We start from the raw sequence: 72,089 nt of genomic DNA, 5'->3' as shown, positions 1-72,089 counted from the left end.
AATATTGCATCACAACATAATGAAAAAATACACAACCCTAAACCCTTTTATACAAGTATTAAACTACTTAGGGTTATAAAATGTCAGCCATAATTAGCCATAACTTTAGTGATGAATCTACGAATGGCAAATAGTACCAAAAAAATTACTATGAATAGTGAATAGTACCAAAAAAAACTTTGGTCTGATGCCCTGAACCCCACTAATTATGAAGTATGTATAGTACTTTCCTAATCAGTCACCACAATCTAATAATCTCCCACTTGGGGACTAATCAGGCTCCACACTAAATAGTAATCTCCCACTTGGAGACTGATCCTGTAGCAATACCACTACCACATGGGGCTCCCACTAGATCAAACCACCCTGGACTCTGCTATTCTTTTATTCATGTTCAGTCTAAAAGACTAACCGAAGTTGAAGAGGAGTTCAGATTCTCCCATGTTATAACTTTTGTCAACATATTTGCTGGATTTTCATTGGTATGTATCTTCTCTAGCTTTAACTATCCATCCTCCAAAACTAATTGAATGAAATGGTACCGCAACTGTATGTGTTTGGTCTTAGAATGCAGAGCTGAATTCTTTGCAAGATGAATGGCACTCTGACTATCTATGAACAAATAATTATCCTTCTGAGGATGTCTCAATTCTTTCAAGAAGAACTAAAGCCATATCATCTCCTTGGTTTCCTCTATAGCAGCAACATACTCTGCCTCTGTAGTGGATAGAGCGTTAATCTTCTGTAACCTAGACACCCAACTCATGGCTTCCCCACCAACAGTAAAGACATAAACTATAGTACTCTATCTGGTATTAATATCCCCTACCAAATCTAAGTCAACATAGCCCTATAAATTAGTAGTAGAGCCCCCAAAGTGTAAACACTAATTGGATGTTCCTCTCAAATATCTGAGAATCCACTTGACAACATTCCAATGCTCAAATCCTGGATGACTCATATACCTACTAACAACTCCCACTGCATGGGCAATATCTATTCTAGTGCATACCATAGCATACATCAAGCTTCCTACAACTGGAGCATAGGGTACCTTGGACATCTTATCCTCCTCTTCCTGTGTCTTAGGACACATCTCCATAGTCAATTTCAAATGACTAGGTAAAGGTGTGCTGACAACTTTAGCATTCTCCATAGAGAAACATTGCAACACCTTCTCAAAATAATCAGCCTAAGATAGCATCAATGTTATATTCTTCCTATCTCTAAAAATCTTCATACCAAAGATTTGTTTTTCTGCCCCCAAATCCTTCATAGAAAATGCATGTGCTAACTGGCGTTTTAGCCCCTTAATATGATCCATGTTAGACCCAGCTACAAGCATATCATCAACATATAAACATAAAATAATGTAGCTATCATCATCCAACCTCTTAAAATAAACACAATAATCTAAATGACACCTTTTATAGCCATGCTCATGCATAAAGCTGTCAAATTTTAGATACCATTGCCAAGGTGCTTGCTTCAAGCCATACAAACTTTTCCTCAATTTGCACACTAGGTTCTCCTTATGTTTGACCTCAAATCCCTATGGTTGAGCCATATAGATTTCTTCATCCAAATCACTATGAAGGAAGGCTATTTTAACATCTAGCTACTCTAAATCCAAATCTTGAGTAGCCACAAGACTTAAAATAGTACGGACATAAGTCATTTTAACAACAGGAGAAAATATCTCATCAAATTCAATTCCTTTATTCTATGCAAATCCTTTTACAACTAACCTAGCCTTAAATCTTTTCTTACCTCCTTCCTCTTCTTTCAACCTATAAACCCACTTATTCTGTAAAGCCTTTTTACCTGTAGGAAACTTGCAAAAATCCCATGTCTTATTCTTCAACAAAGAGTCCATTTCATCTTTCATTGCAGACTCCCACTGAATCTTAGTATCCACCTACACAGCTTCATCATAACTTTCAAGTTCACCAACATTAGTAAGTAAAATAGAATACAAAGAGGGAGAAAATCTTTGTGGAGGTCCAATTTTCCTCGTTGACCATCTAACATTCACTGGTGTGTGTGGTATTTGTTGTTGCAGTTGTTGCACATCATGAGGAATAGCTGGAACAATAGCTTTTGGAGTATCATCTAGCACTACATAATCATCTTCTTTCTTCTCATGTTGCTACAATAGATCTTTGTACAACACTTTCTCATTGAATATGATATCTTGACTTCTAAAAAATTTATGATTTTAAAAATCCCAAAGCCTATAACCAAATTCATTAATGCCATATCCAACAAAGACACATTTCTTTGATTTTTCTTCTAGCTTGTTTCTATTTTTAGAGTCTATATGAGCAAAAGCTTCACAACTGAAGGTGTTGAGAAAAGAATAACTCACCTTCTTAGTAGTTTGTGCCTTCTCTAGAATACAATAGCCCAAAGGAGCAGAGGGACCTCTATTAATCAAATATACTACAGTATTGATAGCCTCCGCTCACATGTAAGGGCAACTCAACATCCAACCTCATGCTCCTTGCGTGCTCCATTATAGTCCTGTTCATGCGTTCAGCCACTCCATTTTCTTATGGCGTCCTTGGAATAGCTTTCTATCTATGAATAGCATTAGAGGAGAAATAATCTTCAAATTCATGACTGCAATACTCACCACCATTATCAGATCTGAGACATTTTAATTTCTTACCAGTCTCATTTTCAACCAAGCGTTTTCATTTCTTAAAAGTTTGAAATACATCAAATTTTTATCTAAGGAAATAAACCCATACTTTTCTAGTTGCATCATCAATTTATGTAACATAATAATGAGAGCCACCAAAGGAAGATACCTGAGCTGGTCCCCACACATCTGTATGCACAAGCTCTAATTTCTCCTTTTTGTTTTTCTTCCCAGTCTTTACAAAACTCACTCTCTTTTGTTTTCCATACACACAACTTTAGAAAAAATCCATATTAACACATTTTAGACCTAGTAAAACTTTCTTTGAATGAATTACTTTCATACCTTTCTCACTCATGTGCCCAAGTTTGTTGTGCCATAGTGTTGTATCAAAATCTACAACAGCTATTTGGTCTCCCTTCTCAACTGCAATAATTGTTCCTGAACATTCATTTTTCTTTGAAATAATCAAAGTAGAAGGAACAATATAACCTGTACAAAGACATAAGGTGCCTACTTTCACACCTTTTGCTACTATAAGGGAACCTTTTGAAACCTTTCAATTTTTATCATTAAAAGTAACTACACAACCATCATCAACAAGTTTCCCTATTGAAATTAAATTCCTACTTAGCCTTGGAACATGTCTTACGTCATGTAGTAGCCAATTATTCTCATTCTGCAACTTAATCTTAATTTTTCTCTTTCCAACAATTTGACAGGGTTCTTTATCCCCCAAATAAACAAGCCCAAAATCCCCTTGGACATAATCAATGAAATAACCTCTATGAGGTGTAGCATGAAATGAAGCACTAGAATCTAAAACCCATGAATCATCTACACTTTCGAAAGATATAAGCAAAGCATCCTCTTCGATTTGTTACTTACCACATTTGCCTCCTTGTCTCCATTAGATTTATCTCCCTCATTTTTCTTTCAATTCCAGCAATCTTTCTTTTTGTGCACTGGTTTCCCATAATAACAACAATCGTTTGGTCCTCTCAATTGAGACCTCCTCCCCCTTTGACTTTCTTCTTGATTTCCAACGATTTCTAGAGTTACTTCATCTCTTAGTCATTCTACCCTTTCTTAGTGCATTCAAAGCACTTCCTGATGTAGATCCACCTAAGGATTTCCTACGAGATTTCTCACTCAAAATAACACTGATCACATCATCATATTTTAGGGTACTAGATCTAGGAACAGAATTACTCACCACCATTACCAAGCCATTCCATCTTTGAGGCAAAGAACACAAAATCAAGAGAGTCCTAATTTCTTCATCAAAATTTATACCCATAGAAGATAACTAACTAGTAATAGTATTAAACTCATTTAAATGATCTGTAACAAATCCACCTTCTACCATTTTCACATTAAATAAATACTTCATGAGAAATACCTTGCTTGAAGTGGAGGGCTTTTCATATAGTGTTGCTAGGGTTTTCATCAAATCTTCTATCATCTTTTCTTTTGTAATATTAAATGCCACTAATGGCGCCAAGCATAACCAAATGCTTTCAAGTGCCTTTCTATCCAAAAGATTCCATTCAGACTCTGACATAGCTCCCTGATTCTTGGCTTTGCATTCCAACGGCTTCCATAAATCCTTCTGATATAGATAGTCTTCCATTTACATCTTCCATAACTGGAAGTTGTGCCCATTAAACTTTTCAACCCTCAGGTTACCCTCATCTTCCATTTCTCGCACTCAACTATGAGACTCCCACTCAACTGTGAAACTTTCCCACAGAGGATAACTGAAAAACAACTAGGCTCTGATACCACTCCACTTGTTAGGATAAACTAGGGACAGAAATTAAAAACTACATGCAAATATAACTAATAACAGAAAATAATAGATCACATAGAAATGAACACAAGGCACCAAGATTTAACATGGTTCACCAAAACCCTAGGCTACATCCACCAAATACCAAGTCTGATCTTATTACAATCCAGTGATTACAACCTGATTACAATTTGTAATCCATTACAGCTCAATATCGCCACAAGAACCAATTTTGCATCACAACATAATGAAAAATTACACAACCCTAAACCCTTTTATACAAGTATTAAACTGCTTTAGGGTTATAACATGTTAGCCATAATTAGCCATAACTTTAGTGGCAAATCTATGTATGGTGAATAGTACCAAAAAAATTACTACGAATGGTGAATAGTACCAAAATTTTTTTTTGAGCCGATGCCCCAGACCCCACTAATTATGAAGTATGTACAGTACTTTATTGATCATTCACCACAATCTAAAAATCTCCCACTTGGGGACTGATCAAGCTCCACACTAAAAAACAATCTCCCACTTGGAGACTGATCCTATAGCAATACCACTATCACATGGGGCTCCCACTAGATCAAACCACCCTGGACTCTACTATTTTTTTATTCATGTTCAGTCTAAAAGACCAACCAAAGCTTAAGATGAGTTCAGCTTCTCCTGTGTTACAACCTTTTTCAACATATCTGTTGGATTGTCATTGGTATATATCTTATCTAGCTTTAACTATCCATCCTCCAAAACTGACTGAATGAAATGGTACCACAACTGTATGTGTTTGGTCTTAGAATGCAGAGGTGAATTTTTTACAAGATGAATGGCACTCTGACTATCTATGAACAAATAATTATCCTTCTAAGAATAATTATGAAGTATGTATAGTACTTTCTTGATCAGTCACCACAATCTAACAACTTGGAGCTAAAAAAACACACAGTTCAATTCCGTGACAAATAGTGAGAGAGATTTGGCAATTGGCAACATTGTACTAGCCAACACTACAAGTTTCAACATCACCTGAGATAGCATTGGAAAATCAAAATAGAATAAGATCTCTAAAAGGAGAGAGAGTTTATTGTAGGTCTCTAAAACATAGTCCTATATCATCTAGAATCACATCCACACCTCTTGTACAAGCTTTGAGATATGTCGCATCAAAGATCTATGCCCTATGGAATTTAGTGACTCTGACGGATATTTTGGTTTGGCATGCCTAAAAATGTTCAAGTGCCCAATGGGATAGGAAAAGCTTGGGCCTAGGGTTTACCCAACCACTCAGAGCTAATGGAATGGAAAATTTGATCTCATGATGAATGGTGAGGGATATTTGATAGTTAGCAACTTTGTTCTGGCCAGCATTACAAGTTTTAGCACAACCTGAGATTGCAACATAGTCCTATAGCACCTAGAATCACATCCATACCTCACACAAGCTTTGAGATATGCCCCATCAAATATTTCTGCTGCATGTCATTTAGTGACTCTTAGGTATGTTTCATTTTGGTGTGCTTGAGAATGTTTGAGAACTCAATGGGATGGGATGAGCTTGGGGCTAGTGTTTACCTAGCCACCCAAAGTTAATAGAATAGATAGTTTGATTCCACAACAAATGGGAGGGAGATTTGGTAGTTGGCAACTTTGTATTGGCCAATATTACAAGTTTCACCATCACCCAAGATGGCATCACAAAATCTATATCTCCAAAAAGTGAGAGAGGTTATTGTAGGTCTCTGCAACATGGTGCTATAGCATCTATAATCACATCCATACATCACATGAGCTCTGGGATATGCTCCATCAAAGATCACTACCTTATGGTATTTAGTGACTCTTAGGGACATTTTGGTTTGACATGCCCAAGAATGTTCAAGTGATCAATGGGGCATGGAAAGCTTGGGGTTGGGGTTTACCAAGCCACATGAAGCTAATGGAATAAATAGTCTAATCCCACAATGAATGGTGAGTGAGATTTGGCAGTTGGCAACTTTGTACTAGCCAACACTATAAGATTCAGCATTACTCGAGATGGCATAAAAATCAAAATGAAATAAGATCTCCAAAAAGTGAGAGAGGTTATTGTAGGTCTCCATAACACATTCCTATAGTACCTAGAATCACATTCATACCTTGCATGAGCTTCGAGATATGCCCCATCAAAGATCACTACCCTATGGCATTTAGTGACTCTTGAGGATTTTTTAGTTTTGGATGCCCGAGAATGTTTGAGCACTCAATAGGATGAGATGAGGTTCACATCATGGTTTACCTAGCCACCTAGAGGTAACACAATAGATAGTTTGATCCTACAAAAAATGGTGAGGGAGATTTGGCAGTTGGCAACTTTATACTGACCATCACTGCAAGTTTCAACATCACCCGAGATGGCATCACAAAATCAAAACAAAATAAGATCTCCAAAAAGTGAGAGAGGTTATTTTAGGTCTCTACAACATGGTTCTATATAACCTAAAATCTCATCCATACCAAGCACAAGCTCTGAGATATGCCCTATCAAAGATCGCTGCCCTATGGTATTTAGTGACTCTTAGGGACATTTCAATTAAGAAAGCCTAAGAATATTCAAGCACTCAAATAAAAAAGATGAGCTTGGGGCTAGTGTTTACCTAACCACTTAGACATAATGGAATAGACAGTTTGATCCCATGATGAATGGTGAGGAAAATTTGGCAATTGGCAACTTTGTAGTGGTCAACACTACAAGCTTTAGCATCAGTCAATACAATGTCGCAAAATCAAAATGGAGTAAGATCTCCAAAAAGTGAGAGAGGTTATTGTAGATCTCTAGAACATGATCCTATAAAACCTATAATCCCATCCATACCTTGAACAAGCTCCAAGATATGCCCCATCAAATATTTTTGCCCTATGACATTAGTGACTCTTCGAGATGTTTCAATTCAGCATGTCGGAGAATATTCGAGCACTCAATAGGACTAGATGAGCTTGGGGCTAGGGTTTACCTAGCCACCCATAGCTAATAGAGTAGATAGTTTGATCCCATGATGAATAGTGAGAGATATACGAGCAAGATATGTATGCCTAAGCCACTTTGTGTAATATATGAGCCAAATTTGCTAATTAGGCAAAATTGGGTCTTTTTGAGTTTTTGGTAAAGAAAGCCTAGGATTAGGTTTTTTTGGTTGTTTTTTAATAGTTTGGAACCTTTTCCAAGCCCTAGAAGTGAAATCTAGTGAACTTTGCAAAAGTTGTAAAAGTTTCTTAAAAATGCAAATTTGACTGGAAACCTTCTAACCTTCAAAAAAAAATTCCCATACTCATATACTTGAGCATGGATAGTTACAACTTCCAAAACTTCCATTTGAAAACTTTTTGCAAAAATTGCAAAAGTTGCTCAAGCAACTTTTCGAGCAACATTGTAACTTTGAGCAATTTTTTCTCTTTACATATTTAGGTCAAGTGGGTCCATCTAGGAACCTAGTTAAGATTCCTAGGACCTATTAGGTAACCAAATACCTTATTTTTCCATGAATATTGAAAGGAAATTAATAAGAAATTGGCTACTAGTTATAGATATTTCGAAGACATTGAAAATAATATGCATTATTCTTTCAAGAAAAATGTGGTACCGATTCTGAAAATAAGATTGAAATGATTCTCATTAGTGGCATGGCCAAGAACTACCTTTTTAATATAGTGACCAATAGTTGGCCTCACTCCCCATGCCTTCTCATTCCTATGGAGGAAAGCTTAATATATAGAGGAATATATACAAAGGAATTGCAGCTACATGTATTAAATATACAAAGGAAGATATAGACAACCTACTTAATAAAGAGATTAATCTAAGAGAAAAGGACATTTCAGAAGAAAATGGTTATCTTAGTGCCATCCAGGGTATGCCAATTACTTAGGATAAAGAGACAAAACCTACAACTACTAAGAAAGAATGCACATGTACATAGACACAAAATTTTTAGATAGAGAAGTAAGAAGTGCTACTGAATTATCCATAGAGTAGTGTGAAGTGAAGCCTCAAATTGTCTCATTAGTAGGCAAAGAATCTAGTCACACACTTCATTCCCGAACCACAAATGTTTCAATTAGATATGCATATTCATAAATGGCCTTGCATTTATAGGACTTAGGAAGCTAGAATATTCAAGATGGGCATGATCCCTTAAAGTTCTCATCAAAATATATTAATGATCTTAATAGAACAACAAAAATCTCATTGCCAACTTTAAATGGAGACTTGAGTTTAAATGGAGATTGTCAGTTCTCAAACATGTCCTAGTCAAAGAAGGCACCTAAGGATCCTAGATAGTTCACTTAGGATAGGTTGCGATGCAGCAGTGCACAGTAGAAGCTTCTAAATGGTAAACCACTAGGCAATTAGACAAGGTTAGAATCCTTCAAATTTTCTAAAAAGAGGGTTTAATGTTGGGGAACTTAAGACAAGCATCAATAATGAACTTATCATAGGTTATCACAACCCAAACAAGGTAGGTAACCTAATCACTAGGTTTTCCTAAGTTCAAAAGAGCCAAAAGATAAGGATTCTCCAAAAGGCTAATAAGAAAACTGATGCAGAGAGCATAACTAAGAAGCTTCAAATGGGCTTCCCACTCTTGAAATCAATCAACTCGCTATCAAATATTTAACCTTATTAAAAAGTTTTAGCACACTCCAATATTTCAATGGATCAAAGAAACATGCTCTCCAATGCCACCAAGAATCCAAGGACAAAGAACCAAACTTGCCCACTTTATGGGTTTTTCACCAATCTCTCACAACTAGGTCAATAGTCGGAAAACACCCTCAAAGTTTGTCCCAAGAGTTGTAAGAGGTTAAATGGTATTAGGGAACCTATTTATCATAAACTACACCACTAGTTTGAATCATACACTTGCACAAAGCCTCAAACCCCAATTTGGCCTAGTAGCCCTATGAGCCCCTTTTAGCCCTCCTGAAATGGATTTTTGGATCTAACTTCAAAAAAAATTTAAAAAGACAGAAAAAAATTTATGTTTTTGAATACCCTTTTCAAAGTTACTTCAAACCCCAAAGTATCAAGTTCTACCCCCACTCTAGCATTCCCTTTGCTTCACAAAGCAACACAGACCTAAAAGCAACTGGTAGGAAACATGGTCATGGAAATGAAACCAATGCTTAGGAAGGTTTGGACATACAAAAATAACTTATTTACAAATGATCAGCCCTTCACCAATTCCAAAACTCCTACCATTCACAAATCAACAAGCCACAAGAGGTCAAATCCTTCATGGTACTTGACCCAAGGCTTTATTGAAAAAATCACCAAACACATCCTCCAGTCTTGAAACCCTAAAATATTCAAAAGGAAGCTACTAACTATCATTTATCAAGTGGCCATGAAATTTCAACCAAGGAAATCATAGTTAGAGGCCCATTTTTGCTGTGTGCACCAAAATGTTGTCCTAAAAACCTAGTTTCACTAAAAATGCAATAACTTGAATTAGAAAACACATAGAATGATGAGACTAGAAGAAAAATAAATCTCATTCAAATATCTATCTCAAAAACTCATCATATCTAGTTTGAAATCTTTTATAGTTTGTGTAGCATGCAAATAACAGCAAAAATGACTCCAAAACTAAATTTCTTTCTTTGCAACTTCTTCCAATTCATACATTAATGCCCTCTAGACCTCACAGATGAGGTATATATATCTCTTATGTCTATTTTAATGGTTACAACCAATATTTTAATATTTATAACCCTTTTCCCATTAAGTTGCAAATTTTAGCAACTTTTACAACTTTCAACAATGCAACTTTGCACAAAAAGTTCAATTTTTACATTTTTCACTTGATTCCACTTCTAGGAATTGGAAAATGTTCCAACATACCTAAACCAACAAAAAACAACTAATCCTAAGATTTATTGATGAAAAACATTAAAAATCTTGAATTTTCCTAATGAGCAACTTTTACTTATAAATTGCATAAAGTGTCTTAAGCATACAAAATGGTGTTTTTCTTTGACAACCATGGACTTATCATCAAAGGTTTGTTTATTCTAACCTATGCAGGTTAAAAAAAAAACATGAAAACCAAAATATAAACCAACTGCCTTGGTGATCTGCACTAGGAACATACCCCCAAACATGAATGGAAAGAGAACAATGACCATGGAATAGACTACAAACACACCTTAGAGCTACTAAGGTTCATATAAAATAGATAAAGTGATTTTGTTGTGTCCAAATAGCATTGATATACAGTTACAATAGTTTGCCATTGAAAAAGCTAGTAGCCCTTCAAACTATAAATTGAACATAATATGGAAAAAACCCCAGATGAAGACATAGTTTAAAGTGAGATTAAAACACCATTTTAGGACATTTAAAACATATGTAAACCTCACAAAATTGAAGAGACTAGAAGCCACTACTCTAACAACATTTGGAAAATGTTTATAGGCCTGATTAGGTTGTAGTTACACTATAGGTACCCTTTCATACATTCCAATCTAAAAAATAATTATTGGAACATCTAGGGGCATGTGAGACAAGTCTAAATCTAAATTTATAGAACTTGGATCACTCTGGAGCAAAAGTTATAGTGATTATGGTGAAATGTTGAATGGTGCATGTATGGAGCCATACACCTAGGGTATGGTGGAAAAATTCATTCCTTTCTTAGCCATCTATGAAACCTGCAAAATCATGAAGTACACTAATATGGATTGCATTCTACTAAGGGGAATTAAATTCCCATGGTGGAAACTGCCAAAACAACAATGCCCTAGGTGAAACCTTTGGTTTAATGTTGATTTCTTGCTTGCTCTTCTTAACACTTCTAACTTGTTATTTAGGTTATCCCTTAGCAATTCCATGCTAGGGACCCCTCCCTAAGGTAATGACTCATCCCTCAGGTTACTCATTGCCCTATGGTAATGTATTCCTTGAAATTTAGCCCAAAATAGTGACTCTTCTAAGGACATTAAATGACATACAATACCCTAACTACCACATGTAGGTCCAATGACCCTTATTCTACTTACAAGGCTCACTTGGAGCATAACATAACAAAAATGAAAAGGTGAGGGCCCTATGATTCAAAGTGCCCCTCTCTCCCTCTCTCCCTCTCTCCCTCTCCCACCCTATTCAATCTAATGAACTAACTAGATCTACTCTAGATTTTAATGTCTCAAGTATTGCCTCATGGTCCAACTCAAAAACTTCCAAAGAGTCTTATTATGTGGCTTTCAACCATACTTTATCATGTGAACATTTGATGTGACAATAAGGTATGAATAATGAATAATCTTCCTCTCTTTTTCTCAATTCTTGAAAAACTAGTTGTTAGGGTTCTTCATAGAATATTGTCTAACCCATGTGCTGGTTACAACCACCACACTGATATGGTACTCTAAACCTTCACTATCTATAACTAAGTGATCAAATTTTTTTTTGGCTTGGATACAATGACACAAATAATAATTTGTCCCTTCTTCATTGTTGTCAGGTGTAATAATAGAAAAATCATGGCCAATAGTGATAAATGTACAAAATGCAATCATTAATTCAAGAAATACTTAGGAAAAAGTTATAAAGTCACATATTGAAATTATAAAGATATATAAATATATGTATTACCAGGTTGCACTAGATCAGAGACGTATTCAAAGTTAATGGATGAATCCATCTCTACCATTTCCAGTGCTTGTGAGAGAGGATACGTGTCAATTGGGTCCAAAACTTGTATATCCCATTTGTCCACCCATTCAATCGACTTACAGTCATCCCAATTTTTCTCTGCACATGATGGACAATAGCATGCCAATTTTTGTGTGTGTATACTCTATGAACTTGCATCAGAGCTTCTAAAAGAGTGCAACTGACATGATCATATTAGTGCACAACAATCCTCATATGGTTTAATGTTAGTATTATCTATCAACCAAAAAAATCTACAAACGTTAGACTCACCTTACCTAGACCCATTGTAGAATTACACCACTAGAAGATGGATTTTGCATTAGTCAATAATGCTCCATCTTTGTACTTTAGTTCTTCACAAGCTAAAGCTCTTTTGATGAATGCACTTACACCATCATGTGCTCCCTTTCCATGACCAGCCTCAGTGAAATTCTATATATATTGAATTCTAGACAACCTATGCATCCTACTCAACCAATAGAACATCTTTGCATTCTTGAATTGAGATGTGCAATTTTCTAACCAAATAATATGCTGATGATATGGTATGCCCCTATTATCCAAATCTCCATAAAATACTTGAAAACAACCATGTACAAACTCTGTAGAATGAGATCGATCATTTATGATGTAAAAATGGTACTCTCTCAAAATCTTTCTATCATCCTCTGTACTTGTAGGTGAATGCATGAATGTTATGTGAACAAATATGGAAACTTGTTGAGAAGTATAATAATTTTCTTGCACCTCATTTTTTGGTTGTAGTGTGTAGTTCTTTGTGAAGTCTACAACAAAAACAATGGTATCCAATAGAAACGTATCATTCCACAACTTGAATTGAAAATCTAGCCATCGAGCTCTGTGTATGCCTTGCATACTTAAAAATAATCTTTTCACAAAAAAATTTCATGAACTCATACATTGGAATCTTTTCAATGACTAAATCACATCTTATACCCTGTTTCCCATCTTTTAGAGCATTTGTCACTATCTTACATTTTTCGTAATCTACTATTTCATTTCCAATTACATGTGTACTATCCATATGTTCACAAGTTGATAAAGTTGAAAAAACCCTCAAAATAAGCATGTACCATCCAAGCATGATGTCTTGTAAAATTTTTGGCCATCCCCCATTTCATATAAAATGTTGGATATGAATTTTCTTGAAGATCTACGTGGCTCATTCGTGTCACAATTTTGCAAAGCAAACTTAGAAACACACATATATGCCTAAAAACATCAAAATGGTTAGAAAATTCAATATGTATCCTATAATACAAAGTTGTGCATGTGTGATTTATCTTCACATAAAAAAGATTACCCATCTCAAAAAATATTTCACTTATTTTAATTTGAGGATGCATACCAATAAATTTTGCAAAAAGTTGTGTCTAAGTTAGTCCAAAAAATGTTTTGCATGTGGGTCATGATTTTGGCTACCAATCCTCCTTCTTACAAAATTTCTTTGATTAAGGGAAACATGTATATTATTTTTCCAAAAATATTTGATCAATGGTTTCAAAGGTTCACTAATTTCTTTATCCTTTCATGATAGTCTATCACTAAATGTCGATAACTCATTTTTTGTTGGATCTTCCAATCTCTCATGCCTTAGCATGGCTCTCCTTAGAGTACCTCTACTGATTTTCAATATTTTTCTTGTCTTGTCATGAGTCAAGATTCCTTCATTTGCGTACTTACTATTGTTGATGTAAGTACTCATCTTGTGATATTACTATCTTATGTGTGTGATTTAGAACCCACTTTGTCATAAGCACTCATTATATTCTTTATAATGCTTTTTTCATTTGAATCATCCATCGTTCTAAGCCCAAGAATCTTCATGATAGGCCTAAATTTAAAATTCCTCATCATTTCAACAAATGATTAGCATTGAATTATAATATTTAATTCTTCAAAGAATAATCTCCACATACGATTAAACTCATATTTGACAAGTACGCTTGCTAATCTTGTCAGGCATCGATTTCAAAATGTTAGTATCAATGTCAATCAAATATTTTGGTCTTCTAAAATAAATTCTAGAAGGTGTTATAATCTCTTCCATTCTCTTAAAATTTTGAACATCAAACTAAGGTTGAGTTCTTTGCATACCTTGAACTAAAGATGATGTGCCTTGGCAATAAGATGCAAAAGATGGAATATCACCTACTTGGTATGTTGATGTTGTGCCTTCAACATGACATGATGGAATGTGTAAATCATTGGATCTACAAATTAGCATCTCTTAAACATGAGACGATGACATGAATCCAACATTGGAAGATGGTGTTGGTTCACAATTCAAATGTCCTCTTGAGTGTAGTAGTCTCATTCGTTCTCCTTGTCTTTCCAATTCTTCCTATTTGTTTCTTTGTATCAGAGGTTCTTATTCCTCTTCAAAATTCAATTCTTCATTATTGCTTTGCAATTTTCTTTGTTCATGTAGTAGTCTCATTTTATCTCTTTTAACTACCAAATCTCTCTCCCTCTCTTCCATTGTTTGAGTTTTTGGTTTCTTCCTTGGCATGATGATGATTTCTATATGCCAAATTATTCAAACATCTGAATTACTGACAATTTGTAAATTACAAATCATTCAAATACATTACAAATTACAATTATTTCAACGAATACATAATATATATTAAACAACTTGCCAAATTTCTAACCATTTTCAAATAAAAATTCATTCAAACATACAAATTTCAATGAATTCACTATATATTAAACAACATGTCAAATTATAATCAAATTAGTTTCTATATAACAACAAAGAATATTTAAAAAGGACTGCACTAACCATTTCTATAGAAAGAATATTCAAAAATCCTTCCAATAGCATATCTAATTATTGAATTTGGTGTTTGCTAGCTTCAAATAGAATGAAAGAATGTTCAAAAAGCCTTCAAATACTGTTTGCTAACTTCCATTAGCTTGAAACCCATGTTTTCTATTGGAACAACAAACAAAAAGTAGAATATGGATTAGCAAGGACCCAAACTTACATCATGACCATTTTTTGTTGTTTTCATATAGTGTGTACACACTATAGTGCATAAGCACTATAAAGCATGTATTCACTATGTGAAAAATAATCTCTCCCTATTCCACCATCCCCCATCCCCTACTCTCTCTCTCCCTGTACTCTCTCACTCTCTCTCTCTCTCTCCTCTCCAATCCCCAACTCTCTCTCGCTCTCTCTCCTCTCCCATCCCTTACTCTCTCTTACTCTCCCTCTCCTACTCCTCCTGCTGCCTACTCTCTCTCTATCTCACTCACTCTCTCCATTCCCCTACTCTCTCTCTCTCTCACTCTCATCTCTCCCATCCCCTACTCTCTCTTGGTCTCTCTCTCTCCTCTCTTATCCCTTTCAATCTATCTCTCCTCTCTCATCCCCTACTCCCTCTTTCACTCTCCCTTTCCTACTCCATCTCCCATTGCCTACTCTCTCTCTCTCTCTCTCTCATCCCCTAATCTCTCACCCTCTCTCCTCTCCTATCCCCTACTCTCACTCACTCACTCTCTTCTCCCATCCCCTCCTCTCTCTCTCCAGCTACTCTCTCTCTATCTCCCTTTCTCGCTCCATCTCCTGCTATGTACTCTCTTTCTCACTCTCTCTCTCTCCCATCCCCTACTCTCTCTCTCCCATCCCCTACTCTCTCTCTCCCATTCCCTACACTCTCTCTCTCTCTTATAGACACTCCCATCCCCCCTCTCTCTCTCACTCTCCCTCTCACACTCCCTCTCCCACTACTACTCTCTCTACCTTTCTCCCTCTCCCACTCACTCTCTCATTACCTACTCTCTCCCATCCCCTACTCTTTCTCTCTCTCACTCTCCCTCTCATACTCCTTCCACTACCTATGATCTCTCTCACTCTCTCTCCCATCCCATACTCTCTCTCTCCTCTCTCTCTCTCTCATAGACACACACTCCCATCCCCCTCTCTCTCCCTCTCCCTCTCCCACTCTCTCTCCCACTACCTACTCTCTCTCTCTCTCTCTCTCTCTCTCTCTCTCACACACATACTCCCATCCCCCTCTCTCTCACTCTCCCTTTCCCACTCCCTCTCCCACCCTACTCTCTCTCTTTCTCTCCATTTATCTCCCTCTCCTGCTCTCTCTCTCATCACTTACTCTCTCTCCCATCCCCTACTCTCTGTCTTGCTCTCATTCTCCACCTACTCTTTGTCTCTGTCTCACCCATCCCCTACTCTCTCACACTCTTGTCCTCCCTCTCCCACTGCCTACTCTCTCTCCCATCCCCTACTCTCTCCCTCATTCTCCATCATCTACTCTCTCTCCCATCCCCTACTCTCTCTCACTCTCCTTCTCCCATTGCCTACTCTCTCTCTCCCATCCCCTACTCTCTTAGTCTCTTGTTTTCCCTCTCCCACTACCTACTCTCTTTCACTCTCTCTCCCATCCCCTACTCTCTCCCTCATTCTCCCACCCCCTACTCTCTCTCATAGACACAAACTTTTGTCCCCCCTCTCTTTCTCTTGCTCTCCCTCTCCCACTCTCTCTTGAACTACATTCTCTCTCTCTCTCTCTCTCTCTCTCTCTCTCTCTCTCTCTCTCTCTCTCTCCCCCTCCCTCTCCCACTCTCTCTCTCACTACCTACTCTCTCTCACTCGATCTCCCTCTCCCACTTGCTCTCCCACTACCTACTCTCTCTCTCACTCACTCTCTCCCATCCCCTACTCTCTCTCTCACTCTCTCTCTCTCTCTCTCTCTCTCTCTCTCTCTCTCTCTCTCCCTCCCTCCCTCCCTCCCTCATCCCCTACTTCCACTCTTGCTCTCCCATCTCATACTCTCTCTTTACCACCCCCTACTCTCTCTCACACTCTCACACTCTTTCCCATCCCCTACTCTCTCTCTCTCTTACACACACTCCCATACCCCTCTCTCTATCCCTCTGCCACTCCCTCTCCTATCACCTCTCTCTCTCATCCCCTACTATCTCTTTCTCTTGGGCTACTCTCTATATCTCAAACACACACTCTCATCCTCCTCCTCCTCCTCTCTCTCTCTCTCTCTCTCTCTCTCTCTCTCTCTCTCTCTCTCTCTCTCTCCATCCTATACTCTCTTTGACACCCCCTACTCTCTCTCTCTTTCTCATGGCCTACTCTCTCTCTCTCTCCCTTTTCTCATCCCCTACTCTCTCTCTTTCACACACACACAATCTAATTCCCCCCTCTCTTTCTCTCTTTGTCTCCTCTCCCATCTCTCTCTCTCTCTCTCTCTCTCTTCTCTCTCTCTCTCTCTCTCTCTCCCTCTCTCTCTCACTCACTCACTCTCACTCTCTCCCTCTCTACTCTCTCTCTCCTACTTTGTACTCTCACTCTCTCTCCCATCCTATACTCTCTCTTTGCCACCCCCTACTCTCTCTCTCTCTCTCTACTCTCTCTCTCCAACTTCATACTCTTACTTTCTCTCCCATCCTGTACTCTCTCTTTGCAACCCCCTACTCTCTCTAACACTCTCACACTCTCTCTCATCCTTTACTCTATCTCTCTTAAACACACTTCCATCCCCCCTCTCTGCCCCCCTCTCCCACTCCCTCTCCCACTACCTACTCTCTCTCTCTCCCATCCCCTACTCTCTCTCTCTCTCTCTCTCTCTCTCTCTCTCTCAGGCTACTCTATCTCCCCTCTCTCATTGCCTACTCTCTCTCTTTTACACACACACACACACACTCCCATCTCCCCTCTCTCTCTCCTCTCCCATCCCCTACTCTCTCTCTCTCACTCACACACTCTCATTCTCCTCTCTCTCTCTCTCTCACTCCCCCTCTCCCACTCCATCTCCCATCATCTACTCTCTCTCTCTCTCTCTCTCTCTCTCTCTCTCTCTCTCTCTCTCTCTCCCATCTCATACTCTCTCTACCACCCCCTACTCTCTCTCTCACTCTCACACTCTCCCTCATCCTCTACTCTCACTATCTCTCTCTCATTTCATACTCTCTCTCTACCACCACGCACTCTCTCTCCCATTCCCTACTTTCTCTCTTACAAAAACTCTCATTCCCCCTTTCTATCTTTCCCTCTCCCATCCCCTACTCTCTCTCTCTCTCTCTCTCTCTCTCTCGCTACTCTCTCTCTCCCCTATTCCATCCCCTACTCTCTCTCTTTCACACACAGACTCCCATCCCCCCTCTCTCTATCTCTCCTCTCACATCCCTTACTCTCTAGATCTCTCACACACACTCCCATTCCCCCCTCTCTCCCTCTCCCACCACCTACTCTCTCTCTCTCTCTCTCTCTCTCTCTCTCTCTCTCTCTCTCTCTCTCTCTCTCTCTCTTTCTCTCCCTCTCCCTTTCTACTTTCTCTCTCTCTCTCTCCCATCTCCTACGCTCTCTCTCTCCCATACCCTACTCTCTCTCTGCTCCACACCTACTCTCTCTTTCACACTCTCACACTCTCTCCCATGCCCTACTCTCTGTTACCAACACTTCCATACCCCCTCTTTCTCCCTCTCCCACTCCCTCTCTCATTCACACACACACACACACACACACACACATACACACACATTGATCCTCTCTCTCTCTCTCTCTCTCACTCTCTCTCTCTCACTCTCTCTCTCTTTCTCATCCTCCTCCCTCCCTCCCTCCCTCTCTCTCTCTCTCTTTCTCTCTCTCTCCTCCATTCCCTACTATCAATCTCTCTCTTATCCTATACTCTCTCTACCACCCCCTACTCTCTCTCACACACTTCCTCTATATCCCATCCCCTACTCTCTCTCTCCCCTCTTCCATCCCATACTTTCCCTCTCTGACACAAACACACTCCCACCCCCTCCTCTCTCTCTCTCTCTCTCTCTCTCTCTCTCTCTCTCTCTCTCTCTCTCTCTCTCTCCATTCCCTACTATCAATCTCTCTCTGCCAACCCCTACTCTCTCTCACACACTTCCTCTCTCTCCCATCTCCCATCCCATACTTTCTCTCTCTCACACACACACACACTTACTTCCACCCCCCTCCCTGCTCTCTCTCTCTCTCTCTCTCTCTCTCTCTCTCTCTCTCTCTCTCTCTCTCTCCCCCTCCCTCCCTCTCTATGCACTAGTTAGGTCTTAATAGTGCATGCACACTAAAGCACACACACACTATTAAGACTCAAATTTTAAAAAGCTTTAAATAGTGCGTGCATGCTATAGCACACATGCACTATTTAAAACTTTGCATTCTACCAAGCCTAAGGCTTGGTTTTTCCTTTGGGATCCAACCCAATGATTTGGAGTATGTAAACTAGTCTGAGTCATGTTTTGCTACAAACATTAAAAAAATGATTGATTTTTCTTCTGTGCTCTCCTTCAAGTTTCCTCATGCTTAAGCATCGATAAAATCAAGTTCATGACATTGTAGGTCTTTGTGTTAGCTATATAACCATATAATTTATTTTTTATTTGAACTATTTCAAACCTTTCAACTATAATTTCTTTTGAATGCATGTCCATTTTTTTGTCAAAAACCAACATGTACTAATTGGGCTGTACATTTTAGCTCATTCATCGAATTTCACAAAAACTTGCATTTTTAGAAACTAGACTCCATTCTACACACTTTGAGAAAAAGAAGTTTTTATTTTAGTTTAGTTTTCAATCATTTCTAGGGGAAGCACATAGATATTTGATGTTTTTGCAATTTTTAATTAAAAAATTCATTAAAAAAATACACACTATAAAATTACCTGAAAAGTGTGGGATAAACTCACTACTACATTTGAGACCATTTTTCGACCATTGAAGGTCGAAATTTTGACTCATTTTTCGACCACACTTCGACCAACATCGACCAACTCATTGGTCGAAATTTTTCCAGTTGAAATTTTGACCAACATATTGGTCAAAAAATGTTCATAGCCATGGAGCAAACTCTATCTAGAATTGGTCAAAATTTCAACCACTAAAGGTGGAAAATGTTGACAAGAAAGGTAGAAATTTTGACCATTGAAGGTAGAAAATGTTGACCAAGAAAGGTAGAAATTTTGACCATTGAAGGTAGAAAATGTTGACCAAGAAAGGTAGAAAATTTAACCAATGAAGGTCAAAAATTTTGTCCATTGAAATTGAAAATTTTGACCAATGAAAGTAGAAATTTCTACCAATGAAGGTCAAAAATTTTGAACATTGAAGGTAGAAATTTCTACCAATGCCTGGGTAAATTTTTTTTTTCAGGCATTCTATAAAACAGTTCACATGCCTTGCATATGATATGACATTTTGCATGCATCATACACTCTCATCCAACTAATGATGGATTAGGGAGAGTGATCTGAAACGATGACGCTAAAAAACACAATCAAATCCAAAATAAACTTGTATTACAAATGGATTGTGGAAATCTGATATTGTTGATTACTTAAACATGCATATATGTTTAAGTTGCGATTGTCCTAGTAGACATGCATGCAAAATCAATAATATCAGATTTCCACAATCCATTGGTAATGCAAGTTCATTTTGGATTTGACTGTGTGTTTTTTAGCATCATCATTTTAGATCACTCTCTGTAATCCATCATTAGCCAAATGAGAGAGTACAGGATGCATGCAAAATGTCATATCATACACAAGGCATGTGAACTATTTTATAGAATACCTGAAAAATATCGATAGCAACTAATCAAACTATCGTAAAAACCTACAGTAACTAATATGCTCGTTCATTAATATGCTCGATACAATAAGAAAACTTGGCAATTATGCACAACAAGTTATACGCTAAAGAGATTTGACATGGACTGTCCACTCTAATTTGTGGAAGCTCCCCTGAAAGTGCATTTGAAATATTTGTAGGTAACTCCAAAATTAAGTTGTGGGATCATATCAATGGTTGTTAGTCAAAATTTTCTCTTGAATAGGGTTGTGAGGATATTTTGTCAGCATTAGGTTCCTAATTTACTCAAGAATTGGGGTCTGATAATATTGTCTTACAAATTGTTTATTTTACAATGGAGTTGTATCTTCTATTTTATTCCTGACTAATAGAAGTTTATCTGACCCTGAGATGATCAAATCCACTTGATAAATGTTAATCTCTCTTTAAGTTTTGCACTATTTTCTATATTAGGAATAAGTCAATTCTTGAACTATCTACGACTATTGATTGCCTTGTATTTCTTTTTATTCTTGTCAAAGCCTTCATTCAACTCTATCTACCCTACTTGTCATTCCAAAACATAAAGATTTATAATTTTTTCTCTATACACATTATCTACCATCAAACTAGTATGTTTAATGTCCATTTTACCATTCTCAATTTTTCGTAATCTCCCTTTTTATTGATATTGGTAGAATCATGGTTGAGCCCCATGGTGTTGTTTATATCATATCAAGTGGTTGTGGATTCCCTTCAGGAGTAGTAATTCCATTTATTGGTACCAGAGGTTGTGATGGTAAAAATGGTGCAAAATGCTTCTTTACTCCTATAGGCCCCATACCAAAATGTAGAATGTAGAATGTCTTGTAAAGATTGAGATGGCATACATCCACTCCAATTCAACTCGAGCTAGTTAGTCCAGCCTGCACATTCATGTTTGCACCATCCATGTACACTTGACTATCATTGTCATGAATGATTTAACATATCTTATTTAATACCCTCCTCATACACACCATGCATTGAAGGATAGGTAATCATAAGTGATACAAGGTTTCCTTATTTTCCTCTACACCCTTCATTTTCTTTAGCAACAGTTCAAACAACAACAATTTTCATTCCACACATTGTAGCACTTGCAGGATTCATTCCATGAGTTGAGACAGTAATGATAGAAGTTTTGATGCCCATCTCCCCTTGCTTAATGATAAGCATATAACCTTTACAATATCAAGGAATGGAGCATCCTCAACATTAACAGTGCCTAATTTCTTTAATCCACTAATAAATGGTCCTGCCAAACCATGTACACATTCTACATTTTTTTCCAATCCTGCCAGACCATGATAGATTGCATACATAGAAGATATATTGTAATTAATGCCTATATCATGTAGATATTTCTAGTGGCATTATCTTGCCTGATGTGTTGCTCCCTTGTCTACATTTCCATCCTTATCATAGGATTCCTATGGGAATCCACATTAACTCCAATAATCCTCCCAGGCATCATTCATTTTTACTCTTAAGATGTAACCAAGCAATATAAATGAGGGTCCCCCATAGTCCAGGGGGACACTAAATCTTTGAGAAGACCCAAAGATGATATCCACCCCAAATTCCTTAGGAGGCTTCAGTATTGTTAGTGTAGAAAAATCAAAGGCCATGACAACCTTCACACCATTAGCATGAACATTCTTAACAAAATAAGAGTAATCAATAACTTCCCTCTCTATCCTAGGGTGCTGAACAAGCACCCCACAAACATCCTTGGAACTATAATCAAAGTACTTTAGATCAGATTTCATGATATTCAACCCCAACCAACCTACCCTTATATAGCACACATCAAATGTCTAAGGATGAGAGTTACTAAAAATGATAGAAGTCTTCTTATTATCTTTGGATATATCATTACATATCACAATAGCCTCAAAACTAGTACTGGCCTCATCCAAAAGAAAATCATTTGACACAGGAGACTAGTAAGATCTAATATCATGTTCTAGTGATTCAAAAAAGATTCTAGTATATCATGGAAACCATGTTAGGAGGGGACAAGGGACGATGATGGGGCTGAAACCTACGATAAATTATACTTTATTAAAAGTATTAACTTATTACAAATAGGGATGCACTTGCATTTAGGCACAATGCCTAGAGCTCACTACTCAATTAAAAAAATGTCTTACTACCTTACATATATGGACAACAACTCATATTTCACAAAGTGCTTGATATCATCCTCTTCATGCATGTTCAATTTCATGGAAGCTCATTGGATTCCACTCATTCCTGTTCACAAGATCATCGATGTATGGCCTGCATCTACACACACACCACACACACTTCAGTCATAGAAGATTACATTCATTCATATAATTCATCAACCTTGTAGAAGAGAACAAGGAAATGATTAGAAATATGAAAACATCAGGCAAATAAATAAATTACAACCTTTATCTAATGGCTTTAGTAGAGACTTGAAGCAGGTCATCTCCAAACCAATCTAAGTTCTCTTTATACAATTCAATTGGGAGACTATCTGCTGCTGGGGTCTTTTCATCATTTAGCTTTTGAATTGCATTTATTGTTTCTTATTTTGATACAGTTTAAATATTAATTATTTCTACAATATCATCTGTAATCTTACTGTGAATTATATTTTTGCTTAGATCTCTTGCATTATGTCCTTGAAATGAGAAAAGTATCTTATAGAATAGCGAAAGTTCTTCTCTATCTCTTTAAGATCACTTAGCAATTTATTATCAGCTCCTATATAGTCAACTTGTTCTCAGACATTCTTAACTTTCATACATCTGAAGAAGAGTTTTGAACTCTTATCGCCATTGTTAAGTCAATTTATTTTGGCTCTTACTCTTAATCCTTCTATATTTTTAGCATGTAGATTTCTCAATAATTTTTTTGTTATGATTAACTCCTCATTCAATTTTGAGTTATTGGGGTCATTTGAATCTTCTTCTCTAGTTTGAACAAATCTTTCTAAAGGTCATTTTCTGTTTTCCTATTGTCTAAGGTTGTTCTTTTGTCCAATAGTTTGAAATATAGTGGCCAAATTTTTATTGTTTTCATTCCATATTTTAATTGCATTTTTATCTTATAACGTCCATCTGTTAATTTCCCTAGCGGTAAAGATTGGGTAATTGCAATCGTCTTTTAGTAAATTGGTGTTTTGAAGGAATTTATCTTGCTTTTCATTGTCCTAATGTTGATCATTAGATAGATGAATCTTACAGTAGCAATAATGATGATCAGATAAAGAACAAGGTGTAACCTTGACACTACATTCATGACAGTCTGATCAAAGCTAAAAAATCTTTATTGCAATAAAATATATCCAATTTGCAATATATCCTTATACTTAACTTTTGGCAATTACACCCAGTAAACCAATTATTTTGGTTTTCTTTTCTATATCCTTCAAGAGGATCAAATAGGTTGAGCTTAATTTTCATTTTATTCTATTAACAGTTTTCATTTCCTTTGCACTTATCTCACTTCCTATAGACTTTTCCTCCCTACTCTCAACCATGTTAAAGTTAGGTCCCACAATCTAAGGGATGTATTGAAGCCCATATATCCATTTCCACAGCTCATTTCTCTCGTAATGTGCAATGGGAGCATAAATTGAGCACCACACAAACTTTTTATTGTCTTTTTCAATAACAATCTAGACAACCCTATTGTAAGGAGAGATTTAATGTCCGATTGCAAATGGTACCCATTTGTTTGATGCTTTCATATTGCAAAGGTGTGAGTGGTGGTGTAGGTAAGATTTGAACATCATAATTATAATTTACACATTTAAAATTAGCACACTAAAAGAATTTTAAATTAACTACTACCAAAGTAATATATGGATTGTTCAAGGTAAGGTGAAACAAAATGTACCTGATAGGAAGGTCCCTCAGCTTTAGTAAGTGAACCATGTGTGAGTGCTTCTACTAAAAGACATCGATTAACAAAGTGGTAATTTAGGTATGATTCCAATTCATCCAAATTTGTGTCCAAGACACTCGGATAGTTGAAAGAGCATTGGGATGCAATGTCTACTGATTTGATTTCAATACCAACTTCCATATTCATCCACTGCATTAACTCAATAGCTGCATTTACACCACCTCCCACCAGATGTGCTCTAATCAGAGCCTCCAAACAGAGCCTCCTAAAAACAAAAGAGAAAGAAACTATGTCAATTTCCATACATAAGAAAAACATGGACACTTGTAGAAGCCAAATCAATATTTACTTGAAAGATTGAACGTTGTTCCTCATTAACATGTTCCCCATTTTCTTCAACAAGATCTATTAAAAAAAGTGGTCCTCTCAGATTATACAGGTAAGCAAACAAGAAACAAACCAATTTTGGAGGAAAGCCAAGTCAAGCATGTATATGAGCAATGTTAGTATGCTAATAGAAACCAAATTTAAATAAAGCTTCTACAAACTAAACAAAATTCATAAACTTCAAGATAGACTAAGATGAGCTCTTAATTGAGAATATGAGCCATTAATGGGCTCTCTCAATAAGAAGCTCTCTTGTTGAGTAGCTTTATCTAAATAGATAGGATGTATGCTCAAGCTTTATGCTTCAAAAAGGGCTTCAATGGATGATTGTGGATTTTTGGTGTGGATAGATGGCTTGAGTATGGATTTGGCTCTCAAAATAGCATTATAACTTTACTTCATGGATTGTGTTATTTTGCAAAGGGGAAGGATCCAATTTATAGGCAAGAGGCTTGAGGGATTGAGGGCTAAGATGCAAGGATGGGAAAAAGCTTATGGAAGGCTCAGATTGCATGAGAGGAGAGCACATGGATTGTGCTTCCTTATAGCCAATCAAGGAGTGACACATGTCACATGGTGAGAGGATGGAGGAAAGGGCAAGGATGAGTCAACAAAGGAGGCTCAAGAGATAAAATCTTCATAAAGACCCTCATAATGACTTGTAAGAGCAATAAAAGGGCTTGTAAGAGTCATTTATGACCTAGTGGACTTCATAAAGTTTTATGGTTGAGATATTTTGAGGGTGATGAGAGCAAATTCGACTTGGACTTGATTAGAAATGTTTTAAGCTTGTTTAGGCTTGTGCAAATGATTAGAGGATGGATTAGGATGGTTTAGGATTAGCTTAAGGATAGGCAAGTGGATGGCATTTAATGAGGGTGGGTGAAGGAAGAGATATTTGTTAACTTTGGCTTGGGTTAGTAAGTTTTAACCCATGTTTAGGGAATGTGACAAGGTTAGGAGGGGATTAGGATTAGGTTTAAAGACATCTTCTAGAAGAGTCTAGATTTTGGATGAGGATAAAGACTTTCTAGAATAGTCTAGAATTTCCTAGGATGAGGATGAAGACTTTCTAGAAGAGTCTAGAATTTCTTAGGGTGAGGATAAATTAGATTTTTAGGAAATAAATAAAGTTTTATTTATTTCAAGGGTTTGGGTTGAGGAGATATTTATTAAAACTTTTTTAATAAACATGAGGATTAATATTTAATTTTAATTAAATATTTTGAGTTGGGGTTAGGGGTAGGAAATGATGAGATTAGCCTTTAATCGAAATTAAAGAAGGATTAGAAGATTTTGGAAGAGGTTATTGGTCATAAGGAAATTGGCCAATTTTTGGGCAAAAAATAATTTTTTTATTTATTTTAGGATTTTTGGTCAATTTATTAATTAAATAATTAATAAATAAGGAAATAATGTTTAAATAAGATTTAAACATTTTTGGGAGGGATTCCTTAATTAAATATTTTTAATTAAGATAAAGGGATTTAATGGCATAAAAATTAATTAATTAATTAAATAATTAATTAATTAATAAATGATGATGTCATCAGGACTTTTTTCAGAAAATAAAAATACTTTATTTTCTAAAGGTTTTTAGGTGTCTACATTTTGCCCCTCTTTGATGTGATGCCGCAAGTGGCATGGCATCAAAGATAAGAAAATAAGATGCCCAAGGCTAGAGCAGAAGAGGAGAGAATGGACTGTGAGATGCCCCCTCAAGAAGGCAGCGGGGAGAGAAAGTGAGGCTCGATGGCTTCTTGAAAAGTACAAGAATATGGGATGAGCAAGGAGACTTAGATTGGCAAAGAGAAGGGGCTGAATTAGCTCAAACTCTCACTATGGGAGAATGATAAAGGAGAATCAGATGCACAAGAGGAAGCAAGCTTAAGACCTTAGGGAAGGTGGAGGATGAAGGAGCAGAGCGCTATAAAAAGGAATCCAGGATAGGGAGATGGATGAGGGGATTATAAAGCTGATGGAACAGGATTTCAAAGAGTTAGATTGGTGGAAGATGGGTTTCGGAGATCCCTAGGACTAGGATTGTGGATCTCGAAAGATGAGGCTTGGTGGGTTGATTTGGATTGGTGGATCCCTAAGACTAGGATTGTGGATCCCTAAAGCTAAGAGTGATGAGTGATTCAAAGAGATACTGATGCATCAGCTAGGGTAGGAGAGACAGATGCTAGATATGGGTTGGGGATAATGGAGATGAAGGAAAACCATTGAAGCTTTTTGAGCGGGGGGATACTTCAAAGAGAAGTACCACCATGTAGTTGAGCACTAGATTTGCTATAGGACCGTTGGTTAATTGCCAAGGTTACCAAGAACATCAAGGCCTTTTCACCAACCGTCCAAAGGACTAACAAACTAACTCAAAACAAACACACAAGGATTGCCCCAGCATCACACATGAATCCTAGAGGAAGCAGCGTGGAAACGACACTGGAGAACCCACAAGCAGAAAAGAAAAACAAACAAAAGACCTGATCAAGACCTTACACTCTAATTGCCCCATTCGCAGCATACCATGATATGGAAGATCGTGGCAACCTTGAGGAGGGAACAAGGAGATTGCTTGGAAAAGATACTTCAAGACCCAAAAGGGAAGATCCCAAATCAAAAGAAAGTGAAAATCCAAAAGAGAGCCATTTGCCAACGAGATGGGTAGGACAAGGCACTAACGGACCAAGATCAGACATGAGGAAAGCTATATCCTGCAAAGACCTATTGGAGAGCACCGAAGCTGGTGGATTTGGATGAGTGATGCATCTGGCAAGCTGAACTAAGAAAGATAACACTTTGGTGACAGGAAATCTAGCTAAAGGATGCATTGGAATAGCTAACCAAGATGTGTGATGGGTGCAAGATGCTGATCAAGGACAAACTGACATGAACGCTGGATAGATACAATGGTACTAAGCTAAAGAGAATGTACAAGCTGACAGACCAAGATATTTACAAGTGAGCTAATCAAGATATGGTACAAGCTTAACAGACCAAGATAGTTACAAGCAGGCAAAAGCTCAGGATGATAGGATAGCAGGATGGTTCAATGTTGTGCAAGATGCGAAAGCTAAGGGTAGGGTGATAGCAAAAGATATGGATTTGGCAGGATGCATCCAATGATGATGAGAGATTTTGTGACCAAGGATAGCTAGAGGAGCAGGATGAGATGGCTGGATAGGATGGTAGATAGCTAGGATTATGATGGATATAAAGAGATGACATTGGGTTTGCATGAGGATAGCCTAGAGCTAGATACCAATGACAAGGGAGGATGGAAAAGACAAGATCTCCAAGGAATATAGTGCCCCCAATCAGAAGATAACATGCGGAAGGAGGTCTTATGATGGATGTGATAGGATTGAAGCTAGGATGGAAAAAGCTGAAGGGGCTAGGGAGATGGATGATAGCTGAGATGATTGGCTGAAGTTGCATAAGATTAGTGGATGGTGTGAGATGGAAGCTGGAGGATGGAGGATAGGTGGATAGATTGGAAGATGGAGTTGGATGTCAAGAGATGACCAAAAGCATGAGGGTGATAGGCTAAGCTAGGGATGGCGGGATTACGCATGACGCTTGTTTGCCAAGTTTTCATCATGGTACTTGTCCAAGGCGCTTGAATTGCCAAGTTTTCACCAGTGGACGCTTTTTTTTTTTTTTTTTCTTTTTTGACTTTTTGACTTTGGACTTAGCTGGAATGATTTTGGCTTTCTTCAGCTATTTTGGCTTTTTTGAGATTTTTCACTGGCTATTGAAATGTTCAATTTTGTTGCTAGCTGTTGGTACACCAGATGTGTGATTTATGCAATAGATCGGATTAGATGGGATTGATGGTAGGAGATGGAGGGATGAAAATGATGGAAAGGAGCATGAGATGGGGATGCTTGCAAGAGCAACATTGGCACATGTTGGAACGGGTGTGAAAAGAGCATATGGGGGATAGATGGTAGATGCGGGTGTGATGAAGGATTTGTGAAGGCGTGCTTGGGGATATAGGCACCCAAGATGGAGTTAGGAGATGGGGGACATGAGTCACTAGATGGGGGATTAGCAATGGTGGATGCCATTATACATTGGGTTTCAACTTTTTTCTTGGGGATCCACATGGTTTTGGATTTTCTTTTCATAGGCTTTTGCATTGTTTTGCATTCTTTGATTGGATTTTGCCTTTTTGGAGTATGTCTTTTAGAATAGACATATGATTGCCTAGGATGTGGATTTTTAGCTTTATGCATTTTGAAGTTGGCATTTACATTGTTGTGGTAAGCTTTGGGAAGATGGTTAGGAGAAGCTTTGTGAGATGGAGAGGATATGAAAGAGCATGTAGGGGGATGATGATGGATGATGTGCCCTGATATGTGCCTTTGTTGATCTTGCATAGAAATGGATGGAATAGGATTTTTATGATGGCTGATAGGAGGATGGAGGATGGTAGATTTTGGGACATAGGGACCCAAAATGGATTTAGCGGATGAAGGGGGGATATGGTAGGTTGTTTTGGGTTGCAAAGATGGTGGAGGGGGGATGACATAAGATTTCTTGAAGGAGTGATGGGAGGCTGGCATGGTGGGCTTGGAGATAGGCTTGGTTTGGGGGTGTGGTGTACCAACACCTTTAGATGGTGAGCCTTTGGATACATATCCAAGACCATGAAATCCTAGATTTTTTTGTGCAATAATAGGCTCTCTGATTCCTTGCTCTTGTGGTCCTAAACCTTGACCTTGATAATGCCATCGATTGAGCATTTGAACAAGCTGAGGAAAATTTTTGCTTGCAGAAAATGGTAGAAGTGATTTATTAGGTGTATTGCAATCGGGAGATACTGTTCTTAATTCTTCTGCTGAGAGAGGGCCACCATGGATGAATGTAAGTGAACCAAGAGGGTAGATTATAGATGGTGGAATAGCTTGGATAGGTGGTAAGATGGAAGCATGGAGCGGGGGAGATGGAAGGATAGGATCTTGATGTAGCTGGTGGGATGACAAGATATCTTGTAGTGGAGGAGATATGGCTTGAGGTTTTGGAGATGGAGGAGATGGTGACTGCACTATGGATGGAAGACATGGTACGATGATATCTTCATTTATGCTTTGGGGGATGTCAACATGCTTTTGGGAAAGATCTTGATAGGATTGGTTTGGAGTGGATGGTGCGATAGGAGGTGAAGGGATGGATTCTTCAAAGGCAACGGATGGATAGATGGGAGATTCAGTAGTGGAGATGGGTGAGTAGAAGATGGATGCATAAGGGTCATTACGAGAGATTTGGGAAATGCTTGGAGGCGATGTGGATAGGATTTGGAGGGATTTGATAGGTGGTGGGATTTTGATGCTTGCAGGAAGTGGAAGGATTTTAAGCAATTTGATGGATGGTATGGGGATGATAGCTATGGGAGATGGAGGTGATATTATAGATGGGGAAGCTTCATCACTGACTACTTCACATGGTTGGATTAGATGACATGGCTTATCAACTGTTGGAGGCGACTTTTCTTGTATTTCCTCTAGGAGATTCCTTGGAGACTCATGTGTCGAAGGTGGAGGTGGATTGACAGGAATAGCTAGTGTGATGGGGGTGGAAGATTGGAAGCTTGGTTGATGAGGTGATGGAGGGGAAGCTAGAATATCAGATGGCATGACTAGATAGTTTGGAATAACTCTTGGATTTTGGGGGATGCTTGGGGGAATGTTTCTAAGGCTTTCAATATACCCGTCATAGTCAACAAGATTTTCATCATCATTGGAATAGGAGGTGGTGGGAGCAAGGACAATGCGACCAAACACATCATGATAGGATTGGTACTTCATGCTTTGATGATGAGTTTGATGGGGATGGGGTCTTGCGTATGGATGAACACGGAAGCTCATGGTTGGATTTGGGTTAAGCACAGATTTTGGATTGGCTGATGAAAGATTTCCTAGGGAGAGTCAAAGTTGCATGATAGACCTAAGGAGGATTGGCTAGAGATTTTTGGCTTTCTTGTGGGTGGAAGACTTCAAGGGTATGCTATCAAAAAGTGAGAGTTTTGCTTTCCTATGTGCAGGATTCATGGTGATTGTGTCAACTTAAGGATAGACTAGTGATCCTATGGCATGAGACGAGATTGACCACTTGTGGATCCCAACCTTTAGCTCAAGGTGATGAGGGATGCAAGTGACAAAGCTAGATTACCCTAGACAATGCTCTGTCAGAGGGATAACCTTGGTGAGATTGGTTGATTGGTAGGATTGATTGGATAGCAAAATCTAGCAAAGTGACAACAACTCTTTAAAGGCTTGGGTGATTTTGGATTGGGTTGCTAGCTGGCTGGGGGGATGATTTGAATGGACTTTGGATTTGGGATTGTTCTAAGGCAAAGAACTAGATAGATTCGGTTGCAGCGGGGGAGCTTGGATGATTTTTGATAAGGCAATGACTACGCTAAGTATGCCTTGAGTTGGGAGATTTCTGCTTTTCTGGGATTTCGACCAAAATTAGCAAACATTCATTCAAAAGCTATAAACAAACAAGCAGACAAAATTTTTGAGCAAGCACGTCAAACACACCAACATCTTAGGAAGCTTTCTACAAGGATGAAATTTGGTTTAGCTAGGGAGTCCTCGATATACGCAAGGTACGTGAGGCCCAAATCCGTAGATGAAACCAAAAAGATGTCACACAGCCGAGAGGAGCGGTAACCCACTTCTCCTCTTTCACTTCTCAAGGGTATAAAGTTCCTTGAGGCTTAGCCCGAGTGACAAAATCTTGATTCCAAGAGAGGTGTCTTTGGATTCACCTCCCGATCTTTATACTCCATCGGAACACTGGAGTTGAGGTCGTCCCAAGGGGTGATGAAATCCCCAAGCAGGCCTCCTAAAAAGCTAAGACAAGATTTTGGATCCTAATCTTATGCACCCAAGATGGCCTGCAAAGGCGACAAGGGGAGAGAAGATTCAGATGACCTTGGGCTAAAAAGCAAAGTTCTTTTCCAATTGATGATTTAGATTTTGTAAGCTATGATTGAAGACACTTGTGATTAGGGCATACAATGTTCATTCCAACTTGACAGCGTCGTCAACATAATGGAAATCGAGAATTCGTCAGCGTAAGAAATGCGAGCGTCATTGAAATGCATCAAAACCATGCAATGTTCATTGATTGTTAGGCATTCAATATTGTGTTAGAGTGTTTTAAGCCCAAAACAAAGATATGTGAAACTCGATTTGTCAAGCACGCACCCGGAGGCCCTCCACGTCAAGAGTTTGTTCAATTTTAATGGCCAAATGAAGTGTTAGCGAGCCTAATGTGCATTCAAGGAATTTTCTAACTTAAAAAAACCACTAAAAACCTAAGTGAGTGGAGTTTGATTTGCGTGGAGCACTTAACACCCTCTTAGGTGGACCCATCCCCATAGATGGCACTGAGATTGCAACCAATGGTTAAATTGATGGGTGATTAAAGAGGGTGAGTCCAACGAAAAACTCACTCAAAGCATTTTTATTTATTTTTATAACTTAGAAGATTTCTAAAATGTGGATTTTTTTATGCCCCAAAAGATGATCATTTGATCTATGGCATTCAAGATTGGATTTGTTATTTTAATCATGCATCCATAAAAAAAAAAAAACCTTGATTTTAATCCATGGCACTCAAGAGTGATTTTAGCAACATGCATTCAAAGACAAGTGATTAAACATTCAAGTTTTTTCCTTTGAGCATTCAAGATTGAGATTTTGTGTGTTGGTTTTAAGAACTTTGAAGTGCTTTGTTTTAACCTTAGATCATTCAAGATTGTTTTTGGACTCAAAAATGAAAATGACTCTTTGGACTTTGGTTTTCATTCAAGATTTTGTGTTCTAGTTTGCATATTTTAAGCCCAAAAATGATATTCCTAGATTATTTTGATGAATGAAAAACCTAAGAAACATTCAAGATTTTGCAACAAGACATTTGTTTGGAACAAATAACAAAGCTTTTAGGACAATTTTTGGCAACCATTTAGGACTCTTAGTTTTCATGAGATTTTTAAAAGAACTTTAGTGTGCACTTAGTGTTGATTTTGAACCTTTTGGAATGGAAACTTGAAGTTCTTTTTAAATTTCCAAAAATGAAGTGTTCCTAATTTTGCATGAATGCATCTAAAACCTTGATGTTGCAAGGATGCAAATGATTAGATTGGTTTAGTTTCACTTGTTAAAAGATTTTTTCTTTCTTGCAAATTTTTAATTTTTCAATGGATTTAAGTATGATTTGGGGGTTCATTTTAAGCACTAAAAAGAAGTGTGTATGATTTTGCTTCCTTAACAAAAAAAATGGCCAAGATCTCCCACAAGAAGAAGAAGAAGAAGTAGATGGAATAAGAAGAATATAGACAAGAAGAGGAAGAATAATCCCAAGTGCTTTCTCCACCTATAAGCTTGAAAAATCTGCAAACACTATGAGATTGACTATGAGTTCCTTTGTCTTCTTCATGCTCATGTAGACCTACAAAACCAATTTATACAATCCTACCAATCACAAAAACAAGAAAAATTAGCCAAAATCAGCAAATGACATACAAAACTTGACTAAAAAAGCTAATGAAGATGACCCATGCGGGGTCCCACCGGGCGTGCCAAAATGTATATGAGCAATGTTAGTATGCTAATAGAAACCAAATTTAAATAAAGCTTCTACAAACTAAACAAAATTCATAAACTTCAAGATAGACTAAGATGAGCTCTTAATTGAGAATATGAGCCATTAATGGGCTCTCTCAATAAGAAGCTCTCTTGTTGAGTAGCTTTGTCTAAATAGATAGGATGTATGCTCAAGCTTTATGCTTCAAAAAGGGCTTCAATGGATGATTGTGGATTTTTGGTGTGGATAGATGGCTTGAGTATGGATTTGGCTCTCAAAATAGCATTATAACTTTACTTCATGGATTGTGTTATTTTGCAAAGGGGAAGGATCCAATTTATAGGCAAGAGGCTTGAGGGATTGAGGGCTAAGATGCAAGGATGGGAAAAAGCTTATGGAAGGCTCAGATTGCATGAGAGGAGAGCACATGGATTGTGCTTCCTTATAGCCAATCAAGGAGTGACACATGTCACATGGTGAGAGGATGGAGGAAAGGGCAAGGATGAGTCAACAAAGGAGGCTCAAGAGATAAAATCTTCATAAAGACCCTCATAATGACTTGTAAGAGCAATAAAAGGGCTTGTAAGAGTCATTTATGACCTAGTGGACTTCATAAAGTTTTATGGTTGAGATATTTTGAGGGTGATGAGAGCAAATTCGACTTGGACTTGATTAGAAATGTTTTAAGCTTGTTTAGGCTTGTGCAAATGATTAGAGGATGGATTAGGATGGTTTAGGATTAGCTTAAGGATAGGCAAGTGGATGGCATTTAATGAGGGTGGGTGAAGGAAGAGATATTTGTTAACTTTGGCTTGGGTTAGTAAGTTTTAACCCATGTTTAGGGAATGTGACAAGGTTAGGAGGGGATTAGGATTAGGTTTAAAGACATCTTCTAGAAGAGTCTAGATTTTGGATGAGGATAAAGACTTTCTAGAATAGTCTAGAATTTCCTAGGATGAGGATGAAGACTTTCTAGAAGAGTCTAGAATTTCTTAGGGTGAGGATAAATTAGATTTTTAGGAAATAAATAAAGTTTTATTTATTTCAAGGGTTTGGGTTGAGGAGATATTTATTAAAACTTTTTTAATAAACATGAGGATTAATATTTAATTTTAATTAAATATTTTGAGTTGGGGTTAGGGGTAGGAAATGATGAGATTAGCCTTTAATCGAAATTAAAGAAGGATTAGAAGATTTTGGAAGAGGTTATTGGTCATAAGGAAATTGGCCAATTTTTGGGCAAAAAATAATTTTTTTATTTATTTTAGGATTTTTGGTCAATTTATTAATTAAATAATTAATAAATAAGGAAATAATGTTTAAATAAGATTTAAACATTTTTGGGAGGGATTCCTTAATTAAATATTTTTAATTAAGATAAAGGGATTTAATGGCATAAAAATTAATTAATTAATTAAATAATTAATTAATTAATAAATGATGATGTCATCAGGACTTTTTTCAGAAAATAAAAATACTTTATTTTCTAAAGGTTTTTAGGTGTCTACAAAGCAAAGTTCAACTAGAATGTGGATTAGTTGCACAAATTTGTGTCTACAATATTAATCATATCCACATTTCTGACAATAGTGGAAAAATAAATAAAAGGATTAGGAAGAGGTTGAATACAATTTAATGCTAAAATCCATTGAATCAAATAGAATGGCACATTTAATGAAATGGTTGAAGGGTGTATAACAGAAGTTGAAAGAAGTACTAAGTATGCACTTTTATCCTCTACAACACTACAATAACCTAGGACAATGCCTCCAACTGGATAGAAAATAAATCAATGTTTGATAATGGCTACATGGACCATAGTGGATAACAATCATAAGTGCATGAGCTTAGGTAGGAAGTTCAAATGGGTCAATCATTGAGTTGGATTGTATCAGGCAGAATGAGTACTCCAGTATGCAGATCAGTGATCAAAGGAGAAATTTTTAGACTTTCCCTTAGCTTCCATGGTTAGCTGTACCTCGTCCAGGGTGGCATCACTCCATTCCAAGGTTGGCATTAGGTTTGGAGGACACATTCAGAATGGATCAAAACTACAGGGTGGAATAGAATATTTATAATCATTTAGCAATATCATCTTAGGCACATAGAAGTTAAAATCCATGGCATTAAAACAAAAAGCAGAAGTATCCTTAAATGGCAGATTAGAGTTGTAAAGGTGCCTTTTAGTGTCTTAGTCTTTTGGCTTTATTTTTTAAATTTTTTTCCTGTCTCCTGCTCATTTTTCCTAGTTGAATCTTACTATCAAGACTCAGAAACTCTGCTCATAACCCAAACTCCAATATAATTGCATCAGAGTTATGATTACCATAATACCTGCTTGGTGTGCCACCAGCAATATTTACTCTTCCCTTCAACATGGAAACCTGGATATATTTTAGAAGATTGATGTCAATTGATGACTAAAAGAAATAATATAAGACATTTAGGCAAATTGACAATCAATTGCAACATCTTGTAAAAGTTCAACCCACAGATAAAACTAAGTAGATTAGATATTTATATCTGATCCAAAACACAATTTGCAAAAGGAAATGTTATCACCAATAAAAGGAAACACACATGCATATGCATGTGCTTGAACTTTTTATATACACTCAAAGGCTTAGGTCTACATTTAAACAAGAAATTCAAAAGCCTTCTGAACAAATCAATCTTATCTCAATTTAGATTATGAAAATGAAAGCACAACTTTTACTTCTTTACAATGACTGATACATATCAAATCTATCCATTCAGAATGGAAGGAAAATAAGCCTTTTCAACAAGGTAATATCAAATAATTTCTAAGTATTCAAACAAGAAAATGAACTACCTTACTCTATGATTTGAAACAGTGAATATCAAATGAGCCATATAGAACAATCAATGAAAATGTTCTAAGTGGTCAAGCAAACTGTCAAACTGCATAAAGGTCAATGGTATGTAATAACCCCAACTGGGTATGGCTTCAATAAGCACCAATTTCCTTTCCAATTCAGTTGTTTGACATTTCATCAAACACTTTGACAATGACTAACCCTCACTGTTATGCAATTTCTTATGGGATTTTTAAGTGATTCTTCTAGTTTGAATTTTAGATAATATGTTGGAAAGAAATGATAGTACTAAAACTTCATCAAAGTAAGCCAATTCTAAATATGATAATCAAATTTGTAATGCTGAATGTACCAATGAAACTCATAAAATTGAAATGCAAATAACTGATATCAAGAATAGTGTAATAATCCCTGCTTGCTCTGATCAAGGAGATTAAGTTTGGGATAGAAGTATTTTGTCAAATAGTTAGCATGTAACCCAGGTCTTAAGCTTGGATACTACTGTAAGAAATCACTCATGGGAACATAGTAACAATACCAAAGGAATGTGCAAACAATATGAAAACTCAAGAGATAACAGTTCTAAATTTTTATTATTCTCCACTACAGTAGAGCTCGTACAACATTTAATCTATCCAAAACCATGAAGGAGCAATCACTGACTATATCCCAGGAGACTAATCTATGTTTACATTACTAACAAAAGTTACCAACACAAACAAATGATAAAGAGAACCTGGTATAAATCGCAGATAATAGAGGAACTATGCTGCTATTTATGGCATGTCTTTAATGATCTAAGTTCGGGCCTCCTAACTCCCAGTTACTCCAACGTGCACCAACTACTGTTAATCTATCACAGTGTGGTGTCTTTGACCCGTGAACTCTTTGCAACTGAAGCTATCTGTGCAGTATGTCTCTTGGAGAAGCTTGGAGTGTTGACCAACTAGTACTCTCTCTTTCTCCTTCACACACCACCCTTTTAATGCTACAAGGTTCTGATGCTACACATGACTAATGAAAAGTTTCTTTGTGGAAAATTCTTCTTGTCCTTGGAATGATTTGGAAGAAAGTTTCTTTACTACCACTGTAGTTCCATCATGAAGTACCCCCTACATTGAGCAAATACATGAAGAAAATAATTAAAACATCAAACAATACTAACATAAGGCAGGGATAAAAGATAGTGGAACCACATTGAGGTTGAGGATTGGGGAGAAGGATTCAAGATACAAATAAACAATAGAGAACATAACTTGTAGTGAGTCACCATAAACATGGCAGTGAAATTAGACAAATGTAGCGCTCAGCTTGGTAACAATCAAAGACTACTGACAAAGAGGCAACTAAATTGGTCCAAGCACTAGAAAAACACAAGGAGTTGTCTCCAACCAAATTTGTAGACAATTAACCACTGATTTTCAATCAATAAGGATTAACTCCTTAAGTCATCTCACCAAGTTAGCTCTCCAGGTCATCTCACCAAGTCGACTCACCATCTCGTCTCACCAAGTTGGCCTCTCTATGTAGGCTCAACAATCTACCCCACCAGGTCACCTCTTTAAGGTCGCTGACAATGTCCCAAAGTAATGGTCTATTCCAAAAGTATTGATCTATTCCTTCTAATAAAATCAACTTTGCCGCTTGGTATTAGGAGATGATTTCATAAAATTTATCTATGAATCAAAATTGTGATAACATGATAAAATAATTAGCTCCTCCGACTGATTTGGAAAATTTAATTTAAACTCCTTATACAAAAATAAATTTTATAATCAAAATCTACAAATCATGTATATTTGTTCATTGAGATTTTCCAATTAGAATATGCTCAAGAATGAGCATTTACAACTATTAAAAATATCACTAGCCCATGTTAAGCATAATGATCACATTATTCAGAAAATTGTCAAAGGTGGGGCTGTGAAATAGACTACTTGGGTTGGGAATTCATTAAAGATGATAAATTTGAAATAATGCATTAAACATTGGAACCTCTGATTATTTTCTTCTTTGGAAGGTGAAAAGATCTAGCAAGTGACCTTAACATAAACTTGCAACAAGATTATCCATCAGCACATTTTATCAACATTGGTTAGGATGAAACATAAAATAGGGTTTGAGTTACTTTATTGGGTTTTGCTCTGACTTACATGAAAGTGCGTCTATTTGAAATCTCATCTTCATCTACAAGCTTGAAATACCCAAAACTCCCAATGTATCTGTGCTTTCTATAATTATTATAAACTTTCGTATATATAGAAGTGGTGATGTGACCAGGCTGATAAGGATTCAATGGCCATAACTCTGCTCTTCTTCCTATTTTTCTCACAGTCTTGAGCACCATCTTCTGATCCACAGACCCAACAACTATTATCTGGTGCATGCTCATCTCTATGTCCACAGTTTGCACACCTGTAGAGTTTTATGATAGAATTATCAGCTAAATTTTGAATGATTTAATATATCTTATTTAACACCCTCCTTCCTTAGTTTCTCCATATTGATATTTTCTTTAGCAACAGTTCAAACAACAACAATTTTCATTCCACACATTGTAGTACTTGCAGGATTCATTCCATGAGCTGAGACAGTAATGATAGAAGTTTTGATGCCCATCTCACCTTGCTTAACAATAAGCCTATAACCTTTACAATATCAAGGAATGGAGCATCGTCAACATTAATAGTGCCCGATTTCTTTAATCCACTAATAAATGCTCTCGCCAAACCATGTACACATTCTACATTTTTTTTCAATCCTTCCAGACCATGATAGATTTCATACATAGAAGATATATTGTAATTAATGCTTGTATCCTGTAGATATTTCTAGCATTGATCAAATTGGTACACTTGAGATCATTGCTTGGCAATCCTTGGTGAAGGAAGGATCATTCCTTTAATTGTGAACTTATTGGTTGGTTGCAGACCAGCCACACCACTCTGTAGTTTGCCATAATAGTAGAGAGTTGGCAAGTTCTTCTTGGCCAAGGCAGGGAGATTTCATAGTCTCAGACTCGTGCAAGCTTCTTCTAGCCACTTCTGAGGCAATCTAGACTGAGGCATTACTCAAAATTCATGCTAAGACTATAGACCACTCCTATACTTCGAATAGAGTATTGAAATTGGTGATATCAGAATGTATTTCAAAAATTCATGTTATGGGCAGCAGTAGTCATGGATCATTTTAGACCTACCACATGTGAAGTGTCCATTTTATGTTAGTTTGAGCTTCACTTGGTTTCAATAATACTATAATATTCTCTACTTAACAAGGCCAACCACATGAAGGTGGAAGCTCATCTAGCCTCACCCCCCTCCCCCTAACATCAATCTAAAGTACCCATTATCATCTAATTACATACTTCATTTATTCATTCATCCATTTATGAACTATAACATTCAATCAATACAATCACATAACATTCATTAATATGATATAAAATTCATTAATACACAATACTAATCAAGACTTCATTAAGACATAACAATATTCATTAACATAAAATAAAAATCAGTATTAATACACATCATTCATACATAATTACTTAAAACAAAGTTCTTTCATTATCCAACAAGGTTTCTCAAACAAGATTTTTAAAACATCATTTCTTCTTTTTGTTTTTCTGAGCTCTCTTGAGAAAAGTGCTCATAGGAGCATCCATATCTGCATCATTCTCCTCCTCTTCTGGCACGTGCAATGTCAAATTATGATGGCTCCTTCTCTTTGCAGGAGCAGGAGGTTGTTGCACTAAAAGGGGCTCTGTTGCAAGAACAAGTGAATGGGATAAATTGGCAAACTCTTTTTCATTTTTTAACTGTTACTAGTCTATAATTAAGTGCTAGTACAACATAACATGCATTTTTCTTACCTGACAATGCCACATCATGTACATTAACGTTTTGATCCGCTGCCACGTCAACATGTTGAACACTTGGAACATGTTCCACTCCTTTGACATGATGTTGAACATGCTCTGAAATATTCAAACAAAGGATACACGTCAAATTGCAATTGATGATGTTAAATTGTATTCATAATTGCATAGTTAATTTCCAATAGCAAATTAATAGCTCCACCACTATAATGCACATTATGGCCTTCGTCACGAGTAGGTTCTATGGTAGGATGTGAAGGCTGCAGTAAAATGTTATGCACATTGTTATGCAGTCAATTTACGTTCAAAACTAATACCAAAAAAGAAAAGGATCAACTATTCAATTTTATTTACTTTTCACCTAACCAATTTACCTGTGAGATATTATTTGGTGAACTGGATTCTTGGGCAAGGCTTACAAATTCTTCACATAGGCGTGTAGCCATGACTTTATAGTCTTCCTTCAAGGCAAGTTTCTATCTTCATCTGTGACCTCCACATTGAATTATGTGCCCTATATTTTTTGCTTAATATCATCAGTTTTGTATGTATGGTTTCACTAGACAAAATTGTTTGCAACATTATATTTAAAAAAATTATTTCATATCATTGGTCCTACTTACAACTTGAGACTGGAGATTCATATAGCCACCAGAGCCAAGTTTGTGTTGGCCAAACTTTTCTAGTCTCGCTTTTGTAGCCACGTATGTGTCCCACAATCTATGAACAATTTCAAACATCTTAGATTATATATTTACAAATATGAACAATTAGTGCTTGATTACAATGTACCTAATACTATCATGACATACCTCTTTTTGCCCTGTGTTGCTTCATTATCTCTATCTTCACATAGCTTTTTCTCCTTTGCATCTTCTACTATTTCATTCCACTCCATTGGTGGAATCATAGCAGGAGGGTCATACTTTGGGTTATCCTTAAGAGCCCTTCTATATTGATCCCTCACAGTCTTTATATGCTTTGCTGCTCTTTTTAGAAGTAGGCCATTGTCAAAAATGTTTTTTCCAAATTTCTCGTCAAAAGATGCAATGAGCTGATTTTTTAATTCCATGGTTTGTAAATTCCACCTTTTTAAAAACAAATAGATTGTTAGATCAATAACTTTAATATATTACAATAAATGGAAGGAAATAAAAATTATGTAGCAATGATATGAAACTACATACCTTTTACGTATGGTGGGTCTGAATAGTCTCAATGTCATATGAAAAAGATGGTCAAAGAAAACATTATTACCTACAAAAACATAAAGGATTTATCAGTCCAAAATGAGTAATATAAAATAAATTAAATCTAAACTTTAAATAAAAACAATTTTAAAGCACCTGGAAGCTTTCGTTCTTTTAACGAAAACATAGTTTTCTTATTCAGCAATAATGTCCCTTCATATGAACCAGTACTAATCACACGAACTACTCTAGGAAATGGATCAACTTCAGCAGTACTGCTCTCTGCTGGTCTATTAACTGAAACATCGTGACAATTAAAGCAGACACCAAATGAATTAAAGCACACTTATGGATATAATCAAATTGAAGAAATTGACTAGCAAAAATGTTTTTTCCTTGCATTCCATTAAGGATTGCATGTCCTAGACTGCATGTCCTATTTTTAACAATTAGATTTTGCAATAGTTTATAAGGATTTTATGAGTAGTTAGTTTAGAAGAATTCATCTCTCATGAATCAAACATATAGCAATCATTGCATCTAAGCAGGGTCTTCACACGAATGCAAAATATGTATGTATGTATGTATGCATGGTGTGTGTATGCATGTGTTTGTGTGTATGCAGGCTTCTATAGACATCATTTAAGCACTGATATGCCACTTCATTTTTCATCAACTTGTACAAATACATTACAAAATATAGCAAAACAAGGTTTTACCAATTCTAGTGGGCATAGATGAGGATGTTTGCATGCCCCTTGTTGCTGACGATGCACTCGGCAATAGTGGACTGGCAACTGAAGGAGGAGTCCACACTTCATCATGAGCTGAAGAATACAATATTGTTAGCAAAGACATTTGCAATGGATAAAGATCAAATGGAATACTAGCTACAAATGTCCACAAAAAAAAAGTAAGTGTTATAATGTTGATGAAAACAAACAAAGTGCTACTTACATGAAGGTTGTGAGCAACGACCATCACCATGTTCACCATGTGATGTCACAAATGGCACATATGTCTATACAAGTACACATAAAATTAGAGATCATGATCCATAAGATAGTATAAAATATTCATATCTATTGAACTTCAATTATTGCTTTAGTTGAATTATTGCTTACCTGCAAAGATTGGATCCTACGGCCCAATTCTGTTCTCAGTGCCTCTTTCTCCTCACTTCTGTCAGCCTCGATGATAATGTTAACAAGTTCATCAGTGTATCTTTGCTTGATTTTCTAGGTGATGAACACAATGTCAGTACTAAGGGTGATATTATGTAGATATGAAGCTCATATTTCAGATCGCATTTGATGAGCGGTCATTCTAGCTTTTTCCTATCATTTGTGACATCAAATATTAGTAAAATTTCATCAAAAAAACTCCAAAGCCATAAAGAAAAGAACATAATAATACGGCATTTTTTTCCATATTAACATTAAAATTTACAATATTTAATGTTTACCTGTACTGAAGGTGTCTGAGATGGTGCATCCATAGTGCCCTATGAAAAAAATTAGTAAGTCTTAGAAATTAGTAGTGAAATTAAAGTAATAGACTTACCAAAAAAAATATTAATAATAAAGTAGATTTTATATGTAAATCATTTGTCTTAATTTAAAAATTTAGTGTAAGTAATGTGTATATTTAAAAAAATATTTGACATGTTCTACTTAATGTTTATATGTGCACATATGGTTTAGAAAAAAAAATTTGGTCGTACAAGACCCCATCATAGTTGACATTGATCCTAGCTAGACATTTCATTGATCATCATGATCTTCATCCATGTCATCATCATCATCATCATCACCATCATCGTACTTGTCACTTTGATCATCATCGTCACAACCACCATCTTCATCGCCATCATCATCATCTTTATCACCATCATCATCATGACCATCATCGCCATGATCATCACCATGATCATGATCGTCATCAACATCATCATCATCATTATCACCATTATCATCAGCATGACCAAAATCATCACCATCTTCTTCATCTTCATCACTGGGTAATTGTTGTTCCTGATAATCATTTACTTCCTCTTCTACTTCTTCAATTTCTTCTTCTTTGATCACATTATACTTTACCGGCCTTCCTCTTGGGTCATGTCTAACAAAAAATGACCAACCTAGTTTGTGTGGAACACCAAAATAAAACACTTGCTCGCATTGGCTTGGAAGAACATAGGGCTCATCTCCGACTGGCTCAAATGACCTTGTATTAATCATGGTAAATCCACTATCATGTTCAATAACAATCCTATCAGGATCATTTCGATTTAATCGTAACCTGAAGTATTTGATGAAAAATACAACTATTTGGAATGAATTAAAGTCGCACTCAAGTATATCATCCAAAATGCCATAGTATCAATTTTCAGATTGTTGAGGATGTATGTTAGTTCTAGATGAAATATTTGTGACCACAAAGACAACACTTATCCCAGAATCACATGTTTTCTTCGTTCCATATAACTTTTTTGTGCGAAATTTATAGCCACGGTAGTACATAGCTTTGTGGTATTTAACCTGCAATTATTCAAACATGTCAAGATTATTTACATCGATCTGTGAGTTGATATTAAACTTATGTGTGATGATTAGTAATCTTATGCGTACCTTTGTATCTCTTAAGCCATATATTAGATCAAGTACCATTTGTGTAACATTGGGATCTCCATTACGATGAGCTTCTTTAACCAATGATACAACACCATCCCATGTTAATGAGCAACCATTTTCTTGAGACTGTTCAATCCATACTATCATCCAATCAAGATTGTTTGCAATATACAAGTGTAATCCATCCCACTCATGACCAACTATAAAGAAAACAATTACACTAGTTACAAACAACTTATATATATTGATGATGAATAATAATTATTAAACTTTAAAAAAAAAAAACCTTATAATTACCTCTCAACCTCCTCATTCTACCTTTCCCCATCAGGTACTCCCCTTCAAATTTTTTCTTAGAGTTGGGATCCCAAATGTGATCTACATAGATATGTGCTGTAAACTTTGGAAGATATTCAGTAATGTATAGCATGGTCTAGTATACCATATATCCCTCTATCATAGAACCCTCAGAAGTGCTTTTTGTTGAACCAAGCCCTTCATAAATTTCAAGTGCCTCTCAACCATCCACATTGATCTAGCTTGTATAGGTCCACACAATTCAATCTCTTCAACTTGATGTATGAGGTAGTGTTCTTGAGCATTGAAAAAGCTTGAAGGTAAACACTTTTGCATTTCACACATAAGCAGTGGAATTTTTCTCTTTCAATATTTTATATTTTTTTGTCAATTTCTTTAGATGATAACCACCTAAAAGAGATTCAACACGCAAAACAAGATAAACAAGATTTCAAATAAAATTTTACAATAGATTGAAGAGAAAAAGCTACAAATCTAAGAAAAAACACTTCTAACCTCATGTATTTTCCAAGATCATATATAATTTTTTTAATACTGTTGTCAACCTATTGTGGAAGGGATAGAGGTAGGATGAACTGCAATCATTAAAAATGATCATTTCAATATATTATTAAATAATGCAATAGGTAGTACATTCAATCTTACAAATATACTGTAAATAGAGAACATGACTTACCTTGACGAAGGTATGCCAATCATGTGTTTTCAACCCTGGCCCAAAATCACCTTTCTTTGATAGAAGAGTGCTTGTATTTGCAGCAAATCCTATTGGAAATTTTGTTTTTTTTTATGACTCCTTTTAATGCATCACTTTGTTGCTCCGTTAATAACCAAGGAAGGGCACTTGTATTTATGCAGTCTCCATTGCTATTTGATTCAATGGAAGCTTTTAGTGCATGATTGGATTCATAAATGTCAGTATAGATTTTGGTAATTTTTTCTCTATCCTTCCTTCCATCCAACATTTTCCATAGTGTCTCTGTTACATTCTTTCTAGTATGCATAGCATCAAACAAATGCGCAATTCGGAGATCCTTGTAGTACGGTAACCTACTAAATTGAGTACGATAACTTTTCATTCCTCTAGGAAGTTGGTCATTGATGCCTTGATGACCTTCACAAGCATCAATTACAACATTAGTAAATATAATACAATATCAAAATACAAATTTTAAACTTCGAACGATAAATTGGATATTACCTCGACAATTTAGTCGATTATATTCCAACTTCCATAAATGAGGTGTCATTCTTCATGGCCTTGATGATGTCTCTTCTTTTCCATTGAAAAGATGTTTTTCAGCAATTCGATACCTATGATTATTGTGGAAAAAGTCTTTAAACTCATCAAACACCTACTTTCTTAAAGTTTTTGAATGACAAGATTTCATCTTCAGACCACAAACTGGACATGCAAATTTTCCCTTTGTTTGAAGACCTAAAAGATCATGTAGAAGTGGATCATGTACAATTATCATGCACAACTTAAACATTTGATAGTAATGTGTAAGCAATATAATAGACCAAAAATATGTGATATTAACAATATAACATACCACAAAAATGAGTTAGCCTAGGGGCATCATGTATTGTCCATACAAGCATTGCATGGAATTGAAATTATCGATGTCCTATCGGTCTAGAGATGTCATACATAGTGATGCCATTCCATAACTTCAACAACTCGTCAATTAGGGGCTCAATATACACGTTCATATCTTTAACTTGGTATTTACCTAGCAATTGAATGAACACAAACATTACATTATTATTATTACCATTTTCATGCACTATTTATAAATTAACTTAGATAACTATAAAATGAAAAAAAAACCTGGCACAATCATTGACAACATTATGTGCTCCCTCTTTATGAATATCCAAGGAGGAATATTATTTTTAATAAAAAAAAATAGGCCACACTGAGTAAACAGATCTCATATCTCCATATGGATTGACAACATCCACTGCCAATGAAAGCTTCAGATTACGAGATTCTTCTTTAAAATGTGACCATGTTTCTTCTATCTCTTTAAATGTAGAACCATCAGCAGGCATTCGCATAATGTCATCCTGAATTCTATTGCGTGCATGGTAATCCATAAATTGTGCCAAGCTAGCGCACCTGAATAACCGTTGAAGACGTGGGATAATGGGAATGTACCGAAGAACCTTGTGAGGCACTTTTTTTGTTATTTGATCTAACCGATATCTACTACTATGACAATTAGGGCATTCTGTTGCAAATTCATGTTGTTTATGATATAGAATGTGATCATTGGGACATGCATGTATTGTTTGATACTTCATTCCAATCTGATCCATAATATTAGATAATTCTCGATACGAACGAGGCAAAATGTTTGATGGTGGTAACAAAAACTCACTAGTCAACCTACAACAACAAATATGCATTGTTAATATAATGAATAGTAATTGTATGCTAACATTGAAGATGACAAAAATGACATACCTTAGCATACGTGACATTGCTACATTGGATATACCATTCATAACCTTTAAGTTCACAAACAACACTATAGCCGAGAGCAGAGTTGTTTGGGAGCCTTCGTATAAGGGCTCGTGTGCCTTCTCAAGTAAAGGTATATCAAGACCATCTTCATCATCATTATCAGATTCGCTAGTACCATCATTGTGAGCGTCTTCATCACCTACCCCAATACCATCTTCTTAAATCATGTCCTCTGGCACATTATCATCTTCTTCCATGAGAGTGTTATCCTCAGCTTGGATATTCACACCTCCATGTTCCTCCAATACAAAATCCACATTTACCAATGAACGAAAATCATGACCCCCTTCAACATGACCATGTTGCCTACAATGACTCTGGGCTGTTGTGATTAGAATTCTTTGAGTCTTTAACCCTTTACACTTTTTGCAAGGAAAATAACATTTATTAGGTTTTCTTCGAAACTGAGCCCACAATACAGCCATTGTCTCATTTTGTTCAGCGTTCATATTGTCAAGCCTGGTCTTTCTTCACAGGAAAATACATCTAGAAATAAATTGGAAATTTTGTGATTAATGTTTATATCTGCACATATGGTTTTTCTTGATTATTGTTTTCAAATGTAACTAAAATGATCCTATAATTTCTAGAAGGCATAGATGTTTGCAAAATGTGGATTTATAGACAATGTATGTTAATTATTTCCATCTGAAAGAGTATGTTAATTAGAGAAGGATAACTTATCAACAAAATCAAAATGTTGAAAACAAAATATCTACACAAAAAATATCCAGCAGTGTATCTACAAAAATTAGAATTGCTATAATTTGACACATTTAAACCTAGAATATATTGACTACAATTGCATTCAAAATAGTGAAATATTTCAACACATCCTTGGTCTTTTGGTGAAGTTGAAAATTGAAATCATCCATAACATAAAAAAGAAAATAATAAGTGATTTCCTTCTTATGATAAGTTTGAAGTACTCACATTTATTTTAGTTATCTCTAAAATCATTTATTTTTCGAAGATCTCCATATGTTCAAATGATTTCATATGGAATGTGGGGATGCTGGCTGGCGGCCCTAAAATTCTATGGCATTAGATATTATAGGGCTCATCTGATCAACATTAAACATTAAATGATTAAGCAATAAACGATTGAACAAAGCCATTGGATTAAACTAAAATGTTTGTGTTTGTAATGAAGAAAAGAAACATGCACCCACATGCTTTGACTAATTATGTACCAACAAATGCTTTGGTAACTGAGCACTACCACATGTAATACAAAGGTGACATTATTTGTGATCTGCTTGGTTTGTTCAAGGGATTTCAAATAGAGATGAAATATATGCATACAATACCTAGGTTAGTTGTGGAGAAGTATACAGATATAAATTTCTTTATGGTTGAAACTAATTTTTCATGCATGGAGGTTATTGATCCTAGAGAAATATTTATTCACCATTCTTGGTTATGAGGTTAGCCAAGAATTTCTTGAAAAACATGCTGAGGTTATGTTGGTCTCAACTAGAGATAAGGAAGCATAAATATGGGGGACTTATAACGAGAAATTTAGACAAGGGAATAATTATACAAATGATCTAGAAAAATGAAGGCAAAGAAATTTGTGGAAAATATTAGAAAAAATGAGGGCATTATCAAAGAATAATGGGAAGTGATGAAGAAGGGAAGCAAAGTTTCAATAAAGGTTCAATTAGGAAGAATAAGCATAAAACCAATCAAGGACAACATTATGAAGAGTGTAGAGGTGGTAGACACACCTAATATTTTGGCAATAAAAGTTGAGGTTACTCCTCAACCTCACAAGGTTACAAGGAGATCGGACTCCTCCTACTACTAAGCTAGAAAAACTAGCTAAATAGGGACATACAAGAGCTACAAGGAAGAAGGCAAAGGCATAATGATACAGGGGCATCCAGAGATTCCAATTATTTTTAAGATCTGGGATTCTAATGCACTTTAAATGATTATTTTAATAATGTTGGGATGAGTCTTAGTTTTATATATTTAATTTAATGATGTAATTAGGGGTTATAAGTTAAGAGTTTTGAATAAACTCCAAGATACTTTACTAGTATCTTTAATATATTTAGAATTATAATGAGTTGGGTGTGGGAAGTTAAAAGTCAGTTTTAAGAATTAGTTATTGGGTTACCTTCTTTTGAATATCTTTAGATACATGTAATTAAAGAAACCCGAGAGGAATATATATAATTTTTCTGAATAGTAGTAGTATGAGAAGATTTGAGAATCAAGGAAAGTGGAGAAACAATGTAATCAGGAATGGAATAATGGTAGAATTTAATTATGTTTAGATCTTTTGTTTTTTCATTGTTCTTATGCACATTTCTATGTTCTTAAATTTTTGAATCATCATAGATGGAGTAAACAAATTTTATGGAACTATATTGTATTCAAAACCTGCGCTAATTGCTATTTGGTTAGAAGATACTAAATCTATTTATAATTTCTCTGTTCTTACCTTGGTGGCTGGTCATGATGAGTATGAAATGGTTTAGCAATAGTTTAAAAGAGAGTTGTGATTGAAGTCATCACCAATTACAGTACAATTTCAAAGATCTCAATTTTGTTTTGCTCCAAGTCAATTCTTGGTATTGGTTATTGGTTTCAAGAAGTTAAATGTTTGAATATGAAATTGGGGTATGCTTTATGATACCGGTTTCTTTTTCAAGATTTGGTTTTAGTTCTACATCAGATTTAAATAGTCCCAATTTGGGAACAGTAGCAGTCTAGTGTGATACATCGGGTTTCTCTTTAAAATTGATTAAGCAATGATTAAGTCTTAAACATTCTTATGCATTGAAACCCAAAACAGTTCCAGACAAACCGGTCTATGCATATTGGATTGAGTGTAGCCAGATAATGGAAGATGGTTGAATGTTGCTGAGAGACTTGTTGCCACAGTCACAATTAAAAGGGAACACATATCATTTTTAATTCGTATGGATGTTAGACTGTATTGAAGGGATTTTTAGATTGGTCACAATATGTAAATTGAATGTGTGTTTGTAATGACAGTGACGCCATTCAGAGGGACCCAAGAGTAATCCATTTTGTAGAGGTATGTCATTGAAGAAGCCATGCCATTGAAAATCTTAATGGTTATATTATACTGATAGAATTACAGGACATAATGAATTTGAAATGGACTTTTCTGAAAGAGTTTATTGTTTGATGGGAAACAATTATAGAAAGATGTTCTAAGTAGTCAATTGCATTACAATCTATTTACTGTCATTGAGTCCATTTAAATTTTGACTACTCGAAGTTCAAAATATTTTAAGTCTCAATTAAACATTTGGAAAAGGAGTGAGACAATTAAGCTATTTTATTGTATTGGAGACATTATTGTCATCAGCAAATTAAAAGTTCTTGTGAATCTCTACTTAATTTTTGCAAAGAAGAATAATGAAACATGCAAATTTGAATCACTGAGTAGATTCTCTGCATCACATAAGGCCCAAGACCCAAGAAAGCTAAGGTCATAGAACAGAAGAAGATAGATAAAGGTAGGAAATCTTTAAGTTAAAATATGAAAATGAGGAAGAAGAAGAAAAAACATCAAAACTCACACAAACTAACATTGAAGAGAAAAAAAGAAAAGAAATGGAAACTGGATTTGAAAAAGATAATTGCAAGGATTAAGAATGAACGAAAATAGGATCAAACCCCAAGATGTAACTAATGATGTTAATTAGTTCTATAACACTGTTAGAAAACCTACAGGGAACATAACCTACTGTTGGATCATAACCTACAACATATCACATTTACCATTGAGCCTATGCAACCTACAAGGAACATTGGAAATTACTTGTGTGATCTTACTTGCAACCTTAGCATGCATGGAATTTTGATCAAGAGAGGATAAGATACTCCAATATTTTATTCTATGGTTAATGTGGTCATAAAACACACATCAACACTCCCCACATACAATGATTTTACAGTCTAGATTATTGTCTGGCATATTTGTTGTTGAGGAGTTCTCCGTCCTAGTTATGTTTCAGTGAAGAAATCTATATATTTTATACATATCAACATTCTTGGAACTTTCTGTGTAACAACTTGGTAGTCATCCCCTAAAAGTTGAAGTTATATTGATGTAAGATATGCCTGGCTGGATACTACTGGATTAAGGTTTTTTTCCTGTATTGAGGACTATCATATGTTTACTTCCCTAAACTCCCCCACCATTTAAATTTAAGTAAGAAGGATGGCCCTTGTGGTCTGCAGAAGAATGCCATATTAACCTTCTCCATGTTTAAATTTTTATAGAAAAGCATTTATTGCAAGTGCTAATAACCTTGAACAACTGCATTAGATTTCTCCATGTTCGGAGGCTGTTGCTTTGTAGTGTTCTGATTCTATGGATTGTTGGCTTTTTTGGCCTAGTCTTGTCTCACTGTGCATTCCCTAGTCTAGTTCCATGGTTGAAACTAAGTGTTTCCTCTTCTAAAGGGCTTATAGAGAATCTGGTCACATAGATCTACCTGTGAATAACAAAAGTGTTGGTTTGGGGCCTTTGATTTTGTTTTTCTCACTTCTATCTACATATATAGGTGGTTTACTAATAGAATTGAATATTATCAAATTATTTGTGTGCTTGAAGAAATGAAATGGGTTTCCGGGAGAGTTATTTACTATATTTTCCTATATCTTAAAGAGTATTTCCATTTCCTCCATTTTTGAGTCTCTAAGGATAGAAATAGAAATGATAAGACCATAGTTGATGCCATTATTAATATAACATCAAAGCTAACTGATTAAAGTGTAAATATTTAGTGATACAATAAATGCTACAAAAACTTTAAAATGTGGAATTGTACGAGTTAGTGCCAAGCAATTGATTTGATCCTCAAGACATTGCTGGAACTATTGAAAATTGTAGCCTGGTCATGAAATTTATGAGAAGAATTTACCAGTATCAAGAGTTATCAGTAAAAGATGCAATTGCATCCATTTCCCGTTTTAAAACAAGAGCATCAACAAAATTATCCAAGCCTTCACCCTGCATTATATCTTCAATAGGATGATGAGTTATCCCAACTCGATGATCTGTTACATATAGATGGACCCACTCTAGGGTCTGACTAATTGCTCTACATTGATGGGTTGATTTGAGATCATAAGAGTGTTGTTATCTAATGAAAGAGGATTCTCTACACATTAAAAGAGACAAAACCCATGACTACACTGGCAAGGGTCTGTAACTTTATTAGCATTAAGTGATCTAGCGTGAATGCCACCAGCATCAATGTGAAGAGGTTCAAACTTGTGAGCACATTGGATAAACAAGGGCACAATTGATGTAGATAAGCTTTATTTGTGAATAGAATCTGTATTGAAGAAAATGGGGTACATAATTGTTGTATCAGTTTACACAAACTCTAGCATAGTTTTAATTGTGTGAATTATTTTGAACTGTCTCTTTTCTATAATTTTGCCATTCTTTCACCCATTGGCTAAATGGTTTCTTGAAGACTCTACAAGCTTAATTTTTATGAAAACAATTAAAAGCAAAACATAGGGAAAATAGGCACAGAATAATTGAGGAGCTATAGTCAAGAGAGAAGCCAATATAGTGGGGCCACCGATATCACAATTTCTTGAAGGCTTGTTCGAACTAGCAGATTCTCATTTTATGGATAAGTGTTGAATAGAAATTATTATGTAATTGTGAGAAGCAAAGAATCAATTATCAGCTATCTCAATAGCTTTTTGCATTATGATGTAGGTGATGGATGCTTAAATAGGGGAATAGAAATTGAACAAATGTTAGATGAACTAGCAAACTCTCCGAAAAACATTAAAGCTATGGTGATGGAAAACTGGTGCAAGGCAGTGGTTGATTGCCTTTGCAGGGGGTCAGCTGAATCAAAATTGGAAATGGCAAAAGCTCTTGCAAAATTTGATCTTGATGATAGTCGTAGAGAGTCATTAATTGATGCACATGTAATGGAGGCTTTAGTTGACATCCTGAAATCGAGGCAACTTGAATCAAAGCTTACATCTCTTAAAGCTTTGGAAAACCTTTCATGCCAATCCAAAGCATCAAACCCACAGTTGCAGAATCCACCATGAAGCTAGCCAATGGCTAGAAGATCACAACTTAAAATAGAGGTGTCTAGCAGTGAAAAGAAAACTCCCAAACCAATAAACAGAACATCCATGCAAGGCATGTAAGGTGGGAGCCCCTGAGGAAAATTATATATTACGAATTCCAATCACATTGAAGATGATGTGCTGAACAACGAAAAGAAGGAGATATAATAGAGATAGAACCTTGCTATTCTAGCAGAGGTTGCATTTAAGCTGCCAAACGCTGTTGGAACTCACACAGTAAAATGCTAATGGCACGTAATCTTCAAACCCTTCCTCTACATGTAATGGCACCACAAAAGCAGTATACGACAAACATTAACCACACAGCCTTTCTTCTGATCACGCAAGATTGAATTTAGGGTGCAGCAAAGAGCTTGTTTTTAATTTTGGGAAAGTGTAAGTTTGTGTTGGTCAAAATTTCGACCAACACGGGCTTCTAGCTAAAAAAATTATATACATTGCCTGCATAAAACGACCAATTTGAACCCATTTTTTTAGATGGTCAAAAATTTTGGTCTAAAAATGGGGTCAAATATAATAGTGACTACATAGTGTCAAGTAACTTTTGACTAGAGCAATTAAAGAATTTCAAAAAAGAGTTAACTATCTTCAAAGGACTACTACTTTTGGTTTTTTCATATCTTAAAATTTTGAATGTAACTATCTTCAAATTCTTGTTGAAGTTCAAAAATTGCCGATTTCAAAAAAAAGGTATCCACTTATACCCCCCTTTTGGCACAACAACATGTATACTTACCCAGATCAACTATGTTATCAAATCTTGATGACCCATTAAGAAAATGATCACTTCCTTCCCCACCCAAGGATCTCAAACAAGGAAGAACCATTGAAATAGTCAAGGTTGAATCAAAACGGAGAGGGCTTACTACAACCTCCAAAGAAGTCATCATTTTAGGGTTGGAAGATCTTACCAACTCATCCAAAAAAATTTTTGGACAAGTGTGAGTAGAGGGATAGATTTAGTATTAGGGAGAAGCTCAACTACTAACCCCAAAGCTCTATCTATAAAAAGAGGGTCCTTACTCTCTAGAAGGATGTGGGATTTCAAAGGAGAGACAAGTGCCTCTATAGATTTCTTAGAAACCACCTCAAATCTATAGGGAGAAGAAGTATAAGAAAGGTCAACGTGACTATATCCTCTACATCTCACAAGGACAAATCTTCCTTTTCAAAAACTAGTAGTTGAACATAGGACCTCAACTTGGAGTTTAGGGTTATAGACATAGGAAGAATCTTATTAAGTGAGACACTAACACAAATTCTAGCAAAAAGAAAGAGAGATTTAGTTTGAGTAACCTTGTCCACTGACATAAGGGACCCAAAAAAATGTGCTACAAACCTGAATACCTTAGTACTATAAAATGCAAGTAGTAGCCCTAATAGTTTGACCACATTGGTGTAAAACCTCCCAAGTCAAAAGATGGGTCCAGTTTTGGTTTCCACTTAAAAAATAATGGATATTTTTCTTTGTACACCCTAAATACTAGGGCCCATTAGTGAGGACCAATGAAAGATCCTCCTTTCTTTTAAAGGGAAAAAAAAAAAAAAAAAAACTATCTAGGAGAGCATTAATCTTAACAATTCTATTAAGAGATAATGTAGCTACTTCCCATTTCCTAAGCTAATCAATTTCAACCTAAAAAGAAAGAAATGACCAACTAGAGAAAGTCGCATACCACAAATAGAGTCGTCTATATTATCATCAAGAACTTGGACCATGATTCCATTCACCATGCATGAACTAAAAGATTTGAAAGGGGACTTCCCCCTAGTAGAGGAAACCTTCACTTTCTAGCAAAGGAGTTTTCATCAATGGGACCCAATAAGGGGGAGCCACCCTTGTTATCTACAACCAAGGGAATTGACACATCAAGAGATGTAGAGAGTCCAAGACCCCCAGCTGAGAGGAGCATCGAACTAGGGAAACCCCCATGCCCAACCATGAGAAGCATTCAAGGGGAGCTCATAGCTAGAAAACCAGGTGGATGCAAACCAAAGCAAAGTTAGGGGGCCAGGACAGGAGCTGAAATGGTGTTTGGATGTTAGTATTTGTTATGTTGTATTCATGGGGTCTTATTGCTGGTTGACCATGTTATTCCTACTATTTTTCAATTTTTTAAAATTTCATGAAAATTAAATGTTTAGAATAAATATATTTGGAATCAATGGTCTCTCTCTGCATATTTTTTATTTTCTTTTTCATTTATCTTTATAATCTATATATGAGTTATGTCATTTTTTTAATTAAGGATCCATTGTTTACATTATTAAATCAATAGTTGTGACTTCAAAGTTATCATGTTGATAATGACTACACAAAATTGAATGAGTTGTATTTCTTATATGTAAAAGACAATAAAAGATGTGACCACTAATATTATATTTTCTAAATGACCATGAAATCTTAGTACCTAGGAGATTTGTCAACAAAGATTTCATAAAAAAATGTACATAAGGTATTAAGAATTGTGAAAAGAAGATGTTCAACTAATTGACCTCTACCCTATTGTCTTTCACTATATTTCCTATTTCTTTCTATTTCTACTTTTTCTTATATATCTACCTTTATCCATGTCCTCCAACTTGTTAAATTAAAAGTAATTTAATTCCATATTATTAGTTCAAAGTAAAAACAAATGAATCACTCCCTCTCTTGTAACTATCCAACCATTAATTCAAAGTATTATATAAGAAATTTTTCAAAATAAATATTTGGTTAGCATGATTGGCTAGATAATTTTCCTTATATACAAACATATTAATAAATAAATGTGAAGAAAAACCTCAACAAATTGAGCCCCGCTATAAGATTAGAACCTAACACATTTTGCGTATGCTTCTGGTAAACTTAAATAGTCTATGCAACAAAGTAAAAGACATAACTGAGACAAGAGACACTTTTTTTTGCTTAAATTCCCCATGTGTTCCTTCTAACTTCTATGTGAAGTGAAATAACTAGTAAAAGCCAGAAATTGTATATTTTAAATTTATCATGCGAGCCTGCCAGTGAATCAAGAAATATATCACTCCCTATCTTTCATCTCAGTTGTAATCAATAAATGAAAAAAAGTGAACAGCGTGCGTACGATTCGAAGTACCCATAATTTCAAAAAATAAATATGAACTCATCGTAAAATGAGTATACAAACTGTCATATGTTTTAATTAAATAAAGTAGGTATTTACGAACACAAAAATTGACTAAATTACGTATCACATTTAAGCTTTTGCCAGGAAACCTTTGCATATTTACATTCCTCATCTTCTGCCTATTTTTCCTACTCCATTTCTTGAACAGGACAAGAAAATATATGAACCCTGAAAATAAATTCGTACTGAAGATTGCTCTTCAACTGCTCAAACATGCAAATATCTCCTTCCTTTATATTGTTATCACGTGCGAAATATACCCAACCCCCACTGAAAGTTGGCATCTTGTCCTTGATAATGCATTTTACTTTCCATTCAAAAAGTAGCACTTCACATTTGTTTTCCGGTAGTCGAATTTGATATGTGCATGTTCGTGGGAACCTCTGCAATCCCAAACCATGACAAATGCCAAGTTATTTAAATCAATGAATCATTGGACTGTATTGATACATAACGATACACTCCTTTAGATTCTGATAAGTTAAGATGTCTATTGTACACCATCACAAATCTAAACAATAACAATTTAGTACATTTCTCCATGCTAAATTAAATAATTTATAAATATAGAAACATGTGAATGCAAATCTTGCAGCGTGTGAAGTTGTGAGCAATTGATGTCCATGCATGTTAAGTTAAATAATTACAGTAGTGTGAATGTCAGAAATAGTAGATTTTGTCATGCTAACTGTCTAATCAATCATTAAATCCCAATATTTTATCATACTAGATGTCTTATGAATTAGTAAACCCCTATTTCAAATGCTCGAAGAGCTATTTTCCAACGGAAAAATGTATATGTGATACGCTTGTTTCTCCAAAGTGTGGGAGACACTTAGATTTTAGTTGAGTTTATTTCATATGTTATAGAGGTATTAAGCAAAAGACGTTTACTATTTCGAAATAGTAGCTTTTAATATATATTATTTAATAGAAAACCAAATGCAAAAGATGAGGAATAAAAGGATAATTCAGAAAAATATAAAATAGATGGTATAAAATAATAAAAGGATAACTCAGAAGAAAATATAACTTATTGTAATCCTAAAAAACCTAAAATATATGCCGAAAACTGAAAAGCGTAACTAAATTAAGAGTAAAGTTCTTGATATGGACATTTTCGACAACTCATGCCAATCCATGTGAAGTTGAAGCTAAATTATGACATCAGTGTGAAGTTAAATTATTACACCAGTGTGGCGGTCAGAAATCATGCTAGTTTTCTTCTCATAACTAATACATCCCTTGCCCATCTCCAACGGAGGAAAGTATTTAACCACCTTTGTTTATGTAAGGACTTAGAGAGAGCTTAGGTTGAGTTATGTTGTAGAGTTATTATGTAAAAGAAGTTTATTACTTGAAAATAGTAATTTTTAAATTGTTTTTTTTATAATCGTAGGTTCACTTTTTTTTTCTATTAGATATAAGAGTTATTAAAATGAGGAGAACCAAAAAGGTCACCACGAGAGAAAACAACGAGGCCAGGCTTCACCACAGAGAATCAGAAACCGCTGTACATTAAGTCAGAAGAATAACAGAGGAGTAGAGGAACAATCTAGCCAAGAATATCATAGGGCGTATCCACCCACGCTGTCCACCCTAAGGGGCCCTCCATCCAAACAATTCTTTTGTGCTCTTGAATGTGCATCAGCATGAATAATTCCTCTTTTCTGGCATGCCCTTTCTCTTTGATCTCCTTGGTCGGCCTATTACAAGCATGCGCGAAAACTTGCAAGTCATCCAAAGTTCTATGCCATTGGTACCCATCATGCAGGAACCTTCTCAATTTTTCCCGCTCAATCAACATTGTAGCCTGAACCTGCAAGTAGGTTTTAAAATAAGTGAGTTTTCGAAAAAACTCAGTAAGACCCCTTTGCTTACCTTGGTACCTTTCCTCGTTCCTGCATTTCCAAATCTGCCAAAGAATGTTAGACGATAAAATATTCCAAAATAAATTGGTATCTTTAGGAAGACCATCAATATGCCCAGAAATAATATCAAGAATAGTAACATCAATAGGATAGATGATGCCAAACATATTCCATAATTCTTTAGCAAAAATATAGTCAAGAAGGATATGTCTACCAGTTTCAAGAACTCTACAAAAATTACAAGTATCAAAATTAGAAAGATCTCTCTTAATAGGTAGCCTACCCAAAAAGACTAACCATTTGAAACATCTAATTTTAGGTTCAACAGAATTCTTCCATAAAATTTCAAAATACTTTTTCCAATCATTAGCATCAAAAGAAGAGTACCAAACAGTATTGACGTGATCAATAATATCAGTGTTACAAGCAAGAATTTTATAAATGTTCTTAGCCTTAAGAAGGTTAGTGACAACACCATCGGGCCATTTACACTTTAAATACCTGTGAGAATCAACATTGCAAATAACAGGAAGACCAATAGCAGCTTGCACAATCATGTTATGAGTTCTTCTATGAGAGTCTAGGATACAATATTTATTCTTAAGCTCATTCCAGGGCAGAATATGATTTTGCTCATAAAGGTCCATGAATTGCTTAATACCTTTCATAGCCCAAAGTCTGGCAAAACACCCTTGAGTAAGGGCCAAAGGTTTACCATTTAGGTGAAGATTCCACCAAATGGACCTTTCACCATGGAGTTGATTGCTAGAGTGAAACTCTTTGTGAATGATGAATTTCATGACATGATCCCAAGCCTTCCAGATAGACCTGAAAACCATGGAGCCTTGGACCATAACAGGAAAGTTGCCAAGCAGGAGATAACAAAAGGGGAGGTTAGTCCAGGATTTAGCTTTCTTAGGAACACCTCCCGCAATGTTGTTTCTAACCACCACTTTCCAAGGAGAATCACCCTCCATGGACTGAAAAATCCACTTGGTAGACAGGGCTATGCCCTGAGTTCTTAAATCTTTCAGCCCAAGCCCCCCAAGGGTTTCCTCAGTGCTGCACCAAGCCCACTTAACAGAATGAATTTTATTATTTCCTTTGCCATCAGACCAAAGAAAGTTTCGGATGGACTTCTGAATTTCAGCAATCTAATAGTTATTAAATAACTAGGCGGAAGAGTAATAAATGGTGTAAGAGGACAACATTTTCTGGCAAACCTGAATTCTACCTACTAGAGAAAGGGCCCTGTTATGCCATTTTCCAAGCTTCTTATCAATCTTCTCTTTAACCCAGGACCACATGTCTTTGAGGGTAGGCTCCGCCGAAAAGGGGATCCCAAGATATCTGGTGATCTTATTAGGACCACCCCATTGAAGGCTGAATTGGGAAAGCCAATCTGGGGGTTGCTTCTCCCACCCTAAGCAGATAGATTTAGCTTGGGAGATCTTAGCCCTAGATATAGTACAGAAGAGACTAAGTTTATCTAGAAAAGCATTAAAGTTACTTTTTGATAGCTCAAAGAATAGGTTCACTTTTCATTATAATTATGATTATATATGTATATATAGTTCATTAATTGAGCTTGGCTTAGTGAAAGTACAAAAGTGAAAGAAACTTTAAACTGAAAATAAAAAATATCAAAGTACAAGACTTTGAATATAATGAATTATTTAGAACGAATTTCTTTTCTTTTTTCACATTTTTTTATCTTTATATTTTGTTCAAGTTGTCAATTAATTTTAAATATTTTTCAAAAAATAAATATCTTTGTATTTTTTAATAAATTATTTTCATATTTTAATTATTAGTTAAAATATATAGTAATTATGTTTTAAAGTCAAACTAATAGAAAAATAGGTAAATATTGAATACTTATATTTAATGATTGGGAAGAATAATGAAAAAATAGAATATCAACTAATCAATTGAAATTAAAACATATTTTATTTTTTAATGTAATAAAATTAAACAAGATTCCAAAGATCAAATCTATTTGTACAATCCATGCTAATTGTGTATCAATATTTTAGATCACACTACATGATCCATCATTAGAATGTAATTGAACAAAATGAACATAAGATTCTTAAGATTTTATAAAATCATCTTCACTTGTGTATTTACTATTAGATTGTTAGCATGAATGATGATGATACTACATTGGGGGAATATCCTGAGCATTGGAGTGTATTGATATGTTGCATTCATGACCATGCTTGTCATTGATGTCAACATAACATTGTTTATGTAAAGACTGGCAGAGTAGCAAAAATAGATTTTAATGGTATGGACAATATTTTGATGTTTGGTAACACGCAGTTATGGACATGTTCGGCCCAATGTCCTAATGACATGGTTAAGTGTACAATGTCTAAGTCGAAGATGTACAAAAGATGTACTTGATTTACAGAGAGTAGTTTAGAGACAGAGTATTGGCAAAGCAGTTCTTGATGTTTATTAGTTATTTTACATCTAATATGTAATTAAGAGATGCAAAGTTAGATAGTGATAAAGGATAGTCAACTAATGATCTCAACAAGTGTACAAGCCTTAGTATTGTACGTGTGAAGTTTTGTATAAACTATGAGCTAATAGTGCTATTGTAATTGTAATCAATTAATTATTTTATTTTAATTAATTGGGAACGGATCAAGGTCAACTCAAGGAATTATTATAAAGAAATGGTATAAAGGAAAGATGTTTTCCTTGATTTTAGAGTGTATGAAGATATCATGATTGTTATATGAAGTGAAAAGTTCAAACAAAAGCAGAGTGCTTGAGGAATGCATGTAAGCAATCCAAGGGATTATTGGATGCATAGTTCATGATCTGGTTACAAGATTAGAAAAAGTAGAGGTCCAGTTGACAAGGCAGAGAAAGAGGAAAGAACAATATAGTACCAATTCTATTATTTTTTCAAGGAATAATACAAAGATCATTTGGATAGTGGGTTCATTGGTTTTTTCCTTTGAAGCTATTTAGGTAGTGGCTCTAGCTATTTTCCACAACTCCTAATAGGGTTGGAATCTTCTAACAAGGACTCAAAGTCTCCTAACAAGGACACATATGTACTAAATGTATTCATAGACTCCTAATAGGGTCCATTCTCTAACAAGAAACATTTATATTAGTACATCATCTTGTGGGTACCATGGGGGTTTCCTCTGATAAAGGGTTTCACTAGTTAACATACCTGGTGTTATTGTGTATGAGTATCTTGTTTTGGTTTCAATTTATATTGGTCATATGGTTAAGATTTTTTAGAGGTGATAATTGTGATAATAGTTGTATAATTGATTCACATACCCCCCCTCCCCCCCCCCCCCCCCCCCCCCCCGCAATTATATCAGTGGACAATATATTCTAACAATTGGTATCATAACATCAAGTCATTGAAGGATAAGCTTAACAACTTTGGGAGATCGATGGAAAATCTTTAAAGAAAGGATAGTCCTAGATTTTACGGGGCCAACTATGACAGTTGGAAGAAGAAGATGAAGACACATTTGTTGTGCATGGGTCTAAGATATTGGATTTTGACAAAGGGAAAGAAGGAAATCATTGAAGAAGAAAAGCTCTAAGGATATAGTGAGGAAGAAAGAGATATGTTCATGTGCAACATGAGAGAAAGAGAAGCATTATTGACATATTTTCTAGAGAATGAATACAATCAAGTAAAGTCAATTGTAAAATCTCATAAAATTTTGAAAACAATGGAATCTACTTTTGAAGGTCATGATCGTGCAAAGAGAATGAGATTATAGAGTTGGATATGTGCATTTTAGGAGGTTAAGATGATGGAAGATGAACCTATAAGAAGTTATTTTGATAGAATATTAGAAATGGTTGCAAAAATTCGATCTCATGGTGGAACCAAAGATGATGATGGAGTTATATGGAAGATTTTTGAAAAGTTTGATGCCACCATTCAAGCCTATAGCTCAGATGATATAGCTAGTGATGCCTTGCACTAAGGATTTCACAAAGGAAACTTTGATTGGAAGATTGGAATCAGTAGAAAAAAATTTGAGACTATTTGGAGAACTTTCAAGAGTTGAACAACTTTTAGTGCCCTAAACATTTGACCTACTTTAACAAGGAGTGCAAGCACACAATGAGATCTTTCTAGTAGCATTGGAGCTAATGAAGACAAGAACATTGAGGAAGGAATGGCCCTTTTGGTGAGAAGAGAAAAAGATGGTAAGAAAATCTTTAAATGTTGGACTTCTAATGAGTTTGGTCATTATGAATCTAAATGTCCTAAAAGAGAGAACAAGTATAAGGGAAGGTTTAACCCTAGAAGATATAGAGATAGGAATTGTTTGTATACGAGTGAAGACAAAGAATCTGATGAAAAAGCTCAAAGTCAAAGAGATGATGAATTATGATTTGTGGCTATCAAGGAAGATGATCTTGATAGAGAGATTAAAGAAGAAAGAGCCCTAATTTCCCAAGTGGGAAAGAAGTCTGATTGGATAATTGATAGTGGTTGTTCACAACACATGACTGGTGATATTAATAAGTTTGTTAAGTTCAAGAATCATGGTGGAGGAACTGTTAGAGTTGGTAACAGTGCATCTTGTCATATAACAAGAATTGGATCCATTACTCTTGATGGTAAAACTAACATTGATGATGTCTGTTTTTTTGATGGATTGACACATAACTTGTTGAGTGTTGGACAATTAGAGGATAAGGGTTATCAATTTCAATTTACTGAGAAGATCTATATTATCAAAGACAAAATGGTAAGTTGATTGGAACTAGCACTAGATCTAGAAGTAATGTATTTCAATTGAATCCTACAAAGATTATATGTTTCATAGCTAAAGTGGATAACAATTGGTTATGGCAAAAAAGATTCTGCAACATAAAATTTGATAATATTATGAAGGTCAGTAGCACTTTTGCATTCAGAGACTTGCTTAAGATCATTAAGCCTACTAATGTTGTGTGTAAGGAATATATTTTGGCTAAGTAGAAGAAAGTATCATTCCCTAGCAAGAAGTTCACTACCATAGATAAGTTAGAGATCCTTCACAGAGATCTAAGTGGTCCCTCTAGGAAAAGAGGATTCTATGGTGAAAGGTATGTTATAATTTTTGTTGATGATTTCACTAGGATGATGTGGGTAGCATTTTTTAAAGAGAAATTTCATGATTTTGAGAAGTTTAAGATATTTAAGAATAGAGTTGAGAATGAATCTGGTGTTAAGATTAAGTGTTTGAGATCAGATCGAGGAGAAGAATTTACATCTAGAGAATTTAACATATTTTGTGAGGAAAATGGAATCAAAAGAAAAATATATGCACCTAGAACACCTAATAATAATTAAATTGTTGAAAGAAGGAATAAATATGTAGAAGCAGCTAGAGCAATGCTATTTGAGAATGATGTCTCTGAGAAATTCTAGAGAGAAGCAATTTATACAACAATTTATACCTTGAATAGAGTATACATCAGAAAAGGTATGGACAAGACACCTTATGAACTATCATTTGGACATTCACCATCAGTCAAGTATTTCAGGATACTTGGGAGAAAATGTTACAGTAAGAGAGATGATGACATTGGAAAGTTTGATCCAATAAGTGATGAAGGTATGTTTCTTGGCTATTCATTGAAAAGTAAGGCTTACCAATGCTTTAACTATAGAACTAAGATAATAGTTGAATGTGAAAATGTCAGGATTGATGAGAGGTTTGGAACTAAAGAAAAGATGATAGATTGTAATTCAGATGAAGAAAAGGGTAAATTTGGAATTTTTTGACAGAATGCTAAAATTTTCTTTAAGACTAACAATGACTTGCAGAATGATGTGCAAATTTTTGAGGAAATAGAAAAGTAGAGATTTGATCCTAGAGAAGAGATAAGAGTTGAGATATCAAATCCTACCCCTAATAGGAATCTAACAGGGTATCAACCTCTTGAGAAGATAATTGGAAGCAAAGACAAAGGTGTAATGACAATGAACAAAGTAAACAGGGAGATAGGTCTAATATCTTAAGTTGAACCTAATTATGTAGATGAAGCAATCAAATATAATCATTAGATCCAAGCAATGAAGGAAGAATTGGCTCTAATAGTAAAGAATCGTACATGGGAATTAGTCCCTAGACCAAAAGACAAGAATGTAATGCACTCAGACATGTTATTTAATTGGACAACCAAGATTTAGGGGATTCTGAAGAGGATGTTAGAGACAAAAGAATGCAAGCACAAAGCCACTATATTGAGTCTAGCTTTAGGAAAAGGACATTGGAGAGACTTAAGAGTAAAAAAAGGTAAGAAGAGAGTAAAGAATAGACACATGAAAAAAATTAACAAGATACATATGGCACAAAAGTTGAAAATAGTGCTACAAATGAGGAGTATAAGGCTGAGGCACATAGTGAAGATTAAGAGGATGTTGAACATGAGTCTTAGGGAGCCCACATTGAGGTTGTTTTAGTGGCTAATATTGAAGCCCTCAATGTTGATATCACTATTGAAACTCCAACTAAAGCCCAAGACATTGTCACTACTAAAGAGGAAAACATAGTTGAAAATATATAAAAGGACCTGGAAGACAAGATTAAGGCCCTCAATGAAACTATGGAATCTTTGAATAAAAAGTTTCACAATGCCATTATGGATATTGAAATGGGGGTTTCCATATCTACTATTTAAAGGTTGTAGAAAGAGATGATGAGGAAGTTTATCTTTGGTATGGTCATGGGTCAAAGAAAACTCAAAAAGGATGGTATGTAGGAGAACAATATTTAGGTGGAAATGAAAAGTGTGGAGGATGTTTACAATTGGATTGAAGATCTTAGGTACCTAGTCAAGGACTGGGAAAACATAAAGAAGACCTAGCCCTTTTGGCCTTGGGTTTCCTATTTTTTGTGCTTTCTATTACTTTTCTTCTCCTTAGCTTAAGATTTTGTTCTGTGCTCCTACTTATAATTCTACGATATAGTTTAAATGATGTCATATTTAAATTGGATCACTCCTTTTTCATACTTTAAGACTTAAATAGTTTGTGTGTTTATAAACAAGGTTTTGGATGATAAGATGGACTCTACTATTAGTAGTACTCTCTATGGTTTTTCATTAATTTTTGTGTTAGTGATGATATTTTATGTTGCTTGGTTGTAATGGCCAATAGAAGAAAAACATTTTTTCTTGCTATTCTCCAAGCTCAAAATTGTTTCTCCTACCTCTGTTAATAAAAAAACATTGTCAACCAAATAATCATATATAGTCTCTACCTTATAGAAACTATTATGAATAGTACTATTTACACAAGACTTTAAGAAACTCTATCATTTCTTTCCAACATATTTACAGATACCAAATGTTAATGACAACATATAACTAATTAATTTGACTTATCCATAATTATATGAACAATTTTTTTGATAAATTATGACAATATAATAGTTATATTTACTTTTTATTTGATAAATTTAACAAAAGGACAAGAACTAGAAAACTAGAAAATAATATAGTACCATTGTAATATAGGAGAATCAAGCATTGGAGTTCATGTAAATTATAATTTTCTATTAAATAGCGAACAGGAGGCCCAAATTTCTTAGGGGAATAATAAAGCAACAAGTATAACACAATCTCCCAAACTTGTAGACGAAACATCTAGGAGATAAAAAACCAATGCAATTATTGTTGGTATATTTAATTAAAGTTTGTTGACTCTTCTTACTTTTTAAAACTACTTATGTTTAGATTATTAGAATTGGTAATTTAGCTTTATCCTATGGCACAAAATATATAGTCATTTTGGTTGAGTCAGTAGGGCACATTGATTAATTAAATAATCTCTTTCTCTCTTATTAATCATGCCTTTCTAGATAGAGACTATAGTTTTCACTTGACTAGTTTTTGAAAATTAGTTTGACATTTTTAGATGTTTCTTTTTTTTGGCTAGTGTTCTATTTTCATTTTGATTTACCTTAAAATTATTTCATTTTTATGATTGATTCTTCATGTAATTTTGTTAGGAGTTTTATTATATTTTGCATTCAAAAGTTCAAAAAAAAAATATCAATAGATATTTTATTAAGTCAATCTAAAATAACTTTTAGAAATGTGTTTTATCACTATGAATGAAAGTTATGGAAACCCTAGACATTTTTTTCATTATATTATTTCCTACAAAAAAATTCATGATATCTTTTTTTAAACAAGCATGTGCGATATTACACATTTATTAAATGTCACTACATTTAAAAGTTTTGAAAGGGCATATAACAATCCAAATGAGATTCTTAATATCTTTGTATTTGCATGTTCAACATGTTTTCTTTAAAAATCATGATTTTTATTTTTAGCACAAACTTTTGTGTTCATATATCTATTTCATAATTATTTTAATGGAAAATGAATGTTTTGATTATGTGTATATATATATATATATATATATATATATATATATTGAGTTTAAACATATTGATGAGATTGAAAAAATTAAAAGGTGAGCTCCTATTATAATATTAAAGCCACAATAATCTCTGTCCTTGTGAGATGCATATAGGAGAAGGAACGAAAAGGCTCAACACTTGGTTACTACATTCTAAGTATTTCAGCAATGAGAATCCTATGAGATGTGTTACAACAAGACCATAGTTTTTTATGTAAAGAATTTGAGTACTATATAAAGTTTTTTTTGAATAATATATAAAATATTTAAGACTCTTTGAGACATTGAGATAAAGAAGTCCAATTTAGAGGTAATACGAAAATGTCTATTAGTATTTAAAATTTTGTTTCAATAATATATAGAATCTCTAAGATGGCTTTGGAACATGGATATGACAATTTCTTGATTGAGCTATACATTTTGGATTTATTGGCTAAATTATTAGCTTGAAATTTTCAAACAATCATTTTAATTATGGAAATATTGTAGGATATTTCATCAAAAGAGTTTAGTGGTGATATTCATCATGTTGACCTATAAAGAGTGTGGTGCAAACGTTGAATAGGGAGACTTGATCTTTGCTATAATATTATGTATTTTAATATCTTTAAACTTTTTTATAATTATTTGGTGTACTACATGAGTTCTAATAGTAATTTCCCAAAAGCATATTATGGTTCCTCTAAGAAATAGATAATATTGAGAGGGGTGGAGGGGGTGACTCAATATTCTACAAACTTTTTCGCACAACTGGATAGTATTAATTACTTTATAACATGTATATGAAAGTATACCAATAGTGTTGAATAGTAAATAAATCCATACATAAAGAGATCACATAACACTATATTTTGTTAACTGGGGAAACCTTGACCAAAGGAAATTCCCAATGGGGATGGTACCCACAAAATAATCCACTAAATAAAAGAATCTTGTTAAGGATATTGACCCTATTATGAGTCTATGAATTACATATAGTGTATCGATCCTTGTTAGAGGACTAGGCCCTTTGAAAAGCCTCAATGCTATTAGGAGTTGTTTTAACCCTTTTAAAAGTAGGTAGTAAAATTACAATAGTATGAAAGAAGAGCCAACTACCCTAACATGCAATTATACAATGTAGTTCCTTTATACAAAATAGGGATAGACACAAACACCTCTTACTGTTATACTTAACATTCTTTCTAATCATTCATCAGATTTCACATCATATAAAGTTTTCATATTATATATACAGTCCTTGCACTCACATATCTCTATCAGCTGTCATGTCATACATACATCTCATCAGCTTCACAAGTTATGATTACTTACTTATACCTTTAATTTACAAAATTATTCTATAGATGGCATTGATGCTTCCACACGCTTGACAAAATGCAATATTAACACTTTCCCTCTTAGGGTTAACATCTAGGATGCCATCCCTAATTATTTAAGTAATTATTTTGGAAACAAAATAATTCCTTAACCATTTATTCCTCTTTTACTATTGTGCTCTATTTATCGCCTTTACTGATGTTTGATCTATAACTTCGTTTGTACTTCCCATACTAGTTTACACACTTACGTACGTAATCACAATACTATGTTCTTCCTATTCTCAATTTTGCACATGAAACTTGTCACTATACACTCCACAAAATCAAAATCATCTATGTACTGATATTAAACTATCTAACAGGGTATGTGCACAAAGATGGTGGACCAAAAAGTTACCACTTTTTGTTTTTCCCCAGTCTAAGACATAGTGTGTACGTACTACTTTGTGTATGCACTATAGTGCATACGCACTATGCTTTGTATTTACCAAAGAATAGGCTTGGACAAGGAAAAACATAGCATGTATGCACTATTTTAAAATAGAAGAAAAGTGCAAATTTTCAAATTTAAATAGCACATACATGCGTTAGTGCATACACGCTATTTAAAAATAGAAACAAAATGTCAATTTTTCAAATTTAAATAGTGTGTATGCACTATGGTCTTGATTGAAGATTTCCAATCCTGAGGGTTGGAATTGGATTGGATAACCAAACCAAATTTGTGGACATCTAAAATAGGTCTTAGACATGATTTCTAAAAATTTTACACATAAAACATAGATTTGGTTATGTGGCATCCATCAGGTTTTCTCGTGGTTATATAATAAGAGAATCAGGTTACACAAGATTATGTACCTCCTTGTTAGCTATCTAACTATATATATAATTTTTAATTTGGATTATTTTAAGCCTTTCATCACTAATTTTTTTTCAATGTATGTCCAGTTTTTGTCAAAAATGAACTTGTACTATTTTGGGGATAGATTCTTAGTCTTTCACCATTTCTTGCAATAAGTTATACTTTTAAAAATTAGACTCCATTCTACACACTTATATGTGTGTGTGTGTGTGTGTGTGTGTGTGTGTGTATATATAAATATATAAATATATAAATATATATATATATGTATGTATATATGTATGTATATATATATAGATGTATATATACATGTATATATACATACATATATACATGTATATATACATACATATATACATGTATATATACATACATATATACATGTATATATACATACATATATACATGTATATATACATACATACATATATATATATATATATATATATATATATATAGAGAGAGAGAGAGAGAGAGAGAGAGAGAGAGAGAGAGAGAGAGAGAGAGAGAGGTGCCACAATAGAATTTCATTTTTTTGAGATGAATCCACTTTAAAAATTCACAATAAATAAAATATAGAGTAAAAAGTTACCCAAAAAAATTGGGATAAACTACATAATGTTAGCTATCTCCTCGGCAAAGAAATTATATTTTTTCAAAAAAAAAATATATATATATATATATATATTAGGAGGAGCACACTTGAAACTAGGTTATTAATTTACTCAAAAAATAATACTACTTTGTGTGCTCCCCCTTTTTGAGGGTCTTAAACTCCACCATAAAAACTAGATTAGAAACTTGATTCAAAGGGATACAACTTTTGTTTTTATCATATCCTTAAATATTGAGTCCAACTATCTTCAATTTCTTGCCAAAGTTTAGATTTGTTTGATTTTAGAAAAAATTTGCAACTTATACCCCCTTTTTGGTCTCCCATCTTTGTGCACTTACCCAACACTTAGACAATTTCTTATCTTTGATCATGAAATATTCAGCTCTACAATTTTTCATCTCTTCAGAGTTATATGTTTCCATAAATAACAACCCTTTACACATCTTATGTAGCCATATTTCCAACAATCTCCCCCTTTGGCATTGATGGCAACATATTGGAAAATTGGATAAATTCCAAAATGTTACGAAACAAACATTCTCAAAATTGTCCTTTTCAAAATTACAAAATTATAAAATTGTTGACCATACAACCAGTTTCATCTTTTCCTTACATCTCCTAATAATACTACTTCCCCTTTCTTCATATATGTATACAATCATTTTGTTACTCCCCCTTTCATTAAATACTTTATATAAATACTTCTCTCACAATTTTCTTCCTATATACTTCTCCCCCTTTGACATCAATAAAAAAGGTGTCAAAAATTATTTATATGTCAAAATTTTAGTTCATTACCTCCTTACTAGGCTAATAGGCGAGAAATATAGTCTCCAAAGTTGACTATAAGACTCTTTGTGTTCTTTTCCCATGAATTCATTATTTCTTCTGAGATGTTGAGGAGAGTGCATAATCCATAAAATGCAATCTCTACTACATTCAAATTTTAGAAGATAAAATTGTCAAAAGATATCTTGGCTACTAGACAATCTTCCAACTAATGCTCAATGGTGCTCAACTTAATAGATAGGTGTTCTCTCAAAAGAGAAGACCTCTTTGTAATCCTTGTCTTCCCATATTCCAACATACTTATCTCATCATACACCTTACTAACCTGTGCTTCATTTTTTTCAATCTTTACACCAAGTTGATTTACCTAATCTGCTAGTGCTTTCACTTTTGTGCACTTCTTCTTAAGCTCATCATTAATGTCTTTAGTAAAAATGAAAGACATTGCACACTTTACATACAAAGTTTTGCCTTCAACATTGCACTTTCTCAATGCCTTGATAAAAACATCCAAAGTCATCAAATCATTTCTAATTTTCTCATAGACACTGTCAAACATCTACATATCATGCTTCTGTTGAGCTCAAGGTGCTTCTACAACTTCTGAAAAACTTGCGAATTCAACATCAAATTCTTGAACCACAACTTTGGCTCTATCTTTAGGGTTTGGATAAAGTGACTTCATAATCATGGTTCCTTGTAACTTCTCAATTATCTCCATGAGATTTTTCTACAAACTCTTTACCTATTTTTTCTTGTTGATGATCTTGTTAAGTAATGATATAAATTTTGATTGATCATCAAAATCTGAACCTATGAGTGCTGCAAGGGTAAGAGATGTTCTTGGTGCACTTTCTTTTTCCTTCTTTCTTTGTTCCTCTTCTCTTACCCTTTTCTCATCTTCTATTTTCTTTTCTTCATCCTCTTTTCTCTTCTTCTCTTGTTGTTCTCACTTCTTCTTTTCTTCTTCCTTCTTTCTTTACTCTTTATTTTCTCTCTTCTTCTCTTTATCTTCCTTCTTTTCTTCCTCTTCTTTCCACTTCTATTCAGCCTCTTTGTTCCTCTTCTTTTCTTCCTCTTCTCTTCGTTCTCTTTTTCTCTCCCTCTTCCTTATGCTTCTTATCTTTTCTTATCTTCTTCAACCTTCTTCTTCTTTTCTTTTTCTTCACTCTCCCTTTTCTCCTCTTTATCATGAGATGTATTTCTAATAATGTGGGGGCCAAGATCCTTACAAGGATCCTCAGCAGTATTTATTATCACCTTTGTGCCACAAACTTGCATGGTGTGAGCTCTAATTATGATTTGAGGTGTTGTTGATGTTGATTTCAAATCCTACATCATTTGCACAATTGAATTTTTTTCATCATTTACTTCTTGGTAGTTTCCTCCCATTATTAATATGGCTCTCTTCTTATTCTTGAGATAATTTTCTAAACCTTTTAATAAGCTCATCATTGTCAATATGACATAGTTTGCTAAGAAGATTATGTCTAATGTTTCTATCTTCTTCTGCAACTCTCTTTCTTTCTTTATCAATCTCTCATAGAGATCCTTAGGAATATCATCCTTTACATCTTCAAAATTCTTATTAGACAAAATAATATTTCTAATCACAACATTTTCTAACTGTAATCTATCTATACTAGTGTACAAATGGCAATACTTATTTAATTGGACAAAATGTTGATCAATGATTATTGCGTAGTTTACCTTGTCAATTTAAGGCTTCCAATCCTTCCTTCCTAATTGTGCACATTTTGGTTCCTTCTCTAAGGTCTCTTGAGGTTCAATCTGACCTCACATCTTCTTGCTTGGTATAGTCTAAGTAATTTCCTTCTTTCTTTTTCCTGGCCCAGAAGCTATAGCCTTCATTCTTTTTTTTTGTGGGGAGTCAAGTGA

The 72,089-nt window shown here is 35.1% G+C and overlaps 2 pseudogenes; both read right to left on the bottom strand.

Moving 5' to 3' along the window:
• Nucleotides 1–21,392: 21,392 nt before the first annotated feature.
• On the bottom strand, nt 21,393–21,940 carry LOC149549973 (glycine dehydrogenase (decarboxylating), mitochondrial pseudogene; annotated as a pseudogene).
• A 13-nt stretch (nt 21,941–21,953) lies between these two features.
• On the bottom strand, nt 21,954–58,733 carry LOC149549972 (glycine dehydrogenase (decarboxylating), mitochondrial-like; annotated as a pseudogene).
• Nucleotides 58,734–72,089: the final 13,356 nt, after the last annotated feature.

Source organism: Cupressus sempervirens, chromosome 7 (assembly GCF_028749045.1).
Source record: "Cupressus sempervirens isolate cs-2001-9-10 chromosome 7, ASM2874904v1, whole genome shotgun sequence".
In the NCBI taxonomy this organism is placed as follows: Eukaryota; Viridiplantae; Streptophyta; class Pinopsida; order Cupressales; family Cupressaceae; genus Cupressus; species Cupressus sempervirens.
The sequence above is the reverse complement of the archived record's forward strand: the minus strand, read 5'-3'. Positions and strand labels throughout refer to the sequence as shown.